At 46.3% G+C, this 60,948-nt stretch overlaps 2 protein-coding genes across 3 annotated transcripts; one reads left to right on the top strand and one right to left on the bottom strand.

Annotated features, from left to right (window-relative positions):
* Window positions 1–5,703: 5,703 nt before the first annotated feature.
* LOC147662025 (uncharacterized) lies at window positions 5,704–57,077 on the bottom strand. 2 transcript variants are annotated; one of them, XM_086951179.1, is made up of 7 exons: window positions 56,828–57,077; window positions 54,010–54,136; window positions 37,482–37,592; window positions 36,149–36,274; window positions 20,446–20,556; window positions 18,472–18,573; window positions 5,704–7,772 (listed from the first exon to the last, which is right to left on the bottom strand). In XM_086951179.1, the coding sequence occupies exons 1-7, from the start codon at window positions 56,849–56,851 to the stop codon at window positions 7,111–7,113; spliced, it is 1,263 nt and encodes a 420-aa protein (XP_086807305.1). In that variant the 5' UTR covers window positions 56,852–57,077; the 3' UTR covers window positions 5,704–7,110. The 2 variants fall into 2 exon arrangements, with proteins under 2 accessions (XP_086807305.1, XP_086807306.1); XM_086951180.1 differs by having other exon boundaries at window positions 18,472–18,570; window positions 56,828–57,021.
* LOC147662026 (uncharacterized) lies at window positions 46,716–51,370 on the top strand. Its single transcript, XM_086951172.1, has 2 exons — window positions 46,716–47,852; window positions 51,014–51,370. Exons 1-2 carry the CDS (start codon window positions 46,716–46,718, stop codon window positions 51,368–51,370), a joined length of 1,494 nt encoding a protein of 497 aa, XP_086807298.1.
* Window positions 57,078–60,948: the final 3,871 nt, after the last annotated feature.

Below are 60,948 nucleotides of genomic sequence, written 5' to 3'. Positions count from 1 at the left end.
AATTTGAACATTTTAATTCTGTAGACTCAATGTGAAGCCTATGTTTGATTGCTCTTTATCACTTTGCGCCGACCACGCTGTTCACCACGTTCACTTGCGTCGTCACCTCCACTTTGTCATCACCTTGTCACCAAGTGCCATTTGGGTTGCTCCATGAATGTCCTTCATGTACAGTGCTGCTTTTTAACTGTGCTTCCCATTTCCATGAAAATTGGTGATTAATAACCTTTTCACAAATGTACTGAGACTCCTTGTGTTCCTTTTCTGTAATACGTATTGTATGCAATTTTCAAACTGTCTCTGTTACTGATACCTAGTGGGACATTGTTTCCAATATATCCTCTATACCCAGTCCCATTCTGGTCTATGGGTTTCACTCCTGTTCCTTTTCACTTTCTAAGCTAGGACTGGCATTTATAGCATGCATAAATCTAGTTAAAAAAATTAAACCAGTTCCATATTTACCCTCAGACTACTGTTCAGAAAACAAAATAAGAGCAGTGTTTTTACCAGTCTGGCATCAATAGCTTGGCATGTGTGCCAAGGGCCCGAGTGCAAGCAAGGAACACGGGTGTGCTGACTGATGCATTGGTAGTAAAGTACAGCAGTGATCTGGGTTCAGTGGGCCTTGGTGCCACTGCACCCTTGATGGATACAACCCTGATAGTGCTTTAAACTGACTGGCACGTGGTGGCAGTGAGATGACCCAGCACGGCTGGCACTGCACCTTTGTAAACGAGAGAGCTGTTGTTGCAAGCTTCTCGCTGGGCTCTTTTCCCTCCACTGCATCCCCACCCCCGATACTGCTCAATGCCTCCTGCTGTGAACATATATCTCTGACAACTGAATGCATGCTGTAGCTACCGCCGCTCAGCCGTCACTCAATCCCCTGTTGTTAGTCACCCAGACTGTGAATGATTCTATACTGTTCTATTCACAACTTTCTTGTCAAGGTGGCATTGCCGCTCACAGTAATACGGTAAACAGCAGATCCACACATTACTGTCTCAGCAGCAAGCTGGAACATCAACGACGGCTGGCACAAGAGAGGCCATCGCAGGCACATGAACGACAGGCTGGCACATCAATGACAGGCTGGCACAAGAGAGGCCATCGCAGGCACATCAACAACAGGCTGGCACAAGAGAGGCCATCACAGGCACATGAACGACAGGCTGGCACATCAATGACAGGCTGGCACAAGAGAGGCCATCGCAGGCACATCAACGACAGGCTGGCACAAGAGAGGCCATCGCAGGCACATGAACGACAGGCTGGCACATCAATGACAGGCTGGCACAAGAGAAGCCATCACAGGCACATGAACGACAGGCTGGCACAAGAGAGGCCATCGCAGGCACATCAACGACAGGCTGGCACAAGAGAGGCCATCGCAGGCACATGAACGACAGGCTGGCACATCAACGACAGGCTGGCACAAGAGGCCATCGCAGGCACATCAACGACAGGCTGGCACAAGAGAGGCCATCGCAGGCACATGAACGACAGGCTGGCACAAGAGAGGCAATCGCAGGCACATGAACGACAGGCTGGCACAAGAGAGACCATCGCAGGCACATGAACGACAGGCTGGCACATCAACGACAGGCTGGCACAAGAGAGGCCATCGCAGGCACATTAAGGACAGGCTGGCCCATCAACAACAGGCTGGCACGAGAGGCCATCGCAGGCACATTAAGGACAGGCTGGCCCATCAACGACAGGCTGGCACAAGAGAGGCCATCGCAGGCACATGAACGACAGGCTGGCACAAGAGAGGCCATCGCAGGCACATCAACGACAGGCTGGCACAAGAGAGGCCATGGCAGGCATGCACACCGGCAATGCAATGTTACTAGGCAGTTGTTTTAGCTGCTGCTTGATGTCAGCGCACTGCTCTAGTGGTAGTAAAGTACAGCCGGGAGGCGGATCTGAAATTAATAACTGCTTATCATTGAATTATTCACAAAAAGTCAATGAAAAAACAGCAGGCAGACAGTTCACAGGTCTGTAGGTGCCAGCAGCGTGGCACAATATTGTCCAGCTGACAAACCAGAACCATCAGGCTGGGTGAAGCAGCATCACGTGCATGCGCTTTCATTCTGCCTAGGCATGTATATGTATGTCTACGCTCTCCCGATGCTAGCAGGTAAGAACCAGAGTCCAAGGGTGGTTAGGTGGGGCTATATGTCAAATTATTGAAGGCAAATATATCAACCACCAAAATATTGTGGAGATGAGTATGAATTTACTCTTCTTGACGCCACTTTTAGAAACCTCACATATGTACAGATTGTCGAGGTACGTCTATGTGGAATTTCGTACAGTAGATCAACAGAATATTCTGATAATCTATCATCTGGCCACAATATTGGGCAGCATGGCTAAATACTTATAACGTCCCAATGGTGAGACCAATTGCATTGCAAAGGCTTGTTTTGAAAACTGGTGCTGTGGACTTGGGCCACTTTCTTGCCAAAAATCATTACTCCTTTCCACATTGGGCAATCCATCACTCTCCCAGCGTTATTTGCACTCACCCCTCAAAACAAGAGGAGAGGTTCCATTGATTGGATTCCTAAAGAGCTTTAAGTTTTCACATTGATCATGCCAAGGCCCATCAGCTGTGGGTTTTCTGGGACGAAGAAAGGGAAGGTGGTGCAGAAATGACCTGTGTCGATGTGGCTGGTCCTCTGCATTAAGATGTGCTATGCACTGGGCAAGAAGCAGGTTCCAGAAGGTCTGAGGGCCCTTTCTACTAGGGCCAAGGCTGCCACCTCGGTGTTGGCACGCAGAGTATTTGTCCTGATATCAGTCAGGCCTTTGACATGGGCGGGTTGCACAGGTTCACAAAGCACTACTGACTTGACAACGAGGTGAAACGGCATTGCACATGTTCGGTCCTGCATGACCTTTTCGTCTGATTCCATTACACAGACCTTCCGCCTTTGGGAGGTGCTGTTTTGGTATCTATTCTAAAGGTGAGGAATCTGGAGCTAGAAGTATCCATCAGAAGAACAAGTTACTTATCTTTGGTAACGCTCTTTCCGGTGGATAGTCTATGTAGGAAGGTGCCGCTTTATGACATGGTCACAACCACTTTTTGACTGGTATATTATGCAATTTTGATAGAGTGCAAAAGGTTCCTGCTATCCGGGTCCCCAGTGCCAGAACTCTTTCCCTAAACGTTGCAATTATTTTTCCAACTGGCAAAACCTAAGTCCCTAGTAAATAGTACCCCTGGTACCTAGGACATGGGGTACTAAAGAGGGTCTCTAAGGGTGCAGCATTCATGGTGCCACACTAAGGGACCCCTCGCCGAACCCATGCAGACTGCCATTGCTTAAGAAAAGCTGCAAGGTCATGGATCACATTTAGCGAAGAAATTACAACACTAACGATAAACTGAAATATCTGGGAGTTCTCAAATCTTATCATAAGGCCTGGCATGTCGTGAAGTGTGTGCTGTTTACTCCAACAATAAAATATGCTGTGACAGGAGCACAGCTAAGGAGTTATTTCAGATAGTCAAATCCTTTTTGTGCACAGCGTGAATGGCTCCTTTTCTAACTAGATCCATGGGCACATTCGATGAACTAGATGACTTTTTTTGGACAAAGTATCAGACATTTATGCTATTTTATTTTATCCCCCTGGATGAAGGGACTCTTCCCACGGCCACGGAAAAAATAGGTATCGCTACCACCTTGAAGTGGTTCACTTTACTTGACTGTCAAAGCTATGAGCTTCTGCTGAACTTTATTACATCGGGATCTCCATCGGACGCCCTGCACCTCTGCGTACACTTACATTTGACATGAGGTTTTCTCTCTCTCTTGGTTGGATCTTCTCAATATGTCTCTAGCCCAAGCATTGGTCCCCACTTCATGGAAACACACTATGGTTGTTCCATTTTTTTTTAAACCTATCCTTGATACATCCAAATCAGAAAACATTAATCCCATATCACACCTTCTGGCTTTTACCAAACTGCTGGAAAGACATATCAATTCCCAACGCTCATCTCACTTAGAACTCAACAACCTTCTTCATGGCTTGCAATCTGGTTTTTGATCCGGCCACAGCACTGAGTCCGCTCTGATAGTGGTCACTGAACATCTTAGAGTGAGGTGTGGCGCAGCGGCCAGGGCGACTGACGCTGGGGATCACGGTTTGATCCCTGGCTCCGGTGGCATGGGTCTGTCCAGCACCATGTGACTCTGGGCAATAGCTCGCTTAATCTTCCCAACGGCCCCCAGCACCTTGACACCTTCGGGTAATTGTTCGCACTTTACAAATACTGGACATTTACAGTTACAGTCACTCTTGACACTGGAGACACAGCTTCGCGGATAATTTTGCATCTCAGCGCAGCATTTGATACAGTGTTCACTCCACCCTTCTTTAATAGCCGGCCAACAGCAATGTGAGGGGTGTTGTCCTTCACTGGTCCTGCTCTTTTTTATAAGATCGAACCTTCCAAGTGCCCTCTAGCCTTTCTCCTCAGCTCACAACATAACATTTGGTGTACCTCAGGGACCCTCCATGAGCTCTACGCCCTTCAGTGTTTATGTTCGAACTTTAGCTGACACAGTAGAGGTGTTGGGCATTACTTTATTCTCTTACACCGATGACACCCAAATTATTTATTCTCTGCCTGCTACAAAGGGTAACTGTGGCTCCAAACTGAGGTCTTACCCCAGGACAGCGGCCCATTGGATGAAAAATAATTGTTTAAAGCTGAATGGAAATAAAACTGAGGTTTTGGTGGTAGGTAACCAGCCTCAACTTTAGGGTCCGTTGGGCTGGCCTGAGATCCTAGGTCTGGTGCCTACTCCTAAGCAGGTGGTCAAAGACCTGGGTTTCAACTTATATAGTAGACAGATGATGGACCACCAGATTAACAAGGTATCCACTAAGTGCCTTGGGCTTCTTAAATGTCAGCGAAAAATATTAGGGTTTCTCCCTGCTTCAGCTCATCTCACATGCTCCAATAACATTGCGTCTGGACTATGGAAGTGTTTTCTGTCAGGGAGTTTTGAAGTCTCTACTGAACAGGCTGCAAATTGTGCACAATGCAGCTGCTGGACTTCTATGCCACCTCCCCTGGCATGTTTTAGTTTCCACCCATTTGTGTGAACTTCACCAACTGATCATTGAGAAGTGAGTCATGGTAAAAACATTGTTTTATGTATAAGGCAATGGCACACAAGGCCCCTAACCGCATAAACAGTTTGGTCACTAATGGCCCAAAGTGTGTCCTCACGCTGTCTGGGTTTCGTGATCATCCCTTGGGTAAAAGTGGTGCAGGAAGGGCACTCATTTACGTTTTTAGGTCCCGAAATATGGAATGCCCTTTCTCTCGGGTCAGTACCAGCACCTCCTTAGAGCTCTTCCGAAAGAAAGTGAAGACTTGGTTTTTTTAGTCATTGGTTGGTGCCCGCTCTAACATCCTCCAGTGCTCGGCCAACTTTTGGTATCGGACTTTGATCAGAGCGAAGCACCTTTTGAGGATGACTAATCTGTCCCTCAATATTTGATGGTGACATTTAAGTAGACCGACATGATGCCAGCAGGCTGAGCACTTCGTCTGACACAGGGCTAGCCTCCCAAACCATTCCTTGACCCCTCCGGGACTCTCACAGAGAACCTGCCCTATTTGCTATAATAATTGGCTGAGGTTTTAGATCTACAGTTACTTTCTGTCGAGGTAAAAAACAACTTCCTCCTGGAGGTGGTACTGCCCGAAAGATCCCCTCCAGTATCTGAAGAGTTCTGGATGCTACATCTGAAGCTTTACAACATTATTTAAATGTTCACTGAAGTCGATCGAAGTTACATTTAATAAAAACACACAATCACTTTCTTTAAACTATGACCTGTTTGTAAAAAAAAAAAAACAAGCAGGTGCCTCAAGAAGAGTGTGGCAGCTATATTAAAATGTGAATGCAATTCAAAGTTGGAAAAAATTTGTACAAAGTGAAAACGCATTAAATGTTGAGAACGAATGAATGGAACGATAGAGTTGTTTTAAATGTTTCCCATGCCCCTGGAGCTGGCAGCAGCACAGACACAGGTCACATGCAAAGGGTCTGATTTCTCTACTGCTCAGCAAATGGTTCAACTCATCAGTTAGCCACACCGTTCAACCAAGCATTAGGCACTGTCCTTGTTTGTGACATACAGAAGCTAGTCCTTCAGTAGACCAAAATAAGACCTTACAAGTACTCCAGGACACTGAAAGAGGCTCAGAGCACCAAAGGCACCATTTACTTCTGCTGGGGTATCCTGTTTCAATCTACCTTCTCAGAGGCACCCTACCACCTGGAGGCAGTTTATGGGCACATTTTGGCCTTTTCTGTGTTTCAAGGATGCTAGAACACATTTCGCCTGAGATAGCTTAGCCCAGCGGGAGTAGAAAAAAAATCAGGCTCTGGGCCAGAGGGATATAATAGCTGCAGTGATGACTGTCATCTGAAGACACGGGGATGCGTTCCGTTCAAGAACGTAGTGCCATTTATAACATATCCTCGAATTAAATAAAACAGATCAATACACAATGCTTTCATCAGCGTGCACCGTGCCATGCATGGAAGCACCAGTGAAAGAGCAAGCACATGTGAAGCTTCTGTAGGCGCCTCATCTATGGTCAATTATGTCCAAAACAACAGTTTTGTATCACTATGTGTTAACGTGATGCAGATCTCTGACATTACACTGCATTTGTGCGCAACAACCTGCGCCCTACAGCACAGAACTTACAAATCTGGTGATGCATGCCACCTTTGCATCAAGCTGTACTTTATAATATGCTTCCTACTGCACATGTCCAAGTAAGGCTCTTGATCTCTGTGCATGCATGACGTGCATGCCTGTTGCGGTAAGTGTGTACTTGTATCATAGGTCTGTCCGTATTAATGACATAGTTCTCCGTTGGTCTCTATGTAAGTACTGATCAATGTTGGGGTCTTGGTTTACATGTGTGCATGCACTATTCCAAATATAAAATAATGGCTATGTCAATTCTTGTTTATAATGCTTCCACAATAGTCTGTAGTTTTTCCATTGCGCCTGAAGCCCATTCAGTTTGCTCTTAAATTCTAACAATTCTTATTCCGGTGCTGTTGCTTTTGCAGGTTTGATACAGGCTTGTTTTCGTTGATGTTCGTTGAGATGACTTTTCTGAATGAAGCGTTTATCACAGTTAGTACATTTATACGGCCTCTCGCCAGTGTGTGTTCTTATGTGTTCACCAAGATAGTCTTTTCGATTGAATCCTTTGTGGCAAAAAGGACACACGAATGGTTTTTCGCCAGAATGTATTCTCTGGTGCATAATCAGGTAGCTCCTGTGGGAGAAGGTCTTCTCACATTCGGTACATGCGTACGGCCGCACTTTGGAGCTTTTTTCGCCTTCGCTGCACGCGTTTGGTTTCGGATTTTGCAGGGTGTTTGGATGATCTTCAGGAAACGGTGGATATGGCAAATTGCCCTCGAATTCATCATACCTATCGGATCCTTCTCTGCTGGGGCTTTCGTGTGGTGAGCTCAAAGGGGATGGATTGGTGAAACTACTTTTATATTGACCTGTTTTCTCTTCCCTGAGATCCTGAAAACATTGTGACCACAGATCAATTCTAGAATTTGCCTCCTTGTTGGAGAGCTGGAGATCCGTTGTGTTCATTTCTCTTGACAAAACTTTATGCTTCGAAGCTCTTTCTGAACATTTTTCAGAATCTTCAATATTTCTTTTCCTTTTCGTGCTTTCATCACCTGTTTAAAATTAAGAAAGTCTGTAGTTAATATTCAGGAGATGAACCAGCATCATTCAGTAAAATTATTGTTCTGCTTGAACATAAACACTAAAATGAGTTCCTTATAATAATACGTATCACTATGGCCCCACTAAATGGTACACATTTTACCAACCCCCCATGGATAAAAGTCAGAGTGAGCCTGTCCTCTGCTGGTTGTATAGTTTTCTGAATCAGATGTGGACCTGAAAAGATTGTATTGTTAGATTCAGGTCTGCGGCAAAATGCTGCTGACCAGTCCTTGAAGGTCTCCCATGATCAATTATGTGAGCAGTGGAAAGACATACATAACATAGAGCAGACTGTAACACACAACCTGCCACAGACACTGACCAGGAACAGCCTATTTTGTTTTTACTTCCCCTCTAAGACCCCTTTACCTCTCAGCATCACTCTCCTCCCTCCCTCCCAGAGCATCTGTCTCCTCCCTCCTAGAGCAACTCTCTCCTCTCTGCCAGAGCAACTCTCTCCTCTCTGCCAGAGCAACTCTCTCCTCCCTGCCAGAGCAACTCTCTCCTCCCTCCCAGAGCAACTCTCTCCTCCCCCCCAGAGCAACTCTCTCCTCCCTCACAGAGCAACTCTCTCCTCCCCCTAGAGCAACTCTCTCCACCCTGCTAGAGCAACTCTCTCCTCCCTCCTAGAGCAACTCTCTCCTCCCTCCTAGAGCAACTCTCTCCTCCCTCCCAGAGCAACTCTCTCCTCCCCCCTAGAGCAACTCTCTCCTCCCCCCTAGAGCAACTCTCTCCTCCCCCTTGAGCAACTCTCTCCACCCTCCCAGAGCAACTATCTCCTCTCTGCTAGAGCAACTCTCTCCTCCCTCCCAGAGCAACTCTCTCCACCCTCCCAGAGCAACTCTATCCCTGCTAGAGCAACTCTCTCCTCCCCCTAGAGCAACTCTCTCCACCCTACTAGAGCAACTCTCTCCTCCCTCCTAGAGCAACTCTCTCCTCCCTCACAGAGCAACTCTCTCCTCCCTCCCAGAGCAACTCTCTCCTCCCCCCTAGAGCAACTCTCTCCACCCTACCAGAGCAACTCTATCCCTGCTAGAGCAACTCTACCCTCCCCCCTAGAGCAACTCTCTCCACCCTGCTAGAGCAACTCTCTCCTCCCCCTAGAGCAACTCTCTCCTCCCTGCTAGAGCAACTCTTGCAAATTAGCCCAGCTGATGGTGCACAGAAACCGACTGAAAGTACTAGAGCCTGGCTCAACTTGTGCAGTGAATGACTGAATATCAGGCACAAGTAGGGAGCGATGGATTACAGAGATGGTGCTCATAGCGGAGGATTTTAGATGACGTTTAATGCCTTTATTAAGAAATCTATCATCCAAGCTCCATACTGCTGTAGAAGAAACATGGAGAAGCTTATGTTATGAGCAGATCCCCCAGTTAGAGAATAGATGGGCAGCTTAAAAACACCTTATAGATCTTCAGCTGATGTAATTTATTCTGTAACAAGAAACCTTGTTGACAGGGTATAGATGGTCATATAAACAGTATCAAAGATAGATAGATGGATAGACAGACAGATAGATAGATATTTGTTGCCTGCACACTGAAAGCTGTGCCTTTGAACTTGGCTTCCCTGGGGGCAGACATTTTCAGATTAAAATTGGAATCTTATCTGAAAAGGTACTTTGCTGATAGTCTTTTGGATTTCACCAAAATGTTCTCCACTGTGTTAGTTTAGTAGAATGCTCGATAAATGTGAGATTTGCACTGGATCCTTGTTTGGGAAGTGGGAGGGGAAGCTCAAAGTGACTCTGGAACAGTTATCACATATTAGCTAGCACCTGCTTCAACACATGGGCTCTCTAAAATGAGTAATGGTTGCGGTGATTCCTGTTCTGCATCCCAGCCGCAGACATCAATATAAGTAGGAGGTACACTGTCTAAGATGGTGTCTCTTCTATGGTGTAATCTATGTGCTGAGGGCTCTGGTGAAAGAATGACTTCTTCCTCTAGTAATGATTCAGAAAGGGGGGTGGTGATGAACAGAGTGTCTGAATTAAGCAGACCACTCTTACCCAGTCCAAAGATCAGGGCTTGATCCATCACCGTTTTTTAGCTCACTGCACCATCCCAGCTCAGAACCTGGCTACATGCAAATTAGTCTGTTCCTGTCCCAGTGCATGATGGGAACAGGGCAAACCAAACTACCAAGCCAGTTCTTATACTGGGGAGGAAACAAGCTACCGGGGACCGGTTTCTGGCATTTCAGCCGTCGTCGGCCCGGCTTGCTTGAATCCTGATGGTGCAATGAGCAAGGGACTCACATCTGAGTATACCCTTCCACGCTTATGGTGGACAAAATGATTCAGAAAAGGGGGTGGTGATGAACAGAGTGTCTGAATTAAGCAGACCACTCTTACCCAGTCCAAAGATCAGGGCTTGATCCATCACCGTTTTTTAGCTCACTGCACCATCCCAGCTCGGAACCTGGCTACATGCAAATTAGTCTGTTCCTGTCCCAGTGCATGATGGGAACAGGGCAAACCAAACTACCAAGCCAATTCTTATACTGGGAAGGAAACAAGCTACCGGGGACCGGTTTCTGGCATTTCAGCTGTCATCGGCCCGGCTTGCTTGAATCCTGATGGTGCAATGAGCAAGGGACTCACATCTGAGTATACCCTTCCACGCTTATGGTGGACAAAATGATTGAGAAAAGGGGGTGGTGATGAACAGAGTGTCTGAATTAAGCAGACCACTCTTACCCAGTCCAAAGATCAGGGCTTGATCCATCACCGTTTTTTAGCTCACTGCACCATCCCAACTCAGAACCTGGCTACATGCAAATTAGTTTGTTCCTGTCCCAGTGCATGATGGGAACAGGGCAAACCAAACTACCAAGCCAATTCTTATACTGGGAAGGAAACAAGCTACCGGTATCTGGCATTCCCCCCCCCTTTTCTGAATCGTTTTTGGCCACTATAGGTGTGGCAGGGTATACTCAGACATGAGTCCCTTTCTCACTGCACCATCAGGATTCAAGCAAGCCGGGCCGAAGACGGCTGAAATGCCAGAAACCGGTCCCCGGTAGCTTGTCTCCTTTCTGGTGAAGAATTGGCTTGGTAGTTTAGTCTGCCCTGTTCCCATGATGCACTGGGCCAGGGACAGACTGATTTGCATATAGCCAGGTTCTGAGCTGGGATGGGGCAGTGAGATAAATAACGGTGATGGATCAAGCCCTGATCTTTGGACTGGGTAAGAGTGGTCTGCTTAATTCAGACACTCTGTTCATCACCACCCCCTTTTCTGAATCGTTCTTCCTCTAGTAGACACGTTTTCTTTACTCGTTCCAAGATTTGATTCTTTCTAGGCTGGAGATCAGAGCAGGCACACTGGCCACATTTAACCAGTTGGAAGTCTGGGAAGCCGGTGTTAAAGTATGGAAGCAGAAACCATTCAGAAAACTAGCAACTGACTCCAGAGCATCTGTCTTTACAATACAAATTGTTGACCCATTAGCAGAATGTTTATCTTTCAGCAACTAGGTTGCTAGATGTGAGGCAGATAACTGCAAAACAAGCCCTCGATAAGTCACACATCTCATCCGAGACAGGCACATCTGTGATTTTGTCTCCATCACTCGAGTGAAAACAGTCCATGATCTGACCGTGTGCTTCTGCTCCTCTGTGCCTGCAGCTCTTAGAATCGGTCTGGGATCCCGGGCCAGCCCCTTTCTCTTGCATGCAGCCGGTGGGGAGGTTAGTTACAGTCATGTGCATGACTGCCTGCCCCAGAGTGAGTGCCTGAGATTCTAAATGGATCTCAGCTGCTGGTCAGTGCATCTGCAGAGCCCTCCGTATGCTGATCTTGGAATACTCTTAGCCACCTGGGTCAAGTCGTTAAGACTCGTACTTGCAGGTGCCACTTAAGCTTGTTACAGCCCATTGCCACTGACGTTTAAACTGCCTCGGGCCACTGACGTTTAAACTGCCTCGGGCCACTGACGTTTAAACTGCCTTGGGCCACTGTCGTTTAAACTGCCTCGGGCCACTGACGTTTAAACTGCCTCGGGCCACTGACGTTTAAACTGCCTCGGGCCACTGACGTTTAAACTGCCTCAGGCCACTGACGTTTAAACTGCCTCGGGCCACTGACGTTTACACTGCCTCGGGCCACCGACTTCTACGCTGCCTCATGCCACTGACGTTTAAACTGCCTCAGGCCACTGACATTTAAACTGCCTCAGGCCACTGAAGTTTAAACTGCCTCGGGCCACTGACGTTTAAACTGCCCCAGGCCACTGACCTCTATGCTGCCTCAGGCCACTGACGTTTAAACTGCCTCAGGCCACTGACAGTTATAGTGCCTCAGGCCACTGACAGTTATAGTGCCGCAGGCCAATGGCATTTACACTGCTATAGCCACTGACGTTTATCCTGCCTCAGGCTACTGACTTTTATGCTGCCTCAGGCCACTGACAGTTATACTGCCTCAGGCCACTGGCGGTTATGCTGCATCAGGGCACTAACGTTTAAACTGCCTCAGGCCACTGACGTTTAAACTGCCTCAGGCCACTGACGTTTAAACTGCCTCAGGCCACTGACGTTTAAACTGCCTCAGGCCACTGACGTTTAAACTGCCTCGGGCCACTGACGTCTAAACTGCCTCGGGCCACTGACGTTTAAACTGCCCCATGCCACGGACGTTTAAACTGCCTCAGGCCACGGACGTTTAAACTGCCTCAGGCCACAGACGTTTAAACTGCCTCTGGCTACTGACAGTTATAGTGGCTCAGGCCAATGGCGTTTTCACTGCTAATGCTACTGACATTTACGCTGCCTCAGGCTACTGACTTTTATGCTGCCTCAGGCCACTGACAGTTATAGTGCCTCAGGCGACTGGAGTTTATATTGCTTGCCACTGACGTGTATCCCGCCTCAGGCCACTGGTGGTTATGCTGCCTCAGGCGGCTATGCTGCCTCAGGCCACTGGCGGTTATGATACCTCAGGCCACTGACGTTTATAGTGCCTCAGGCCACTGATGTCTATGATGCCTCAGGCCAGTGATGTCTATACTGCCTCAGGCCACTGGCGGTTATGCTGCCTCAGGCCACTGACGTTTAAACTGCCTCAGGCCACAGACGTTTAAACTGCCTCAGGCCACTGACGTTTAAACTGCCTCGAGCCACTGACGTTTAAACTTCCTTTGGCCACTGACGTTTAAACTGCCTCAGGCCACGGACGTTTAAACTGCCTTGAGCCACTGACAGTTATAGTGCCTCAGGCCAATGGCGTTTACACTGCTAAGGCTACTGACATTTACGCTGCCTCAGGCTACTGACTTTTATGCTGCCTCAGGCCACTGACAGTTATAGTGCCTCAGGCGGCTGGAGTTTATATTGCTATTGCCACTGACGTTCATCCCGCCTCAGGCCACTGGTGGTTATGCTGCCTCGGGCCACTGGCGGTTATGCTACCTCAGGCCACTGGCGATTATGCTAACTCAGGCCACTGGCGTTTACAGTGCCTCAGGCCTCTGATGTCTATGATGCCTCAGGCCACTGACGTCTATGCCGCCTCAGGCCACTGACGTCTATGCTGCCTCAGGCCACTGACAGTTATGGTGCCTCAGGCCACTGGCTTTTTTACTGCTAAGGCCACTGACGTTTACACTGCCTAAGGCCACTGACGTTTATGCTGCCTCAGGCCACTGACGTTTATGCTGCCTCAGGCCACTGACGTGTATGCTGCCTCAGGCCACTGACGGTTATGCCGCCTCAGGCCACTGACGGTTATGCCGCCTCAGGCCACTGACGGTTATGCCGCCTCAGGCCACTGACGGTTATGTCGCCTCAGGCCACTGACGGTTATGCTGACTCAGGCCACTGGCGTTTAAACTGCCTCAGGCCACTGACAGTTATGGTGCCTCAGGCCATTGGCTTTTTTACTGCTAAGGCCACTGACGTTTACACTGCCTAAGGCCACTGACGTTTATGCTGCCTCAGGCCACTGACGTTTATGCTGCCTCAGGCCACTGACGTTTATGCTGCCTCAGGCCACTGACGGTTATGCTGCCTCAGGCCACTGACGGTTATGCTGCCTCAGGCCACTGACGTCTATGCTGCCACAGGCCACTGACGTCTATGCTGCCACAGGCCACTGACGGTTATGCTGCCTCAGGCCACTGGCGGTTACGCCGCCACAGACCACTGATGTTTATGCTGCTTCAGGCCACTGAAGTCTATCTTGCATCAGGCCACTGACGGGTATGCTTCCTCAGGCCATTGACTGTTACGCCACCTCAAACCACTGATGTTTATGCTGGTTCAGACCACTGGCGGATATGCTGCCTCAGGCCACTTACGGTTATGTACCTATGCTGCTCCAAACAGTCAGAGATACTGGCACTTGCACTGTCCTACTTTGTAATGCACCATTACAAATGTAGTAGAAAAGCTTTTGTGGAGTTTTACCTTCAACAACATACATATTTGACTTCTATTTCACTTTAACAATATGTACAGATGAGAACTCTAGGCGGGTGCATTCACTGAAAGCTTACGACTTGTACGTTCATGATGTATGTATGTATGTATTGCCTACTTGTATAGCGCGAACTGTCACCCAAAGGGTATCCTGGCGCTTTGACTTTTCCAGACCAACAAAACAGTCACGATATTACATTGCCCTGGGGAACAGATGGGACTTCAAGCCTTTCTTAAATGAGACAAATTCCCCCGTGCTCCTTAGGACCACTGGCAGAGAGTTCCAGAGATTGGCCGCAGTGTAACCAAAGGAACGTCCGTCCATTCGTATCCTCCGGATCTTAGAAACTGTAGCCAGACATGCAGATGAAGATCGCAAAGGTCTGGAAGTCGAGTACCAGGAAAAAAGCTCTTGCAGCAGGACAAGCCTCGGACCATGGAGGGCCTTGAACACTATACATGATGCTTTAAAACAGATGCGCTGGTGGACCGGCAGCCAGTGGAGGTCCTTAAGCGCCAGGGAAGAAGAAGCCGAGCGCAATCGAGAAAGGGCCAGCTTGGCTGCCATATTCTGAATGCGCTGCAGTCTTCTGATCAAGATGTCTGGGGCACCCAGAAGCAGTGCGTTGCAGTAGTCAAGCCTACAGATAATGATACTGCGCACTACCTCTGGTCTGGCTAGAGCCGGGAGCATAGGGAGAATCTTACGGAGAATGCGGAGCAGCATCATACATGTGACGACTGTTTTATTTACAAAAGCATTGAGCTTCAAGTTAGGTCCAAACATAACACCCAGATTACGAGCGGAATCTGCTGCCGTAACCTTACCCTGGAAAGAGATGGGCCAAAAATCCACCGGCAAAGGCCGAGGAATACGGTCCGTAGAGCAATGCAGCACCTCCGTTTTGGAACCGTTAAACTGGAGTGAGTAGAGTCGCAACCAGTTCGCGGTGGCTGTCATGCAGCAATGAAAGGTCTCCTGAGACACGGCCTCTCTGCCTTCTAAGGAGAAGATGAGCTCAGTATCATCAGCATAGTTCATGACTGAGATACCGAATGACTTAATCAGCTTAACTAAGGAGGTAGAGATTAAATAAAATAGGACTAATGGCCGACCCCTGAGGTACCCCTTTGCCCCACTTTTTTTATGCCATATTTGTAAGGCGGTAGGGCCACTACCTGATATCGGTCCTGAAGATAGGAAATCAGCCAGTCTCTAGCCAGACCAATCACCCTAGCATCCTCCAATCTGCTGATGAGAATGGCGTGGTTGACCGTGTCAAACGCGGCCGACATATCCAGCAGCACTAAAAAGGCTGCTCGACCTGAGTCGACACACGAACGAAGATCATCCAGGACAACCACTAGTGCAGATTCGGTCCCTTGAGCAGGCTTGAAGCCGAACTGGGCCACATCCAGCCAGGTGTTAGCTTCCAAAAAACTGGACAGATGTTTTGTGACCCACCTCTCCAAGATCTTAATAGGAAATGGAAGCAGCGAGATTGGCCGGTAGTTCCCCAAACAAGAGAGGTCCAATGTTGCCTTCTTCAGGAGAGGAGAAACCACAGCCAATTTCCAGCTGTCCGGAACCGTGGCGGTAGTGAGGGATTGACAGCAGGTGGCAAACAGAGGGAAAAAAGTTCCTCTTGAAACATCTTCCAGAATCTATGAGGCAGCGGGTCCATGGGAGAGCCTGAGGACACCCCATTTGCCAATTGGCAAAACTCCTCATATAGAGGGAGGGGAAAGCTGTCGAGCCGAGCCCGTTCCATCACAGCCTCAGAGGTCCCCGGAATAGATAGAAGAGCCGGGTCCATCGAGAGCTGAGGGCAGGGAGAAGCTGGATCAGAGAGCCCACTCAAAATGGTGGCGATCTTGTCTTCAAAGGCCGCTGCCAAGGAATCGCAGAGGGACTGAGAGGTCGGGATGCTATTGGTCACACAGGCCGGATGAGAAAGATCCTGAACAATTTTAAACAAGGTATGAGACTTGTTTACTGCCTGGGTCAGAGTCTCCTCGAGAAACTTGGCTTTGGGGCATTTAATTTGCGCTTTATAGCACCGGAGGGCCTGTTTATAACAGGCTTTGTCCGACTCTAGGTAGTGCTTCCTCCAAGCTCTCTCAGCCTTCTTACACCGCAGTTTCTGTTGGAGAAGATCTTTAGAATACCAAGGCATGGCGAGTTTGGGCCTAACCCTCGCTTTCCTTAAGGGTACCATTTTATCCAGGGATTCAGTAATTTGCTAAGTAAGACGCATGTAGCTCTCATCCACATTTCCTCCCAAGATAAAGCCTCCAGATAACAGGGCAGGGAGGCTCGACTGTTTCAGAAGTCTGGACCATTGCCTACTACTGGTTGCTCCCATCTTATCGCGTCTCAGCGAATTGGCAGGGAGAGATAAGGAAAAGTGAACCAAGGCATGATCAGTCCAGCTTTGGGAAACTATATCCCTGATTATGACCTGATTCTCCTCTGCAAAAACTAAATCAAGGGCATGACCCTTGAGGTGTGTCTGGGACAGGACCAGCTGTTGTAAATGTAAATTACCGCAAGCCTGGCACAGGTCTCTAAAAGCTGAGTCCGAAGGCCCATTGGGCCAGAGGTTAAAATCCCCCAATATTAGTAACCTAGCATGAGCGTTGGCCAGATCATAAATAAGATCTACCATTCAGGTAGAGCTGACAAGGCATTTCCAGGGGGCCTGTAACACAGCAACCCAGAATAAAAAGCACCCCCTTGACCTTTTAAGGAAAAACCCATAAGTTCAAAACCTAACACTGCCTTAGTCTCCAGCAGAGAAAGGTCCAATGTGTAACTAAAAATAAAGCCAACTTCCCCCCCTTGACTCCCTACTCGAGGGTTATGTCTAATTTTGTAGCCCGGTGGACAAGCCAAGCCTAATTCCACCTCACTATCAGCCCTAGTCCACGTCTCTGTCATAAAAAGCACATCTAACTCATGTGTTTCTATGAGGAGAGACATTTCCACATGGTGCTTGCTAAGAGACCTAACATTAAGCAAGCCACATGACAACATCCCCAGATGGTGGTATTTAGCTTACCAATCGAGGTGGAGTGCTGAGCTAATCGCATGAGCTCCTCCCTAGAGTATACTAAACGGGGAGAGTCAGAAAAGGCAGCATGGCCGGTGCTGGTCGCAACCTGTGCGCGAACGGGTGCCAACGGGCTTACCCCTGGCGCACCTCCGGCGCGCACACGGCGCGTCCGTGCGCGCCGGCGCTGCGCGCTTGAGAACTGTGCATCTTAAGTAGCCGTAAGCGTGTGAGTCCTACGAGGGGACCTCTAGCCCCACAACCAATATGATGCCTGAAAATCGGCAACCACCTGGTTTCCCCCACCTAAGATGGCGGCCTGAATCGCTGTGACACGGTGGGCCAAGAGTCCTGAATCGCCCTATATCCTGCAAAATACGGGGTGACAAAACAATTTTAAAGTGCAGGTAAGAAACTAACTAAAATTATTACCCCCAGAGTAACAAGGATGAGGAAGGCGCCTATATTCGTAGTAAGCAGCGCGAAGGTGCTAGAGAGTTAAAAGTTATAAAAATGCAGCAGTAGGGCAAGATATACGTGCACGCTGTAGTCTGAAGAGTGAGTCTGATGTCAAGACTAGTAATGTATTTTTATATCAAATGCGGTAAATAACAGAAGTGACATTTACCCATTTTAATACTACTTAATTTACCAACCTCGCAAGAATGGAAGACAGGGATGTCCTTAAAATGAGTCAACCCGGAGACCTACAAAAAGACACCTGATGTCTGCAATGAATATTCAGTTCCAGGGCTACCCTGCTCGCTCCCTGCAGTTATAGTCCATCTACAAATCTAACTTTGAACACAGCAAATCTATTTTGCTGAACAAGTGAAATTCCACATGTAGTACAGAGAAAATGTGATGAGATGCTCAGGATCACATAAAGCAAATGCAAGCAAGAGCACGACAGAAGGCCCTGAAACACCCCTTCATCACCCCATCTCGCCGCCTCCTCCACAGACCGGCTGAGGAGGTATTTCTATGGTCTATTACACTACTGTACATCACCAAACAAAGTCCACCGCTCAGAGGACACACTCATTCAGTTACAGAGGGTATTTTTCCGAGAATATAGAAAGCAATGAAAGTGAACAAGTTTGTGTGTTTGCATAGATCGTGGGTTTTAAAAAATAATAATGATAATTTGGTTGATTCCAACATACTCACCGGTGGGACTGTGGGGGCTTTCTGAAGTCTTTCTGTCCTCATGGTCTATGCAGCTGGTCTCCATCTCATCATTTATGCAGAATGAAACAACTTCATAGTCTGCTATGTAAGAGACATTTAGATAGTACATTACTTCACAAGCTATTCATCAGGAGCATTCTCTAGTAGTGGCCGAGGGAGGGAATCGCCTCGTCGAACACTTCACAATGCATTTACATGAGCTGACGTAGACTGCTGTTTGATTTGTATGTATGTATGTATGTATTTGTATGTATGTATTTATAATCTTTTATAGCGCGTATCTGTCACCCCACGGGTATCCTGGCGCTTTGACTGATGAAAATCCTGCCATACATCCTACTGGAATTTGGGATTAAGAAGATGCAGTCCTAGGAAAAAGATGTGTTTTTAGAAGTTTCTTGAAAGAGAAAAAGTCTTGCGTACTTCTCAATCCTAACGGAAGAGTATTCCATAATCTGGCTGCCGTAAAGCTGAAAGATCGTCCGCCCAACCGAGCTCTCAAAACTTTAGGCACCACAGCAAGATGAGCGGAAGCCGAGCGAAGGGATCTCGGCGGAGTGTACCAGTGAAACATGTTCTGAAGTGGTACTGGGCCAAGTCCGTGGAGGGCCTTGAATACAATACATACAGATTTAAAATCGATCCGTTGAAGGATCGGTAGCCAATGAAGGTCTCTTAATGCCTGGGATGAGGAGTCATAGCGGCGGCGAGCAAGCGCCAGTTTGGCTGCAAGATTTTGCACCCGTTGCAATTTTCCTATCAAGGTGGCTGGTGCTCCAAGAAATAGGGCATTGCAGTAATCCAGACGGCTTACGATAATGCTCCTCACCACTTCTGGCCTGCTGTCCTTAGGAAGCATTGGGAGGACCTTCCTCAACATGCGAAGCAGTCCCATGCAAGTACTCACTGTTTTGTTAACAGCTGCATCCAATTGGAGATTGGACCCAAACATCACTCCCAAATTGCGGACCGAGGTGGTAGGCCCAATCGTACTTTGGAAGGAGGGTGGCCAAAAATCCGGTGGAAGAGGTCTAGGGATGCGATCAGTGGTGCAGTGTAGGACCTCAGTTTTGGAGCTGTTAAACTGCAGCGAATTCTGATTTAGCCAGTCCGCGGTTGCGAGCATACAGCGGTGGAAGGTGTCAAGAGTCACTGCTTCCTTGCCCTCAAGTGGGAAGACAAGTTGGGTGTCGTCTGCGTAGTTCGTCACCGCTATGCCAAAAGATCTAATCAGCGCAACTAGGGGCCGCAGGTACAGGTTGAAGAGGATAGGGCTGATGGCCGACCCTTGTGGAACACCTTGCGCCACTTTTTTGATTTCTGCCTTGTTATGTTATGTGTATTTGTAAAGATCATTATCACCCACGAGGATATCATGGCGCTGTGTAACTTATCAATGAGTGATTGGTTGAACGATGTCATTACAGCACATCTAAAAAATAATCACCTCTTAGGCCTTCAGAGGCCTGGCTGGAAGTGGGAGACGTGGCCACTCTTTAGTGGTGCATTACAGGTCTCTCTGAACCCCTGACAGTCATGCACACACAGCTTATAAGAAGAGGCACCACCCATATCACAGACTGGCAACTTTGGAAAGAGGACATCACTAGTTTATGTTCTAAAGGACCTGTCTTGAGAATGACGGACCAGTAATTTATGTTCCTTCACTTAGTCATAAAACGCATTGGACTGGTCGTGAATTAAACAAAAAGAGTGAGCTTGAAGTGGACGAAAACCCTATATATATATATATATATATACACACACACGCACACATCAATTTAACTGGTCGAACGGTCTTATGCTCTATCAATTCCTAACAATTTGATACCTCAAGAACACATTTTAATTTAGCGAAATAGAGAAGAGATGTGAGCAGATCTGAGAAATTGAATACTGCAGGTGCAACTATACCTCACTGGAGAGAGTTAATGAACTGATAATTCAAATTACCTGGTTTGGTGTTTATTCTGTTTTCTTCTATTTCTGCACCAAGATGATCAATAAAAATTGAAACGGGCTCATCTTTATGCAAAGGAAAGTCAGTCTTGGTAAACGGAGATCCTACGGAACAAGATAACAATCTTAGTTTGCTGAAAAGGTAAGTATATTTGAGCTCACAATATTGTAAACAATGTATTCAAAACCATTTAAACATTGGATGAGATAAAGCCCATTTGTATTTTCCCTAAAGCTCTCCCGGGTATCTCTTTCGACAGTTATGTACTGTTTTCCTAATGTTGCTCCCACATTGCAGGCTCTTCCTTCTGCATCTACAGGGACTTCCCATACAAATGAATATTCTTTGGAACTTGTGCAAGTCCCTCAAGACCCTAAAGGAAAGGTGTACATGTGCTCATTTGTATTACGGAGCATGGCTACCACCAGACTCTGCCATGTAATGCAACCCCAGACTTAAATCATGATTTGAAAACAAATACATACACTTATATTTTGAATTTAGTACAGGCTTCTCCAACGAGTAGCCTGTGATCTACTGGTAATTCCTCAGCTACCTGAAAGTAGCTCTTCTGTGTGAAGTACATTAGAAGATTTTAGTATATCTCTATCAAAATTGAAAAGTATGTATTTGTAACTAGAAAATGTGAGTATTTTCCAAATTCATAGGTTGATATTTGGAGAAAAATGGTTGAGTCACCAAAGTATATTTAAAACGGATATCTGAGTGATAAAAACAAAGGTGTTGGGGAGAATATTAGAAATATGATTAACTTGGTGGTAGGGGCACTGCCGCTATAGCTGTATGTATTACCCATGTTGAGGCATGCCACACCGAGAAAGCATTATTTCCATTACTGCCGGCAACCATACCTGATGTACTAAGGCAATTGCCTCTGATAATCTTGCATATAGTAGTCAATAAATGTAATCTTGTCAGATGTGGTCACTGTTAAATCTTTAATAGGACTGGTAGCTCTGGAGTGTTTTCATTGAACATAAGTAGCTCTTATAGAAAAGGCTGGAGACCATTGTTTCTGGATATCCCACTGCTGCTAAACCAGAGGTTTTCTGGTTTGGCTGCTGTTTAAATAACTTACCTCCTCCCTATCTGACTCACACCCGACTCAAGCGTCTCCCTACTTAAGTCGCACAATCCTTAACCACTTCCAGTCTGGCTTTCATATCAAAGTTTATCACCTCCCTCACCATGATCACCTACTTTCTATTCTGTCCTTATCAGGTTTTCTCTGGCGTTGCTGCTGGTGAACATCCCACAATGTTAGCCCCCAGGGCATCTCTTGGCATCACTGGCACTGGACTCCCCACTAACTGGTGCTAGCAGGCACCCCTCGAGGATCTGCCCTGGGTGTCACTCTTCTTTTTACCACCTCTCTTTCTGATATCATTTCATCTGATTGTTCTTGTTTTCTATAGGCCAGGGACACGCATATCTGGGACCTGTGAGAAGTTGGCCCGATATGCAACGTTCGCTATTCTAGCGACCGCTATGTATCGTTCCAACGACCCTTATGGTGTTTGGTTGTAAGTCAACCTATAGACCAGCTATCCTAGTAGCGTGGATACGAGCAGTCTAAGGCTAAAGACTCGAGAGGGCGCGTTAAGCCAGCTGTTTACCACACGTGTACCCCTTGAACACCCAGTGAAAGGACACCACACAAGTGTTATGAAAATAAACAGTATATTTATTAAGAATCACAACAGCCCTGTACTCTTTATGAGGACAGGGTACTAAGCACAAACCAAATCTCTTAGGAAAATACTTCAAGTGCACAATTAGAACAAGTGTCCGAGGACACGGAAAGTTTAAGGTCTCGGGCGGACCCGATAAGGCAAGTCGGAAGCGAGGGACTCGGGACCCTAGAGTAAAGAGGCTATGCAGGCACCGAAATGCCGAGTTACCTAGCCACGAGGGCTGCGGCTGCACAAGTCTTACAGGCGTCGGGGTCTTCGCTGACGAGCCAGGAGCCGGAAGAAAAGGAGTTGCTGGCCGGCGACCAGTGCTGAATAGTTCGTAGAGATCCAAGCCTGGATCAGAGAGTGTTGATACCTGAAAGCAGAGGGGACCAAGTTCGTACTACTAGCCAGTAGTCAGAGGGTACCAGGAGGGCACCGGTTGGCCGTCACCTCGACCAGGTGAGTGGGCGACGCTAGGCTCTGCAGTCTCACGGACCAGGAGGCGTTGTCGGCGACCACGGTGGAGGTGCGAGCTGTCCCACGAAGGATGATGCTGTCGGCGTCGCTGGGCCCAGGATGGGGCAACAAGCCTTGGCAAATCTCAGGGCCACGTGGTGGGCCTAAGATGGCGTCTTGAGTGGACCAGGAGGGCCCGGGGTGCTTCTCGCAAAGATGGAAGCAAGGGCCAGTCTGGAGCAACCAGACCAGCAGAGTCGATTGTCGGATGTCGTCACAGAGGGGCACAAGCCAGCGGCTAGTGACCAGACAACGTGCTGAGCAGCGAGCAGAAGGGCCCCACGCAGATCGTGGAGATGCTGGGAGACTGTACTTCGGTGCTGGAGCGGCTCAGGGTCGGGGCTTCTCGGACCCCAGAGCACTCACCAGAGAGTTACCTCGATGGTCGTGCTGGTTTTAAGAGCGTGCAGGTTCTGATGATGGCCGGTCCCTCGAGGTCTCGTCGCACCCACAGATCACAGCTGAGCTGATGACGTGGGTAGAGGTCAGAGGTGCCAGGGAAGCCGGTTCTCGTCGAGCTGGGCCGTCGGATTCCTTGAGGAAGGACTTACAGCAAACCGCAGAGTTCTTAGATGGTGCCCGCTGATGCAGGGTGACTACTCCTTAGTCACAAGGGAGAAATCTTGAGAAGAGTCTCGAATGTCCTTTTGTAGAAAGTAGTTCTTGATTCAAAGATGATCTAATTTGGAAGGGTCCCCGCTCCGGTCTTTATCCTAAAGAAAGGGGTGGGTACATGACTAGGTCCTGCCCTAAGGGTGGGACCAGGAAGGGGGGTAGTTACACCCCTCTCCCCTGCCGGACTTTCCCCAGGCCAGGGCTGTCGCCCCTGGAACTGGTTCTAACCGGCAGATGCGTAGTGAGCACCGGGGTGCCACTCCGCAGTCACCTTCTCGCAAAAGCCCTACCTACCCAGAATACACAAACCCTGTCTGGGACGGTGCGAACACCGCCCTCGACAGGAAACCCTTTGTCCGAGCGCCCCTCGCTGGAAGGACTCCCAGCAGCAGGAGGTCAGACTCGTGTCTGTGGTGGCAGCATCCATTTTGTGGAGCTGAGGCTTCAGTTAACTTTAACCGGGGTTCACAGTTACGTACATGTCGTGTCCCCCTAGAAGGGTGGAATGCTAACCTCATCGCCAGAATTGGTGAGAGGGCAGCACCCCGATTCGTATGACACCTTACTCGACATGCCTTGATAACGCGACACCGGAGTTACCGATATGGTGTGCGCGTTATCATGGAACAGCCATTGGGTCTTGATTCCGCAAGCTGCAACCGGGCTCGGCTCGGGCCTGAACCTAGCTCACACGAGCATACGCACTCTGCCTTCAGGATTGTTAAGGCCTGCCATAGGAGTGACTGATAGGAACTCGGGTGTCCATTGTATGGTTAGATATAGAGCTACTATACCTAAAGCGAAAGGTGATTACACGTCTTCGCCCCAGCTGTCGTGCAGCCAGTTGTGTCAAATTTAGGAGGCCAGCCAAGGGTGGCATAATACATGCTTCAGCCCCTGGCGGCCCTGGGTACACCTATGCCCTGCGTTACGGGGTCTGATAAGGTGGCCCAGTACCAATTGGTAAATGCACCTAGGGTACATATCGTAATTTAGAAAGAGAACAGCCAGGCTGTGGGTCTGATTAGCAGGCCCACAGCCAGAGAAAGTCGTAAACCAGTGAAACAAAAGCAAAAAATCTGGGTGATCATAGGATTGCAGACCCTACTCTCCTACAGGACCCAAAGGTCAGAACGAGCTCTGGATCCTTATTTGTAGGCTACTCGGCCATTTCCCTTTTCAAAGGTCCTGAAAACCTTGTCGTTCATATGAATTCATCTGTTTCTTTTTCTGATTCGGTGGCACTGGGTAACTGCTTCTCATGGTAAAAGTGCTTAAGTGAATGAATGTGACTAGCCTTCTCTTGGTCATCTTTCTTCTTCCACATCCGGGCTTTTAGTTCACACTGCCATCTAGCACTAGCTGGCCAATCTCTTACAGGCCAGAAATAAACGACTACTTTGCTGCTCCTGCTCCACCTACCTTGCGATCTGCGGAAAAAGGAAGGATAAAAGCACCGCAAGCAACTTGGAGAAGGTACCGGTAAGTAACAAACCAGGGGTGATAAATTGATTTTAAAAAAAGTTAGGGAATGTGGTAAGTCTAAGGAAAGGATACGGTAAAAGGGTATGGACAGAAATACAACGGAGTGTAAACATGAGAAACAGGATGGTTAGTGGCATGATTAGGAACAGAGAAGGAAGGACAAGTATTAACATGTGAAAAAAGAGAAGGGTTAGTACTAACAAAATAATAAACATAGGACTACATCATTAATCGCATATGAATATGTATCCTGAAAAAATACATAGTACTGGCACCTCCCCTATAGAGAGCAGCCTTTGTGTAGTAGCATAAGCTGTGCGTATATCATCATCTTCAAGGCACACAACAGATGTACCCCCATCTCCTATTCTAGACCAGCACATCTCTCATCAACGCTTTAGCCCTGAGCAAATCTGAGCAAAGAAAAAACCTCCAGGTTGTTGCAATATTATACTCACCCTGGCCTATTATTATTATTATATCTGATTTTGTAGAGCGCTCAGCTACCCGTAGGTTTCCCGGCGCTAAGAAAATAGAAGTAAGAGAGGACAACGGAAGTTAAGGAATCGGTTATAAGGAAAACAGCCAGGTTTTCACACCTTTGCGGAATTTGATATAAGATGTTTCAGACCGCAGAGGGATGGGAAGAGAGTTCCAGAGCGCAGGTGCCAGGTGGGAGAACGAGCGTCCGCCGACTCTGGCACGCTTGAAACGGGGAACAGAGAATCTGCAGTGAGTGGAAGACCTAAGGGTGCGGGAGGGACAGTATTGCTGGACTAAGGTGGAGAGATAGTGGGGGGCTTTTCCAGCTTTGATGCGGTGCATAAAGCAAAGTGCTTTAAATTTGGTCCTAGATTCTATGCGCAGCCAGTGGAGGCTACGCAGGGAAGAGGAGACTGAGGTTGTTCTCGGAAGGTTACAGAGTAGACGAGCAGCCATGTTCTGAACTACTTGGAGCTTCCGGGTAACCTCCTTACAGGCACCCAGAAGGAGTACGTTGCCGTAGTCCAGCCGCGATGTCACTAGAGCCTGGACCACTGACTTCTGGGTATCTGGAGGCAACATCTATGTGATCTTCCTCAGCCACCTGATGATGGTGGTACAGGTGGCCGAGACCTTGACCACATGTTGTCTCATGGATAATTGATTATCAAAGAGGACCCCCAGATTGCGTGCTGAAGTTGCTGGGACCGGTAAAGGTCCCATTTGCTGAGGCCAATGTTGCGGGCCCCAGAGAGTGGAATCCGGCCCAAACAGGAGAAGCTCTGTTTTATCGCCGTTCAGCTTAAGCTTGTTGGTCAGCATCCAGTTGGCGATATCAGTGAGTCCAGAACAGAGAGAAGAGGAAGGGGAGTGTTGATTAGAGGACAGAGAAAAAATAATTTGGGTATCATCAGCATAAGAAAAGATAAAAAGTCCAGCCTGTTCCGCAAGAAAAGCAAGGGGTCTAACATAAAGGTTAAAAAATAAAGGACTAAGAATAGAACCCTGGGGAACACCATACGGAGAATTGTGAACAGTGGACACAGAAGAGGGGGAGAAGACCTGGAAAGTGCGATGAGAAAGAAAGTCAGAGATCCAGGCAAGGGCGGGGCCCCTGATACCAACAGACTTCAAGGCAGACAGAAGGATGCTGGCCTAAGGTGATCAGTTTTGCATTATGGCCTTCTGTCTAACCTCACAAGACACAATCTCACATCCTCTTTCTGTAATCAAGCTGGACTAGCCTCCCTTAAAAGTAGGGCTATATACAAGCTCCCGAACCGGGCCTGCAGGTGATCAAGGCGCATCTCCCCTCATTTTTACACCTGCCAAAAATATTGCACATCACAATCCCTCACAACCCCCTTCTGAGCCAACCCTCATCTCCTCACAGCATCCAAACCACCCGCTCAGTTTCCAATCGTTAATTGCTCCCTCCACTGGAACACACGCCCAACAGTATACAAAGTGATTTCTACTATCGGGGTTTGTTGCCTCCCTCATCCCTTACTAACGCCCATCACAAACTCTGGATGTATTCTTGCACACCGTTACTGTCCTTGTGAACCAACCTGTCAAGTATGGACACATTCTTTGTAGAAACTTCTCCTCTACTTGAATAAATAAACGATTCACGCGAGAGCTAGATTACCTTCCTAAATTTAAATTAGTGGATTTTGCAAGGCTAGGCAACCCCACTTGATGACCTGGGGTAATTCATTGATCTCCCCTTTTGCTGGAAGCTTTGCTAAAAAAAAAATCTCCACTTGAAACACAAACATTATGTGGTGTAATGTTGTGTTTTTGGATATCTTTAATCTGTTTGTCATCAGGGAGGGTTAGAGGTCCTGGGCCAGAATTCACTACCAAGACCCCTTCTGTCAACTGCATTGTATTATCCATTCTCTTCTCAACCTGTGTTTTTAAACGAGGCTCTTCACTGTTTGGACTGGTATTACGATAAAGTTTTAACAAGTCTTGTAACCACAGCCCAGTAGGGTAACCTTGGCCCTTAGGTAAGAACATGTTTGTGTCAACTTACCAGCATGAGCAGGATGAGCAGCCATGCATCACCCACAACTTACCTGGAGATAATGTTTATTAGGCAACTATCAGATACCGCCAGAGAATGTTTAGAACAAAGGTTTATTTTAGTGGGTTACTGGAGCACTTTTCCCCAAAGGATGCACACACACAAGAAATCTACACTATTATTTTGAAAGGATGTATTACGGTTTTAGGAAAGAATATTTATAGATACGAAAATTAAGAGCATAATAGATGGTAGTCTTTGATGGAATCCCTTCTTCCCTAGTCCAGGTTAAGGTTTACGTTTTCCAAACATCCGCCATTTTCCTGGATGGCACACGTGCATATCAGCTCACTGCTCGTATTTATTTAAGTGTCCCGCCTACCTGAAGGCAAAAGCCAATTTTCACCTCTATTATGCTCTCAAGAGAACCAGATGACAAGCGAGAACGCACAACCGGAACACAGAAGGTTTGTTGTAAATGTTCCTTCTAGAAAATTTGAAACCCATCTCGCCCTGAGAATCTCTTAACCAAGCTTCATTCCAGGCACACCAACAATTTTTCAGAAGTACAAAAATCTAGATTTATGAATTTTGGAATGAGTTGAACGTATAAAAAACTTTTTATAGGAGACCTACCTTTGGCTGGTTGGTCCGGTGAATTGTAGCCACATCACATGAAACAAACATGTTTTATACTTGTTACATTGATTCAGGGTGGCTGTATGTGGGGAAGGCAGACTTCTAGGCTGTTTTCCAGAGCAACATACAGAATGACATTAATCGAGTAACTTTCAATCACTTTTTTCAACATCAGAGAATAGAGGTTGGTGGTACCTGCATTGGGGTTTTCAGTGCTAGCGTTCTTCACACCTATAACTAAATAACACCGATGCACTACCATGAAATCAGTTTTTTCCCATTTATGCTACGTGTGGTTAAAATCCAAGAACTGCATTAATGTATCTTCTATTTTTGGGGACTGACAAGGAGAAGAGATGGGGTGAAATTGAGCGGACTAATGAGCAATAATCTTCATTGTTCTCCTCCACATCAGGGCACCTGAGACCCTCCCAACTATGAAATGTTCTTATTCACTGACCCAGGGGTGTCCCAGAAATTTGGACTGGGATGAGGAATACGACAGGGGTGCTTGTTATCTACCCATCTCTTCGCCCTAGCGGTTGAACTGATGGCAGAATGGGAGAGGGAAAATGCTCCGATGCAAGTCCTCCGCTGGGACCCCGGCTGGGAGGATAGACTCTCATTACATGCGGGTGACATGCTATTGTACTTGGCAGAAGCAGAGAATTCGATTCCACGGATCCTTTACATACTCAATACATTCACAAAGTATGCCGGAGTGCATATTAACTGGCACAAGGCTGTAGTGTACTCTGCCCACGGGGTGAAGACCCCCACGCGATTGGAGGTGCCTCCTGAAATGGTCTACGCAGGGGTTCAAACACTTCGATATATACATAATGACAGAGCACGGAGAATTCCAGTGCCACAACTTGGGGCGATTCTTTGATGAATACAAAGCGGATGAGGGGCAGAGGAGGACCCTCCTAACTGGGCATTTGCGGACCAGTCTGAGCTGTCCCTGCTGGCGACAGAAGAGCCATGCCAGAGAGAGGCTACATAAGAAAGCTCTATAGAGCAGGGTGGACTGGGGTGATGCATAGCCCTGCAAACGTGGTTATGAAAATATGGAAGAAAGCTACACATGAAACAGGGTGCATGGGAGACTGAAAATGGAAACTCCCCTATGGGATGCAGACTTTCTTCCAGAGCTTAGAAAAATTAGACTGGTTTCGTTTGGGAACATGGCAGCTGTGCACTGAGCGGCCGCAAGCCGAGGGGAGGAATGTATTCACTGGAGTGGGCACTGCCCTCACTGCACGTACCATGTTGAAAAGGCTAATGTAGCCCACCGATCTGGGTCCGGATTGTTTTACTCTGGATGCCCTCTTTGGCGGTTGCAGCTGCGTTCTTCCCTGAAGCGGCCATCACAAAGGTTTCACACTGGGAGGAACCCACAAAGGAGTTGCAGCGTTACTGGGCAGACCGTGCACAGACTCATGGCTGTTGCAGCAGCACAAGTCAGCAGGGAAACCAGGAAATCCTCCAGCCCCCTAGAGCAGTGCTCTCAGAGGCATACAGCAGCTCCCAGTCTCAGGGGAGTGGAAGGTGGAGAGACTGGGAGGCTGCAGAAGAAGGCCAGTGGGCTCAGTGCCCATTGTATATGCATAGGAGCGGTCAATCTATTGGCAAGGCTGGCCGTATGACCTCAAAGTACACATTGCGTACCAGGACTACAGAGGCAGCAAGGTTAAGTTCTGGTTTTGAATTTCCCCCCTTCATATGTTTATGCCACTGCAAAGGATACAGTGAAGGGGCAGCAACGCCTGCCTGGAAGGGCACGAGATGTTGAGACCATTGCTCCTAAATTTAGGAAGCCCACAGGGCTGCCTGGTAAGAGCCCTAGTGGTAGGGGAGAAAGACTCCGGTCCCCCAGATTAAGGCAACCCCTTCTTTTAGATCCTTTTATAAAGTTCTGACTCTGCCAACCTCACCAAGGGCGTAGGGAGGTTCGGAAAGTTGGTGAGCCAGCTGGTTCGGAGCATGGAGAATGTTACTACTGCCTCTCTTGCTGGCATAAATGCCTCAGCCACGAAAAATCACCACCCCTGAAGCATGAAGTGGGTTGGGTGAAGGCCGATGCAATGTGGCCCAGTGCCCCACAGGCAACAAGTTTGAGGCTCTTGTAGTAGAAGAGGCAGGGTTGATAGAAGAGCACTGTCAGCAGGTGATGGAAGAAGGCGGAGTAGCTAGGAAGCAACCTGAGCATTCGTTGGCTGTCATTCTTCTGGGCCCTAAAGAAGAGATGAAAAGTAGATTCAAAGTATCGGAGGCCAATCAAGCGGACATTCAAGCCTCCTGATCTGCCCTAGCACAGAAGCTTTATGAGGTGGCTGCACATACTGGAGCATTACAAGAGGAGGTAGTTTTTATTAGACATGATGACGCAAACAAACACCTCTGGGAGAGGCATGTTGACTAAGCAGAATCAAGGATTAAGGGAGGATATCGAGAGGATTGAAAATCTTTCCCGGAAGAATAATCTTAGGCTCTTGAACTTTCTGTAGGCCAATGACGATGTGGATATCAAGTCTTTTGTAATTTCTTTGTTGTGGGACACAGTCCTGAAAGACATGCCAGATATTAATCCTGCCCAGGAGATACAGCGTGTACATAGAGAGCCTTTTAAAAGGAACCTTCAAAGGCAGAAACCAATGAATATCCTGGTGAATTTTCTCTCTTATATAATGAAGGCGGCAATACTGAGTATAGCTTGATGGAGTGGTCCTTTTTCGGTTGGAGGGTTCTCTTTTGCGATTAGATCAGATGTATGCGAGGCAACAGATTAGAGGCAGTGGGCTCTGGGCAGGAGAATGGAGGAGTGCTTAAACTAGGGGCAAAGGTACAACTAAAGTTCCCGGCAATGCTCCATATCATGTAGAACAACCAGGTACATAAGTACCGAGCAGTGGACGATATAGATGCATTGATTGATACCATTAAAAAGGGGGCTGTATCTTGAGTCTTGGGGAGATCGCGAACGCCGGGTCGGGGTGGGGGACGCACTGTGGTTAAGCATATCCTGAGTGTAACTAAGACTTTCCTGGCATTCTCTAGGCATTCTTATGCCTGCTAGTCTTGGGAGGGTTCCCCAGGGAGGGACAAAGGGGTAGGTCTGGGCATGGGTTAGGGATTGGGCACATGAAGAAACATGTCCTCAATACCATCATGTGGTTGCTTCAGCTTCGGCAAGCCTCGGATAACACATTTGAAGAAGGGCTTTGATAAAGTTGAAGATGATTGGTGGTAGTAAGGAGTTAACTTTTTAAAAATGGAATGTTAATGGTCTCAGAACCCGGGGCAGACAGAAATTGGTGAGCCGTTATCTAGAAGAAAGCCTTGCCCACATTATTATTTTTCAAGAGTCTCATTTGACTGCTAGCGAGTATAGAGCTCTCTTCTCTAAATTTTGATGAATGGAGAGCTGCGTTACTTCGGACGAGACTGAGTATTGTAAGGGGGTGACGATCATGGTAAGGAGGGGCGCTGGGCTCAAGGTAATATCCTCAAAAACTGTTAGCTCAGGGAGGTGAGATTTGGCAACTATGTAGTGTGCTGGCTCTAGGATTGTGTGGGTTGGATTTTATGGTCTGAATTCGTATGATCCTTATTAGATTGTGAACTTGGAGTTGGATCTAGTTGAAGTAATGGCCCTGTTGGTTATTGGGTGTGATTTAATTTACTCTTGTGGACCCCAATTTAGACAAATCCACCTGGAGGAATTGTACTCAAGCCCCCAGGACGAGACAGGCTGGTTGATGCATGCTGCTATTTAAAGGGCCCGATGAGAAGCTACACTTTTCATAGTAAAGAATATGGGTATTATTCTAGGTTGGATTATTTCTTTGTAGAGTTTTGGCGGGCAAAATAAAAGAGGTCAACCAATTTCCGGGGCATATTCCAGATCGCGCAGCAGTCTTTATGTCCCTTAGGCCTTTTGGAGACAAACATAATTCAAGTTGGACGTTAAAAAGAGCTATCCTCATTGGTGGTTTCCACTGTGAAAAAAACTAGTTCTGTTTTTTCTTGTTAAGGCTGGATCGGCTTTTCTTGAGGTAATATGGGACACTTTTAATTCCTACATCCGAGGGGTTTTGCGAAGCCAGGCACATTTTAAAAACAAGGAGCAAAACCTGGGGGCCTTGGTGGCTGCTACACAGCAGCAAAGTAGGGGCCCCAATAGTGATAGGGAAAGGCTCTTAAAACAATTGGAGGCGGCACGGTTATACTATAAAATCAAGTAGGAGATGAAGTGTAGAGAATGGTGGCATTCTGGGTGTATGAAACAGTTTGGGTATAGGGAGAGCGTGTGGGTTGTTGGCATGGAAGGCAAGGGTTTAAAAAGACCAGCAAGGACATCAGGGAACTGGTTGTCAATCCACAGGGAGATGTCTCGAATAAGGTCGAGGATATGCAGGTAATTTTGGTCTCCTATTTTCTGAACTGTATTCAGAAGAGGTCTTTCCGGATAGGCTTGGAGATTGGTTGACTGGTATTGAGCTCCCAATCTTACAGTGGAGGGTAAAGAAAGCCTGGAAGCAGCATTTACTTAGGGGGAAATCAGGGGGCATCTGTCACCTATTAAGAACGGGAAGGCTGCCGGTCCAGATGTCATCCCATCAGAAGTCTATAAGCTCTTATTAGAGGAGACTATACCAGAATGGGAGACCCTATTTATTTCAATATATTAGGGGGTTGGGCAGATCCCAAATTCGCGGAAAGAAGCAACAATTGTTTTGGTCTTAAAACCTGCTAAGGACCTCAGGAGGGCAGACTCCTACCACCCAATCTCACTGTTGAATGCAGATTATAAGGTTTTCACAAGCATTTTGGCAGGGAGATTGGCTAAGTTAGCCCCTCTAGTTAATTCACCTAGATCAGAAGGGCTTTGTGCCGAAGAGGCAAATCCAAAAACGTACTCAGCACTTGATCAGATCTATTAACCTAGCCACTTCTTGGTCGATTCCCCTGGCCGTGGTCACAATAGATGCAGCAAGGCATTCGACCGAGTATGTTGGGTATATCTGCGCGGGGTATTAAAGTATTGGGTTTTAGTCCTTGTTTTATCTCTACTCTCCGGAGGCTTTATGAGAATTTATCGTCTAGAATCCTCCTTAATGGGACATTAACCAGAAGTTTCAGTACTTATAGAGGTACATGGCAAGGCCCTTGTCTCCTCTATTTTTTGACATCCAGAGTTAATCATTTGCCCAGCTACTTAAAAGGGATAGTAAGGTATTTCTGCTTCACAACTCCCATTTTTGCAATAAGATTGTGTTATACGTAGATGACCTGGTCATCTATACATCAGACTCTGCTCAAACTATTCTTAGGGAGGAGAGTCTGGAGGTGAAGTTTGGAGCCCCATCTGGATAATAGTGAATTGTGCTAAATCAGAAGTATTGGATGAGGGAGACATGGGCGGAGATTGAATATTTAGGCATTGTTATTGTTAACCCTCTGGATGCAATACTGCTGCACAATTTGAAAAGTGTGGCAAAGGAGGTGGATGTGTTACTGGCTAGATGGAAGAATCTTCCGCCGACAATTTATGGGTGTGTGAATTTGATCAGTATGTTGATCCTCTAAATTGACGTGCCTTTTTAATAGTATTATAGCTTTTTTGGGCTTCTCTTGGGACAAGCTGGTGTGGAAAAAGTTGAAACTTAGGCTTGAGAAGAGTGGCCTCGCTCTCCATGACCTGAATCTGTATTGCAAGGGTATTCTTTATTATCCAATTTTGCACCCATCTGGGACTCCCCAGGTACCTGCCTGAGAGATGGGCAGAGTCTTCCATTAAGGCAGGCTGGGATTGGTACATGGGGGGAGAGGGGCGGGTCTGATGACAGTAATGTAATGTAAGGATGTCTTGTAAAGCACCTGAATCACCCCACATGGGGTATCTCCGCGCTGTAGACCGCTGGGGAACCCGTCCTGGCTTCCCTGTGAGATGGTCCCTTCTGGGTATCTCCAAGGTGAAACCAGGCCTCCCCGGCGTATGTGGGGGCCGTTGTGGAGATGAGGCAAGCTAATGCCCAGAGTTGCCGAGTGTGATCCCTGGTTAGAGTAGGCACCGAGGCGAGAATTATCGAGTCCGCTGACCCTGGTCCACGACCCTGCCGCGTCGGGCAGTGAACCCTGGTCCCGGACCGTCCTCTGCTTCCGTGTCTGCCGCCTCTAACCAGTGAGCCACACCACTCCACAGTGCAGGAGGTACTACCCTAGGAAGTTTTAAGAGCCAAGACTGGGGATTCCCTATCAATTTTCAAATATGTGCCGCTGTCTTCCTGACTTGTAAGCGCTGCTCAGGAGATAGGGGGGAGACAGGGAATTTTTGTCCACACTCCAGGATGTGAGATTCAAAAGTAAGGAGGTTGCTACTAGGTATTTGAAGTTTCTGGAGGCCGAGGACATGAAGAAAAGGTCACCTTATTCAGTGTGGGAAGGTACCTTTCAGGGGGTGGAGCTACAAACAATATGACAAAATTCCCTGAAATTATTGTATTGAGTGGTTAAGCTAGCAAATCTAAAACTGAATCCTTTTTTTCTATCAATAGTCTATACTGGACCTCCCAAAAGATCACAAAGTTGGTACTGCAGCCAACCTCCAGACGTAGAAGAAGTGTTTTTTAAAAGCTAATGATGAACACATATTTTTCACTTGTTCAGGGATCACGGTGCTTTGGGAGCACATTGAGAACCTTCTAAAGGATATCATGGGGGTTACTATAATGCTAAACCCAGTATTAGTTCTAACGGGGGGTGGATATGGTAGCGCGTAGCCTTCTGAGCAGGGAGCAGAGAGGCCTTTTGTTCTATCTGGTGCTTCTAGCCAGGAAGGTTTGTAAATGCTGGACTGATTCATCTGTTTCACGTGCACAGACTGGCTCATCGCGGTAAATCAGGTTTGTCATCTGGATACACAGGGCAAGACTGGAAGAGCGAACAAGGTATGGACCGTTTTCACTAGGTGGAGTGGTATCTTGTGAGTAGAATCGATAGAACAAGAAGTCCTACGATTATACCGAGGCACCACTCTAGGTAACGGGTCTGTCGGCTGGGCCCAACGTGAATGCAGCGAACTGCGTGGTGGATAGCAACTGTAAAAACGGCCCAAGACTTGCAGACGCTATGGTGATATGAGGAAAATGTAATAAAATAGACAGATTAAGCAGTGGGATCCAATCAGGATCAGCCGCTTACATGCCACCTGGAAGACTCGGGGATAGTCTCATTCCAGGACCTACAGAAACGGTACAAACACACACACTCGCAAAGATATAAATATATTCAGCTGAGTCACGCACTGCATTAATACTTGCCTGAGGAGTCCCCACTAGAATACAGTGTACCCTTAGAGAGAGATGGGAGCAAGATCTGGGCTGTATGGAATATTCCCACTGGGCCAATGCATGTTAATATCCGACGGAGGCGGGCTTCAGAACGGTACATAAAAACCTATTACACCCAAACCAGACTATGCCATATGGGAAAGCTGGATAATAACAAGTGCTTGAGGTGGTGCCACCAGAATGGTACGATCTTACATACACTGTGGTCATGCCCACACCCGCAGGGCATTGGGAGGTCTCTCGTGAATGCCCTTGACATTGACATTGATTTGGTCTAAAATGCCGGCTAATTTGTTTGAGAATTTGGGGAGAGCAGATGCTGCCAAAATACAACCCGGCTGTTTTGTAATGTTGCACTGAAGGTGGCCCGCAGAGACGTAATCCGACTGTGTGGTAACAAGACGCTACAACTGGTACATTAATGGATGCGTAATATGAACTGGTGCATGCAGGCTGAAAAAAAAAAAGATCTACAAGGCACGGTACTGCCCTCAGAAATATGACATGGTCTGGGATCATGCAGAGACTTTAGAGATGACTGACCTGCAAGTGAAGGTCGGCGAAGGCCTAGGTGAGCCAGGTGAACGAATTCTGGCACCCCTACGAGCTCGATCATTTGCTTGAAAACAATGTGCACTGTGGTTCAAGGCAGGTCCATAGATGGTCTGTTGTGCCAGCTCGATATCAACGCCTATAAGTGTACGCCTATGAATGTTAAGTGGAAATGTAAGCCCTCTTGGGTCGCCTTTGGAAGGAGGTGGCTAAGGTGGGTGAAGAGGGGTGGGGGTTAGTTGAATGTTGTTACCATGAACATACGTTGCAGACGGGATTCTCTGTGAAAACCTTTGAATAAAAAACATAACACCTCACATACCTTCTTCCTTCTTAGTGCTCCTACGATCAGTCCTTCCTCTTTTCCCAGAGCCTTGAGGATTCTTCAAGCTTATGGATTTTTCACTATTTTCCCTGAAAGCCGCAACAGGATCAGTCACTGTTTTATCTGCATTTTGAAGAAAGGATTCCACAATTTACCCTGTCATCCTGTGTGTGTCCCATTAACAAGCCAAATAATTCTCAAATAACTGCATGCTTGTGGAACAACAGAATGTCTAGTAATATCCCTCTTATTTCAAATTACTATCACTTCTTCTCTTCACTTTCTTGTAACCCATGTGCACCTAACATGCTTCTCACCTCCATTTTGCTCTCACTTTGCTGACCGTAAACATAAACCCAATTTTCATCTCTGTGGTCTAACCAAAAACAAAAAAAACTCTAGAGTCTTCTATACCAGAGAAGAAGTGCCAACATTTCAAGAGAAGGAAACCGGAATAGAGGTAGGGCGGGGTGAGGGCCTAAGAGCAGGAATAAGGTTATGAAGAAGGATTCACACATAAAAAATTGAAAAAGTGATAAAAGGAGGTGGGGAAACAAGCTATTTTAAGACAGTAATACGATGGGCATGCTTTTGGCATGCCCATCGATTGCCATTGGCTTTTTACTGTGGCATTCTGATAAGCTTACTTTTTATTGGTCTATTACTGCAATTGTCCCTCCTTTGTGTGGCTCATTCCCTCCCATTGCAACGTTACTAATGGTTCCTTTTGGTTGTCCCGCAGGAGGAGGAAGTGTCTGGCAGGCGGGGTGTGTGCAGGAGCCGAGATCACTCTTTGGCACTCGTATTTCTTTTGCTTTTGGTGCTTCACCTGTTGTCACTCCCCACCATTCCCCCTCCGCATTCACGGTTCCACTGGTCATACCAATGCAGCAGCTCCAAGCTGCTCCTGCTCTTGTCTTCAGCGCTGCTCCCAGCCGGCAACCGTTCCTCATGAGGGCGATCAGTGATTTACCATACAAGTCATGTTTTTCTTTAATTTGCCCGTTTAACCTTTCGCTTTATTTGGATAACTCCACTGGGGATGCAGTTACAGGTGATAATTACTGAGTAGGCATTCTGCAATGTGTTGTGGTTTACATTTTTTTAAGCAGTAAGAGTGTATTGAAGGCCAGAGATGGTGGCTGTGTGTGAAACTGAAATATTGTTTACATGATAGCCTTAGGTTCGTGTGTATTCAGCCGAGGCAGGTAGGATATAAATTGTTAGCGATACACAGGGTCCCTCTGTGACTTCAACGTAAGTGTGGTGAACGTGAAAAGGAGGGGTTTAAACTAACCACCCAGTTGTAGCGAATAAACTTCTTACTCACTTGGGGAAGCTTTACACCTGGGTCTTCTCTCAGAGCATGGGTCATCACTAGGGTACAACTCTTCCTTTACTTTAGTTCTCAGAGAGCAGACAGTGGTGGCAATAAGAGGCCCTGTTTGAACAAGAAAAGCAAAGACCAGTTCATGCACATTCCTCAGTAACTACTACGATCAACAGGAAAAATTAGTTAAGGAACTAAACTCTACAGACTAACAGCATATTGTGCAAAGGACCACAGATACGAGGAATGTGAACATAGGACAAAACAAAATGAAATCTATAAAAAAGTTTATAGAGATGATGGTACTAAAACTGACCACACTGAAATTATAGTAATATTACTCTAAAAGCATTTCTACAGTGACAAATACAAATATATATATTATTCAAATGAGTTTATACCTTTGTATTACACATTGTGGTAGTGATAAAAGATATATTTTCCCCTGCTGTTGTATCAAAGGGGATGAATGAAAACAGAACCAGAGTCATAATATTAAATAAATTGCATTAAGTCAGGAGTCAACAAAGAACGTGTAAGCCAGCAGGCCTCGTCTCCGGAGACCCAGAGGACGGGGTTCATCGATCTAATTTACACAACATATGACAATCACAGAATGTAACTGATTTTTTAAGTTACTTAAGTTTAATATTTTCAAACCGGAAATAAAAGGTACCGATCCTACCTGAAGAATGGTGACAGGTTTTGAAAAACTCTTTTAAAGCTGCAGAATGAGTAGTAACTATGGGAAATGAATTTACATTTGGTTGAAGGGATGAATGTTGGAGTGTGAAATAGCACCAAAAAGAAAGCACTACTTTCATATTCAAGAGTTGGAACTCATTGCTGATCCAGTGCCAGGGTGCTTGCCAGACAGGAATTCTTGACTCAGTAGCGACTGGTGAAAATTCTGCTCTAGCCACAATGTTAGGCCACCAACATCACCCTTTACCAGAGATTCTCTCTTTTGTGGGAGAGGTTTCCAAGAATATGATATAAGTTTGTGATGCTCTCCTTAAAGGAACATTGTGAATACATGGAGATTGCGTTCAGAAGGACTAGCATGGGCTACGTGTACATGAAATGATATTTTTGGAGATGGCATTTCGCTATTTAGATTACTAGGGAAGGAGATGTGGCATAACTGCCCAAACAGCGACTTTGGAACTTGGGAACCAGGTTTGAGTCTTGGAGTGACCTCAAAATCCTTTGATTCCGGGCAAATCACGTAATCTCCCAATGCAAAAAAAAAAAAAGAACACTGCCCATGTGAGTTGCTAGGTGCTACCTACATGGGCAATGAGCTGTAACAGATTTCAAGCCAAGGTTAAGGGTACAAGACTCCCACTAGTTCTGAAAAAGAAATCCTTGGCAGACCATCACATAATATCATGGCCACTGGTAGTATACGGCAAGAAAAGGCAAATTATGCAGCATAATACTGTACATTTCATGAAAGTATTATTTCTTCATTTTTAAGTCGCGCCTAAGCAGCGGGCAAGCGCTGCTTTGAAGTGACCTCTTGGAATCACTACGGCCTTTATTGGAAACTCAAGCATGTTTTGCAATGTTTCCAAAGAGCCCTCGTGCATGTATGGTGTTTACCTTGCGGGAGCGAGCAACTGCGCCATCCTTTTGCAAATATCGCGCTCGTGCTTTGTAAACACATGACGCCGCTGCTTACTCCCACAAGGTAAACGCTGTGCGAGTCTCGCCCCCGGTTGAAACCTTGTCCACAACTCTGCCTTCGGTGCACAGCGTGCCATCTATTATCTTGTTTCTTCCGTTAGTCTTTAGCTCCCGCTCCTCTCTTTTACTCTATGCATGTTTATCCTTCGTTCTTTTTATATATGTCTCTTTCGGCCAATCCAATGTTTTATTGGCACAACTTATACATTCATTGTGCTTGCCAGCACACCCCTCCCCTGTTTCCGCAGTCTCCCTGCCTGCTCTCTACACAGACTCACACCTCAAATCCCTGCTTTTTCCTGGACTTTGTAAGAGGAGAGGGGAGGTGTAGCGCTTTAAAAATGCAGTACAAATCTATCCTAGCTGTGACCAGAGAGCACTCCTCCTCCACCCACAAAACTGCAGACCCCGCCCCGGGCGCCGAGTAATGAACCAAGACAGCCGGGCTGAAAATGCCAGACAGAACCTCGCTACCAGTGCTATTGTTGACATTTCCTTTCTATTGTGTATTTTGATCTCTGCGCATGCTCCCAGTGCTCTCCCACTGGCATGTGCGGACTGCAAACCACGTCGAGCAACGACTAGCTTTAATGAGCATCGGCTTCCAAGCACTACCCAGAAGGGACCACCCAGTCTCAGTCCACACAGTATAAAAGGTGGGGCATGACCCCTCGGTGATTATTGGCTACAAGTATTTAAACAATGTCATAAAAACATGTCCAGTACACAACTGTCTCCTTGTATATAGCATTCCTGCTGTTTATTGTATTCAGCCAGTCTTCTGGGTTTGTCAGCAGCCCCGAATCCGCCCCCTCTTCCCACCTCTCCAGATGGAGAGAGGGCTAGGGTTTATTTGCTTTCTCGGGCATCATGCATCACCCAGCTTGGTGACACGTTAGCGGGGGACGGGGTTCTCCTGGAGGGGTCGGCCTCCTCACAGCTGTTCAAACCCGCCAGACAGAGCTCAGTGTTGGGAGTGGAGGAAAGGAGGGGGGTTTTAAACCCAAACACGTGTTCTTGTGAGTGGGTTCCATGACATATGACGTCAGTTTATTTTCTTTTTTTGGTAAGTTATTTTGGTAAGTTATTTTATCATGCATGTTGCAGTTCTTTTTCCTTGGCAATTCCTTAACTTTAGGAATTGTATGCAGGCAGTCTCCTCCTGGGTGGTGGAAAATGTTATGAAATTGAACGGAGAGAAGACTGAGGTCCTGATTTTTGGCAGTAAACTGAAGATATGGTCCAGTGACTGGTGGCTGGACACGCTTGGCGTCTGTCCCTGCCCGGTATCCCATGGGAAAAACCTAGGGGTCATAGTGGACAACTCACTCTCCCTTTGTTTGCAGGTCAGCAGGACATTGTCCACATGTTTCGGGGTCATCAGGATCCTTATAGAAATCTCCCATTTCCTCTCCTTAAAAGCACGCAAGCAGGCTGTTATTGCCTTGGTAACGTCCAGATTGGACTATTGTAATGCCCTTTATTTGGGCATTAATAAAGGCCTAGTGCGTTGTCTGCAGCTGGTGCAGAACGCTGTGGCCAGGCTGGTGATGAACCTACCGAAATATCATTCAGTCACAGCCTCTATTAGGTCACTGCACTGGCTCCCTCTGGACTGTAGGATCCTTTTCAAAACACTGTGCCTGACTCATGATGCCCATTATGGCTCAGGCCCAGATGGGATTACGGCAATTTTCCATTGCTCTGTTCCCAGCAGACAGCTCCGGTCCTCAGATAAAAATCTGTCAACAATACCGAGGTTTAAAAAAGGCAAAATGGGGAGGTAGAGTCTTTTCCACTGCTGCTGCTAAGCTGTGGAACGCCCTTCCGGAAGACCTCTCTAGTCAGGTGTCCCATTCTCTCTTCCGTAAAGCCTGAAAGACCTGGTTTTTCTCACAGATTTCAGTTTGAGCATGTCATCTTGTCTGCACTTTCAGTCCTGCAACTTGCGCCTTGACCCTCTTGGGCTAAGTTTGTGCTCTGTAAGTTCCATATTCATTCATGTATTCAATTCAGACATTTCCGCTTGTTTTCCCCTCTCCCTTCTGCAGTTCCTGCAGCAGATGTGGCGCTGCCTTTTCAGCCCCTCTTCCTTCTTCTATACTCTCCATCTTCTTCCCTCCCATGTCTGTCTCTCTAGTTTCGTACTGGACCCATACGGTCTCTTCCATCCCTATCTATATCTGTTGTCTATCCAGTGTCCTCTTCTCATCCACTCCATCCTGTCTATCTCCTGGTCATCCCATGCATCCCATGTTTACATCTCTTGCTTTACCCCCGTTTTCAACATCACCCAGTGTTCACTCCACCCACCTGTTTATCTCCCTCGTCCTTTTTCTCTGTTCATGCCCACCCTTCTCTCGCTCCCTTTCGCTTGTCTGCTTTCCTATCCCATTCAATATCTCTTTCTTCTCGCCTCTGTGCCCTCCACAGCTCATTACCCTCTTGATGCTCCCATCTTTCATTCACAAACCGACTTGGCAGACGCCTACCCGCTCGTTTATGTGCACAAAAATGGCACGCACCCAGTAGCATCGCCCATGTGCCTGGAATCCAGTGCAGGGACGGACACTGGCCCCTAGCTGCTGTTTTAGCTGTGAAATACAGCAATAACCAGGGTTCAGTGAGGCTCTCTGGGCCCCGGTGCCACTGCACCCGCTACACCAATGGAAACTGCCCCCCCTCCCCCCCGCATACACCAGAGAACCTGCAGGTCAGAAACATCCCTACCTATTCTTGCGCAAGCAGCTCATCTCCCACATATGCATTATCATGGCACTGCAGAGCCCAGCACTCTACTGAGTACAGAGGCTTGGCATAGAAAGAGGAAACAAGCATTGGCATAGCCAATAGGTCTCGCTTTGGGACCTTGTAAGTAAAAAAAACTGAAGTATAAAACTTCACGTTTACATTTACTTCGTATTTAGGATGCAGTAAATGTAAACGTGAAGTCTTACACTTCAGTTTTTTTTTTTTACTTACAAGGCCCCAAAGGCGAGACCTATGCTGGTTACTCTTGATAACACTCTCAAGGCACTGGTTGCACCACATATGTTTAACACCTAAATTTAATAATAAGCAACAGGAAAGTGACAAAGGGCCTTCCACTGCACTGCAACACTTGTCGCTACGTTTTTCATAACTTTTGAACTAGAATTTTTGGGGTAAAATATGCAGATTATGGATTACGTCACAGATGTGGGAAATCTATAATTATGCACCAATAAGCCAATACGGAACAATCGCATAATTCCAGTGGCCCGGCATAGCATGCATGATCACAGGCTGTGATAATGAAAATGTTTGTGTATGCTTTCAGGATAAAGTGTCCAAACCCCTCACTGACGGCTGTAAAATGTGCGCTGAAAGTGTCTTGCATAAGAATGCTGGGCAACAATGCACAAGACCTTTAAAAAGATTTAACGTAGAAATACAAAATGAGATGCCTGTCCTGTCCCACGCCAGATTGCGGCGAGGTGCATAATGCTGACTGATTTCAAACAGCAGCGTCTATTTTTATATCATTATTAACATCTGTTTATATGTACGACAGTACACCAAGAGCAAGGTAATTACCCAACTGCTGGCAACAGAGCTTGGAAAACTGCAAGAAACACCTTTATGTAAAACTTGCACCGACAATAATAATGCAAAAAGCTGCTAAGTACTGATTTGACTTTCCTTTTTTTGAAATACTATAAAAGGAGATCCCATGGTGCACTCTGGTTCACACCCCCTGCAACACACGCCTCCCTTGGATGGGTGTACACTGCAGAGCGCTGCACAAAGCAGTGTGCAATCCCCGGGCCCTCAAAAAGATTTAAAAAATAAAATAAATGGAGCAGTGGTGAGGAGATGAAAAGTGCAAGTGGCCCACAGCTGTATGCACCTGCTGGACCCTCCCACAAAAAATCTATTTTAAATAAAGTAATAAACGAGCCTGGGGTGCGGGACCAAGGGAGCAATCTGAAGTGGCAATAAGGAGAGCGGGTAGTCGAGAGGGGAAGCAGCACACAACAGAGAGAGCAAGAAAAAGCATGCACACCTATGGAGTGCAGATTGCTCTTAATATTGAAGTGTGAGAAAAAAACATTATGTTAAATGGTAGAAAATTAAAATGAAAAGTTATCCTAATGATTAAGTTAATTCTTCATTTGAATTTTCTTCCATTTCAAAGTGTCACATTCAAACAGCAGTACTCCTTTTTTAAAATAGACAAATATTTCTATGAAACATTAAGTCAATGTTTTTTTTCAACTAAGCCAATTATGTCTTAATGTTTAATAAAGCAGATTTCTTTACTTAAAATGTTTCTCATTTAAAATAATTGCTGTGTTTTTCTGTTATGAATATGGCACTTTGTCTTCAGGCAACTAGGAGCAGGATGCATGTTGTTTGTAAATGTGACACTGGGAAATTGGATTAAATTGAAATGATGACTTTTAAGGAATCCATGTAAACATAAAGTTAACTCTTCAGTTTAATTTTCTCTCATTTCAAAGTGTTCCCTTTTCACACAGCGGGCATCTTACTCCCAGTGGCTGTTAGACACTGTCCTACTTTATATCTGAAAAATACAGCCATTATTTAAGTGGGAAACATTTGAAGTGCAGAAAAATGTCCCATATCATGAACATTTTTGCAGAACGTTTTCTGTACTTTAAAATGGGTATATGTTTGTATTATACATGTAACAGTGGTGAGAGGATGAGGGAGAGTATGAAGCCTTATGGCTAGAGCGGTCGACCTCGAAGCTGGGGAACCGGGTTCAAGTCTCTGCAACGACGCTCAACATCCTGAGATTCTGGGCAGATCACTGTATCTCCGCGTGCCTAACAAAATGAGTGTGTCAATCTGTAACAAAACTGGTGCTCATGTAAAACGCTCTGATACCCGATGTCTCAGGTCTAGTTCGAGCAATATAAAACTCTACAAAAAAATAACAACAGTGCAACATATGAGGAAAGGTATTCGAGTGCCAAAATTACATACGACATAGGCTGCTGGTCACCCATACACATTTATCCCACTCATACGCACACACGTTCATGGATCACTGACAAAATATCGACCTACAAAATATCGACCTACAGGAATATCGATGCAAAAATATCGAAGACAAGAATATCGTCATCCTATCTACAACATGGTAAGTACAAAAATATCGAAAATAAAATATAGATGTTAAAAATATCGGGTTTTTTCTGTAAAAATATAAATGTAAAATAAAGCAAATAACACTAATAAATAAAATCAACATAGTTAAAAATATCTAATGTTTAAAATTATTAAATAATACATATATAATAATAATACATTAATTAAACATATACAGAAAATATATAATATATGTACTTAATAAGTTGTAATAATTATTTTGATAATTTATAAATTAATAAAAAATATTATAAATTACAAATACATTTACAAACATAAAACAAAAACATAAATAAAAAGTAAAGAATTATGTTTAATAAATTAAAAAAATTAAATATACTTTTAATATTTTAACAATTAATTATATAAAATGTTGGATAGCGTAGGGGTAAAAATTACTATTCCAACTCCAAAAAGTGCAACAGTAGGGAAAGCGTTGGATAGCGTAGGGGTAAAAATTACTATTCCAACTCCAGAGAGTGCAACAGTAGGGAAAGCGTTGGATAGCGTAGAGGTAAACATTACTATCCCCACTCCAGAGAATCGAACAGTAGGGAAAGCATTGGATAGCGTAGGGGTAAAAATTACTATTCCCACTCCAGAGAGTGCAACAGTAGGGAAAGTGTTGGATAGCATAGGGGTAAAAATTACTATTCCCACTCCAGAGCGTGCAACAGTAAGGAAAGCGTTGGATAGCGAAGGGGGAAAAATTACTATTCTCACTCTAGAGAGTGCAACAGTAAGGAAAGCGTTGGATAGCGTAGGGGTAAAAATTACTATTCCCACTCCAGAGAGTCCAACAGTAGGGAAAGCGTTGGATAGCGTAGGGGTAAAAATTACTACTCCCACTCCAGAGAGTGCAACAGTAGGGAAAACATTGGATAGCGTAGGAGTAAAAATTACTATTCCCACTCCAGAGAGTGCAACAGTAGGAAAAGTGTTGGATAGCGTAGGGGTAAAAATTACTATTCCCACTCCAGAGAATGCAACAGTAGGGAAAGCATTGAATAACATAGGGGTATAAAATTACTATTCCCACTCCAGAGAGTGCAACAGTAGGGAAAGCGTTGGATAGTGTAGGGGTAAAAATGACTATTCCCACTCCAGAGAGTGCAACAGTAAGGAAAACTTTGGATAGCGTAGGGGTAAAAATTACTATTCCCACTCCAGAGAGTGCAACAGTAAGGAAAACGTTGGATAGCGTAGGGGTAAAAAATACTATTCCCACTCCAGTGAGTGCAACAGTAGGGAAAGCGTTGGATAGCGTAGGGGTAAAAATTACTATTCCCACTCCAGAGAGTGCAACAGTAGGGAAAACATTGGATAGCGTAGGAGTAAAAATTACTATTCCCACTCCAGAGAGTGCAACAGTAGGGAAAGCGTTGGATAGCGTAGGTGTAAAAATTACTATTCCCACTCCAGAGAATGCAACAGTAGGGAAAGCGTTGGATAGCGTAGGGGTAAAAATTACTATTAATTACCAATTAATAATTATTTAGAAATAAAATAATTATTAAGACCAATCAAAAATAAATAGTTACTTAATTACAATTAAATTACTTCCCACCCAATTCCCCTATAAACTAACAACCCGCTACAGAACTTAAACCCAAAAATTAATTTAAATTAATTTACAATTACTAAAAATGTATAATTAATTTAATATAATTGTCACGGGTCTGACTGTCAAGAGACACCTGAATATAAAGACTGGTGGTGCGCCACCCCCCTTTCACCTTGCGTCTTGTCTCAACAGCCGCAGACTTCTACGTGGCATGAGGAAGACGGAGACCCCGACACGGAATGGCCATCAGGGGTGAATGTATACGGCTCCTTTAAGGCCGACGGCTGGGATTGTGGAGTCACGCCCCTAGTGACGACAAAAGCAGGAAGCCCGGCATCGAGGACGGACGGCGTTTCCCCCGCGGAGGAGATCGATGTGGAGAGCAGCGCGGAACCAGGTCAAGGAAGAGAAGCAGACGGAAACGACAAGCCAGGAGGCCAACGGTCGGACGAGTCGCCCTGCCACGCGCCCACGGGAGGAGCGTGGCTTAAAGAGGTACGGGGCCGGGTCGCGGGTTGGGTTGGGAGGCGGAGACAGCCCCCGGAGTAACACTTCCTGCAACCAAACCCTTCCCTGAGCACGAGCACCTTCCGTCACTCCCGTAGTTAACTGGAGCACTTCACGGGGTTTGCGTGTCCTTCACTCCCGGTCCTTGTGTATTTTCACCCAGAGTGCAGGCAGTAATCCGCCTTCTCTTGATTTCCTTTTCTTTCCGGTACCACGTGGGATCCTGTTATTGAGACGTATCAAGACAAAGACTTCCACGACCAGAAGGCACCGCGGCATTCAGCGATACCCAGAGACGAAAGACTCTTTACCTTTTCATGAAGAAAACGTATATAACAATAAAGCCTTCCTTAAAACCTTTAATCAAAGCCCCAGTGTTTCTCTTTGAGCCGGCCCCTCCCGCTCCAGTGGTCGAACCTCCAATCCTCCCTGAGCCCCCGGGACAATTGGTGTCAGAAGTGGGATCAACTTCACCATCCATCAGTGAGATCAAGATGGAGACCCTGATCGACCACCTCATAAAGGGGCAGGAGAAGTTAGAATGGGCCGTGGAGAACCAGCTGTCCATTGCTCAAGCGGACCGAGAACTTTTTACTAAAACCATGACCGCACACGTAGAGGGTCTTAAGTCCATACCCTCTGTCCAACAGGCGGCCACGGGCGAAGGACGTGTACACACTCCACATCCGTCAGGAATGGCCCTGCAAAAATATGTACCCGGTGAGGATCCTGACGCCTTTTTGGTAAACTTTGAAAGGGCGGCTCGGGCAATGAGCTGGCCCGAAGAAAAATGGCCGTTCTTTCTCGCCCCTCTCCTTTCCGCCGAAGCCCAATCTGCATATCAAGCAGCGAATCCCCTGGGGACAACCCCATATGCGACTATTAAAATGGTCATATTGGACCATCTAGGTTTGGACCAGGAGGCCTATAGAGTCCGCTTCCGAAAAGAGAAAGGGGTTCCTGGGGAAAACCCAAAAACACTGTTCTTCAGGTTAAAAATGGCGGCGGACAAATGGCTTCGCCCCGATGTGTGTACAAAGGAAGAAATACTGAATAAAATCTATGTAGAGCAGTTTATGGAGGCGTTACCATATGCGACCCAGCGTTGGCTCAAACAGCATGTAGGCCTGACCGTCGAACAAGCCATTGAGATGGCATCACAATATGCCAGGGCCCAACCCAAGTCTATACCGTGGGAGCCAGAAAAGACCTCCAAAGGTACTCCTACCAACAAAACGGACAAAAGGCCAAAACCAGTACTCGAGGCTCCCCGACCCTTCAGACCTCCCGGTATGATGGTTCCTCCAACAAAAGGACCACAGTGTTTCGAATGTGGCGAGTGGGGCCACATCGCCAGGATGTGTCCAAAAAGGAAGAGCCATGAGGAACCCATGGAAGTGGGGTATCTGCCCCGGACTGTGATGTATTCCGCCGAAATGGGCAGCACGTTTTACGTGAGTATAAGGATGAATGGGTTCCAATTGGAAGCATTGTGAGACTCAGGGTGTAGGCAATCTGTGGTACAGTCCAGGTTCGTAACCCAGGGTCAGATGAATCATAAGAATCCCGTGTATATCAGGTGCGTCCATGGGGACGTGAAGCCTTACCCCGTGGCCTCCATCACTCTCACACCGCAGGATAGGGACCCCTGTACTGTTAGCGTAGGGGTAGTTGATTCCCTGCCTGAAGATATGATCCTGGGGACCGACAATCCAGAATTCCTGTCCCTATTTAAGGAACACCTTTCCACAACCAGGAATGGGGTGCATATCCCATCCTACCTATCCCCCGAACCCTGGGTTATTGATCGCAGTTTCAGATTTGCTCAGGCTGAAGATAGATCCCTTTTCAACGCCTGGGAAATCGCCCATAACTCAGATGAGCAGACCTCTCCAGTATTTCCCCGCTTTTTGATCAAAAACGAGTTGTTATATAGACAAGCCAACCAAGAAGCAGAAATGCAGCTATTGGTTCCCCAGTCTTTTAGAGAACAAGTGCTATTCTTTGCACATGCCCACTTGATGGCAGGACATGCCGGCAAGGAAAAAACCACTGACTGTATCCTGCGCAACTTCTATTGGCCGGGTATCTACAAAGATGTTCAAGAATTCTGTGCCCGGTGCGAGGTCTGTCAACGTAGAAACACACAGCGCCCTCCGGCTGCCCCCCTACAAAGGATGCCCATAATTGGTATCCCCTTCGAGCGAGTGGGTATGGATCTGATAGGGCCCCTACCAAAGACTGGGAGAGGCTTTCTGTATGCATTGGTAATCGTGGACTATGCCACTCGGTTTGTTGAGGCTTTTCTCTTAAAGAACACTACCACAGCGGCCATCGCTGAAAAATTTGTGGAACTTTTCAGCAGGGTAGGTTTTCCTAAATAAGTATTGACCGACCAGGGGACTCCCTTCACCTCAAAATTAATGAAGGAGGTGTGTGCCTCACTGGACATAAAACACTTGAAAACCTCGGTGTATCATCCCCAAACCGATGGTTTGGTGGAAAGATACAACCAGACTCTGAAGCAAACACTAAAGAAAATGCTGACGGCTGAAGGGCCCGCCTGGGATCGGCTCCTACCTATCGCCCTTTATGTGATAAGAGCCCAAAAGCAAAGCAGCCTAGGATGCTCATCGTTTGAGTTACTGTATGGTAGGATGCCCCGGAGTCTCCTAGACATCACTAAAGAGATGTGGGAAAACGAAACGTCCCAGGAGCAAAAGTCCATGTTGGAATATACCTCTCAGCTCCGAACCAGACTTGGTAAATTAAGAGAACTCGCCTATACCTCCATGGAGCATCAACATGAGAGATACAAGAAATCTTATGACAAAGGTAAAAGATTAAGATCCCTGGAGGTAGGAAAATGGGCTCTAGTGCTACTGCCTTCCATCAGTACTAAGAACAAGCATGAGTGGCAAGGCCCATATCAGATCACTGAAAAAATCGGAAACACTACCTATAGACTCCGGTTAACCCCTCACAAATCACAAATCTACCATATCAATCTATTGAAAGAGTGGTTGGGACCCCTACCCCGGATGGGACACTTCGTAGGGCAGATGGATGCCCGACATATCGCTACTCTAGAACAGTTGGTGGTGAACCCAGAGCTGACTCCCCAGGAAAAGCAGGAGTTAACAGAGACTCTAACCCCGTATGCAGCAGTATTTTCCGACTTACCAGGAAGGACTGAGTTAGCAGAGCACTGCATCGAAACTCTTCCTGGGGAAGTGGTAAAACAAAGACCCTATCGAATTCCCGCAGCAAGGAAAGAGATTGTACGGAAAGAAGTGCAGGACATGCTCGACTTGGGCGTCATACGCCCTTCACAGAGTCCTTGGTCATCCCCGATTGTTCTAATTCCTAAACCTGATGGCACTAAAAGGTTTTGTATGGACTTTCGTGCATTAAATGCTGTCTCGCATTTTGATACGTATCCAATCCCTCGAGTCGATGACTTGATTGAAAAAATTGGAGACGCCAAATATATCACCACCATTGACCTCACGAAGGGGTATTGGCAGGTCCCCCTTCGGGAGGAGGATAGAAAGAAAACAGCTTTTGTAACGGATGAAGGTGCTTTTGAGTTCACCGTTCTGCCTTTCGGATTACACGGCGCCCCGGCAACGTTTCAGCGCCTGATGAACAAAGTCTTACATCCCTTTTCACACTTTAGTTCAGCCTACTTGGATGACATAGTCATTTACAGTCAGAACTGGAAGGAACATCTGAGACACTTACAAACCATACTGGAAGCCCTACAAACAGCAGGACTCCACATCAATGCAAAGAAATCGCGAGCAGCTTTTCAAAGTGTGAAATACCTGGGCTATGTGTTGGGTGAAGGAACCATCGCTCCCCAAAGCGAAAAAGTAAGAGCAATAGCAACAGTTCCGTTCCCCAATAACAAAAGGGACCTTAGAGCCTTTCTTGGCCGGTGGGTTATTACAGGCGCTTTATTCCAGGCTTTGCAGAATTAGCAGCCCCCTTAACCAATCTGCTCCGCAAAGACGTCAAGGCCAAGGAATTTAGTAACCCATCGAGAGAGGCCTCACAGGCTTTTCACCTTCTTAAGTCCACGATGACAACGGCTCCTGTTTTAATATCGCCGGATCACAGCAAACCATTTGTGTTGTCCACGGACGCTTCTAATCAGGGGATAGGTGCGGTACTATCACAAGTCAAAGAGGGCGTTGAACATCCGATCCTATACGTCAGTAGGAAATTGTTCCCCAGGGAGTGCCGATACTCTACCATCGAAAAGGAGGCCTTGGCAATCAAATGGGCAATTGACAAATTAAAGTACTACCTGGAGGGCAAGCCCTTCGTTCTACATACAGACCACGCTCCCCTGAAGTGGATGCACCAAAATAGTAGCCACAACCCCCGGGTGTTGCGATGGTTTCTGTCCTTACAACCCTATGCATTTACTGTGCAACATCGCAAAGGAAAAGACAATGCAAATGCAGACTTTTTGTCCCGGGTGTTTCCTCTCCCCGATCGGGAGATGCCAGGGGGGGAGGTGTGTCACGGGTCTGACTGTCAAGAGACACCTGAATATAAAGACTGGTGGTGCGCCACCCCCCTTTCACCTTGCGTCTTGTCTCAACAGCCGCAGACTTCTACGTGGCATGAGGAAGACGGAGACCCCGACACGGAATGGCCATCAGGGGTGAATGTATACGGCTCCTTTAAGGCCGACGGCTGGGATTGTGGAGTCACGCCCCTAGTGACGACAAAAGCAGGAAGCCCGGCATCGAGGACGGACGGCGTTTCCCCCGCGGAGGAGATCGATGTGGAGAGCAGCGCGGAACCAGGTCAAGGAAGAGAAGCAGACGGAAACGACAAGCCAGGAGGCCAACGGTCGGACGAGTCGCCCTGCCACGCGCCCACGGGAGGAGCGTGGCTTAAAGAGGTACGGGGCCGGGTCGCGGGTTGGGTTGGGAGGCGGAGACAGCCCCCGGAGTAACACTTCCTGCAACCAAACCCTTCCCTGAGCACGAGCACCTTCCGTCACTCCCGTAGTTAACTGGAGCACTTCACGGGGTTTGCGTGTCCTTCACTCCCGGTCCTTGTGTATTTTCACCCAGAGTGCAGGCAGTAATCCGCCTTCTCTTGATTTCCTTTTCTTTCCGGTACCACGTGGGATCCTGTTATTGAGACGTATCAAGACAAAGACTTCCACGACCAGAAGGCACCGCGGCATTCAGCGATACCCAGAGACGAAAGACTCTTTACCTTTTCATGAAGAAAACGTATATAACAATAAAGCCCTCCTTAAAACCTTTAATCAAAGCCCCAGTGTTTCTCTTTGAGCCGGCCCCTCCCGCTCCAGTGGTCGAACCTCCAATCCTCCCTGAGCCCCCGGGACAATAATTAAATTACTTCCCACCCTATTCCCCTATAAACCCACAACCCTCTTCAGTACTAAAACATAAAATTAAATTACAAATAACATTTTTAATATATAATAAATAGTACACATAAAAAAACATATAACAAATACATATAAAATACATAAACAAATATTGATATTATTAACATCGAAATTAGTGACATCGATATAATTGATATCGATATTACTTACATCGATATAAAAAAAAAATCGATATTACTTACCTTAGGGTCGATATTCTGTCCAACGATATTCTTGACCTCGATATTCTTCACCTTCGATATTACTGTAGGTCGATATTAGGGAATTGATATTTTGACTGTGCACCCACGTTCATTCATCCCTACAGACCATGCACTCACTGACACACGTGATAGTCCTGTCATAGTGCCCCTAGTCAAAGTATTTAGTTCAAACCATAAGATCTAGCTCCAAAGACATTAGTCTTAAAGTCTATGGAGCTGGGCGGGAGGGTGTCTGGTAACAATGTACGAGTTGCCTGGCCTTCAGTAGCTCACAATGATTTCAACTGATCAGAAGTAGCTTGCACGGCAGAAAATATTGGAGTCCCTTTGTCTAGACACACCTGCAGAGCCACAGGATACCCTCCCAGGTGATAGTGCACTCGACAAATCTGCACAACAGACCCAATGGGAACAGAAGGATCCCACAGAGACCCTATAATGGGTTGTCACTACGTTTAATACATAAACAAATACAAAAAAAAAACAATCAAACAGAACATTCTTGCAATCAAGAAACGTTACATGTTTAAAACTAAACTCAGACAAAACGGAAGTCCTCATCTTAGGATCATCCCCCTCATCCTGGGACGATCCATGGTGGCCACCGGCCCTGGGTACACCACCCATACCGACAGATCACGCACGTAACCTGGGATTCATCCTAGACTCCTCCCTCTCGATGTCCAAACAAGCCAACGCCGTCTCATCTTCTTGCTTCAACATCCTACGCATGCTCAAAAAAATCTTCCGCTGGATCCCTACCGAAACAAGAAAGACAGTCACCCATGCACTGGTCACTAGCCGTCTGGATTATGGAAACACCCTTTACGCCGGGACCACGGCCAAACTACAGAAAAAACTCCAACGAATCCAAAACGCCTCAGCCAGACTCATACTGGACATTCCCCGTCAAGCTCACATTTCCGGTCACCTGAAGGAACTCCACTGGCTCCCCGTCAACAAGAGAATAACGCTCCGCCTCCTCATCCACGCACACATGGCCCTCTACGTCTTAGGACCCGAATGCCTCAACACACGATTGTCCTTCTACACACCCACCCGCCAACTACGATCATCCACTCAAGCCCTCGCCGCAATTCCGCGCATCCACAGATCCACCATGGGAGGAAGATTTTTCTCCTACTTAGCGGCCAAAACCTGGAACTCTCTCCCCACTCACCTCCGACTTACACAGAACCACCTCTCCTTCAGGAAGCAACTGAAAACCTGGCTATTCGATAAGTAATGCACCCCCCTCCCTCAAGCGCCTTGAGACCCTCTGGGTGAGTAGTGCGCTATACAAATGCCTGAACTTGAACTTAATGATAAAGAGACATAAATGTTAGTGTGCAAAATTACAATTACTGTCACACTACAGAAAACTAAAGCATATCAACTAAAACATTTAACTTTAAACTATACCTAATCGTGCACAATTCACTGCATTACAGAAGGGAGGGCATTAATATAAATATATCTAACAAGTCATTATCTAACCACGAGTCCTACAGCATCATGTGAAAAATCTCTATTCCGTAAATAAAAAACCCTGTCTCGAAAACCTACAATAAAAAACATTACCACAACTTTTGGAGTAGGGAAGATCAACCAGACATCACCTATACAGGTATGAGGGAATTGGGTTTTTGTAGGAGACTCCCACCAAAATAAAAAGAGCAATAGTTCCAACTATATTTAAATATATTATGATAATGGTTTATTGGTGGTAACGTTTTTTGTGCTTATTTTCACAGAGGCCTGTGCCAAGCTGCCACCAAAATGTAGTAGTTCAAAGCACTTTCAATTCACAGGCACTTAAACATATCAGAATGAAGGCGGTGGGATAGTATAGATTATAAGGACATGCAAAATTAATGAAAACAAACCCCATTCGGAGACCGAAGAATTATGAAACTAGGCTTTGCACGCTGTAAACAACTGAAAACAAACATTAAAGTGTAACTTTACCTAGTGAGATCAAAGCTTGATGAATTTCCTTCATCACATTCCTGTAAAGTTCCTTCTGCCAATCTTGCAAAAGCGTCCACTCCTCTTCAGAGAAATAAGTTGTAGCATCCTGGAATGTTATGTCGGTCTGGAACAGAAAATGTAAAATTGTGTATTCAGCGAAATTAAAGACAAATTAAAATGTAATCACTAAAACTAAGAGACTCAAGACCTGGCTCTTTGACATAGACTCAGGGCCCAGATAACCCCAGGGGTGACAGGGTTGCATTTAACAAATGCTATTTAATTGAATGATAAAACTGGTGAATCAGAGAGAAATCTTGATAAGAGAAAACATTCTCCTCCCCAATCTTACTATCTCATGGTGGTTTTCCCTCATAGCTGTGTCACACTCTACTACTCAAATGAATTCCGAAGTCAGAACAAGCAATGATATAATTCCCTTCATGTCTGATCCTACACCAGCTTCTGTGAATGTGGTTAGAAATATAACCCCTCATCCAAAACTGCTTGAGCTCAGGCATTTACCTCACCTCGCCCCTATGCTTTTTTTTGCCTCAGTTGCAGACAAAAGAGGTGACTCCTTCCATCTTGAGATTCCATTTTCTAAGGTGTTCAAAACAATGGTACAACCTTTATCTGCAAATAGTCCCAACAATGTGGCATAATTCCTTCTTATCTCCGTTTTGCACCGTAACTCTTATTAAACCACCTGCAAAATATCCTAATCTTGTTGCCCTTAGTTAGCCTCACAGAGTAGACCCCTTTCTAGTGCTGATGAATAGTTTGCCCTTCATAAATGTTATGTGCTTTGGGGGTCTGACCCACTGCCATGATGCTGATGCAGCAGTGCTTGGCACATTTGCAGGTCTCTGAATTTCCCTTGTGCATTGTGTGCACTGCCAAGTAAACTGCATCTATGCCATTAATAATTCAGCATGTTGATCTTCCACCTCTCTTAACTCTCCTCTTACCACTTCTTTAGAAGTGCAATGCCTTTTTAAAGCTTTAGTAGTTGTATTAATGACCCGATTACTTACCAGTCATCTTCATTACTCCAAGTCCAGGTCTTCCCTTTCCATTCCTCACACGTGCAGTTAATGCCCGGTTACTCACCGGTAATCTTCATTTGTCCTAGTCCAGGTCTTCCCGTCCCATTCCTTACATGTGCATTAATGCCCGGTTACTCACCGGTAATCTTCATTAGTCCGAGTCCTGATCTTCCGTCCCATTCCTTACACATGCAGTTAACGCCCGGATACTTACCGGACATCTTCATTACTCCAAGTCTAGGTCTTCCCCGCCATGTTCAAGGGCGGCCCAAATGACAACACTATTGAATCAGTTCTTGTAAAAATGCACCACCACTGCCGTCTGTAGAGTGTATTATGACAAGAATGGATTTTGAACACCAGCATTCCATCAAACACCTGGAAGCACCCTTGAAACTCCAAGTATCAACTGAACAGTGACACTCAGACTTCCATGTCTACATCCTGGTCCAATATTCAGCATGTCCAGACCTTTACCCATTTACCCCAAAGGTTGCACAAGCGGCTAGGCAGTGGCTCATCAGCAGCCTTGCAGTGCCCACACACAGCACACAGGCAAAGCTTACACAGCGCACATGCAATCCCATTGGTGATACGCTGAAGGTGCTTCCACACGTGAGTGATGGCCTTGCCATTGGTCCAGAGGAAGACCTCAGAAGCTTGTTGACAATTTCACAGCAAGACCATCTTTGGAGTCAGGCAACCCAGCACATGCAAGCTGTGCAATCCCTTCCAGCAGCGCTCCAGATGCATTACCTGAACTATGGACACCAAGCATGAATCATCCAGGGTATCTGCAGAGCGGATCAACGTTGTACTTTCGGACACAAACTCATAAAATGTATGCCAACAGAAGATCCTGGGCTTGTCCATACCCGTGTTTGCACTCTCGCTCCTCCTCCATCCTTTTTATTTATCCAAAAGCTCATCTGACTGCTATGATTGCCCAAATAACACTTTCTCGACCAGGGGGTCTTCAACATTTTCTGTAATAATAGTCACTTTTGTTCAATGAAACACATCAAGAGCTACTAATACTACTGGTGTAGTAATAGTGACTGCAAACGTCAACTAACCTGGACTTCTATAGGAGTTGTCTCCTCTCTCTTTGGACATTCAAGGATAGTGGGTGACCGGACTATGACATTTTCACCTTTTTCTTTTTATTGTTCTCTCCCCCTCCGCTGGACTGCACATTTATTTCCCATGCTGTATTTTTGTCTTTGGTTTGCTTCCTTACTGCCGGCCTACAATGTAATGTAATGTAATGTCCTTCTGTTTTTTACTGTGTGTATGTAAAGAGCTCTGATACCTACGGGTCAAGCCAGCGCTATATAACACTTTAAATACATAAATAAATCAAATAAAGATTGTTATCGGCCACCATATGCCAGATTACGATTCACAATCCCCTCAGTGCATCAGGCATGGTTGCTAGCACTAATGTAAGAGATCGTTGTCAGTATGGAATGCCTGTACATGCATAATGTAGCCACAGCGGCATGGTAATACCATTTGCAAAAAGTCTCACCAATGCCACATGTTTTATCGCTCAAATATCAACTTTGAATATATTTTTGAATTGAAGCCATTTTTTCTCCAAATATCAGCTCATGAGTTCTAAAAAAAATCAACACATTTATCCCTCAAATGTTCAGTTTCTATTTTGAAACATAAATGTAAATTCAATCAAGGAAATACTTGTAATTCTGGAGGCTGCTCTGCGCCCAGGAGAGGCGCTCCCTGAGGCCTGGGGCTCCACTCACCGGCTGGGGGGCGCTCCCGGGCATGGCTCCTCGGGAGGACCGGGGGCAGGGCAGGGGTCACACGAGGGCAGGGGTCACACGGGGGTGCTCGCACAGCTCCGGGGCGCGTGCACAGGGTTCCGTGGGCGCGCGCACAGCTCCTCTAGGCCTGCGTTATGTCAGAAGCTGCAGGGAGCTCAACATCACTCTGCAGAGCTCGCTGTACACTGCAGGGCGCCGAGTCTGTACTGCGCATGCGCGCGCGGGAAGTGTCTGTCGTCCGGTTCATGCGCGTCTGAAACGGACCCCTTTGCGTTTGCGCTCAAAAGAAGTGTCCAATTTCCAAACAACGCATGTCGACCATACTTCCGCTCCCGAGGCTTGGTGTGCTTTGAGCATGCGCGGAAGTGACCCAACTGTGCGCGTGCGCCGCTTTCGACGTTTGCTTTGAAATTGTGTTCCGTTTCTGAGCATGCGCACAAGGCCTACTTTGTAAACCATCTGTCATGTCCGATTACGTTTTGATAGGAAAGTGTTTTCGCTTCTGAGCATGCGCACAAGGGCCTCTTTGAATAGTCATGTCTGCGTACATATTCTATTTATTTATTTCATGCAATTTTATTTCAAAGGATTAGTATTTATACCCAGAGATAAATAAGGTTTGTTTGGTTAAGATGATTTGAGTCAAGTTTAAAGCGAAATGTATTATTAATGGGTATTTTAAATGTGAAGTGTTGTCTGAAAGAGGAAGGAAAAACGGGTGTAAGTCTTAAATACTTAGAATAATCCCGTGGTTTAATTGAAAGTTTAAACGTGTATTTTTAGCCGAAGGGGAGTGAATTTACCGTTTATTCGGTTCAGCTGTTGATGGTTGGTGAGCGCGTAGCTCCTAGCATATGTGAGGCGCGTCGCGTGACGGGAGACGCGCTCGAGCGCATCAGAAGGAATGATGATAAAGAACCAGTTGTGATACATAAGGATTTAGGATTACATAAGAGATACAAACAGGAAAAAAAATTGCAAATGTACAAGTTGTAAAGTCACACAAGGAAGAGATACAAATGGATAAACTCTAAGAATCACATTCTATTACAGGACGGGAGGCTTCAGATTATGCTTTCTCTTTCTTCACTGTTTATTTTTACAGCAGTGTTGTATCTGTACCTTTAATTTGCTTACTGTATGACATGTATTGTGTTCTTGTTATGACATACATTGTATTCCATGTTCTATGTTTGAGCTCTGCTGTCGTGTCATTCTGTTCCGTTACTTGGACACAACAGCATCGCTCTTTCATGGCCATTTCTTGTGGGTTTTTATCTTTACAGATTTATTCTTAATAAATCTATCATACAGAACTCCTGCCTTTATATGTTGTTATTGTACTACATACAACATAAATATGGCGACAATGGATTGGGATCGATAAGATATTTTGATAGAATTTTAATTTTTAGCAGTTGAGTTTAATTTAACCCACCGAGAAAATATTCAGGCTTGAAAACGAAGACAACGAAGACTTTGTTTACAGCGACTACATACTTCTGGTAAGATCGATTTACCAATTTTGTATGCATCGCTTGAAGTAAAGAGACTGAGTGCGTTTAAAATTACCTCGTGTTCCACTGAAACGTCGTTGGGAGCCGTGCGCGAGCAGAGGAGAGCGAGAAAGAACTGAGTGCGCGATCTAAGCACAGCGTGCTCTTGTTTTTAATTACGCGCATATCTTTAAGCCTAACAAGACGTCTTCTGTCATCACGCAAGGTCAACCAACGTGACCCCACGCAGCGGCCATTTTCTTTTCATGTAAACAAGGAAATAGATTCCCGATTGAAGACACCGGCAACACCGAGCAGATTCTTTTAAAAAATATAAAGAATAAGAAGATCGATACCGGTAAAATTTCAGTATTTAAAAATCGGAACTGTTTATAATTAAATTCATTTCGAAACTGAACGTTATTTTTAATAAAATAAAAAGAGAGTCATTTTTTTTTTAATGAGCAATAAAATAACAGCAATAAGATAAATAAAGGAAATAAGGTAAACTTTGACAATGGCTTACCAAATTCAACCTTATCAAATAAATCCTTTCCTACAGAATGCAAGTAAACCGGCTGTTAGGTGGGAACAGTGGCATAAATCTTTTGAAAGCTATCTTGTTGCAATTGATGGTAAAGATTATTCCAAGGAAAAGAAAAAGGCTGTTTTATATGGACTCTTAGGTGATGCTGGAAGGGAAATCTTTGACAACATGCCTGAAAGTGAACCACCACCTGGACAGTTCATTCCATGGGATGAATACACTGAGGCAGTTAAAAGATTAGAAAAAAGATTTCATGAACAGCCAAATATAATGGTGGAAAGGCATGGTTTTAATAAGAGAAAACAGTTGCAAGATGAAAGTATTGAAGACTATCTTTCTAATTTGCGCATCTTAGCTTCAAAGTGTGACTTTGGTGATATGCTTGATACTTACTTAAGGGATCAATTGGTCTTTCACTGTTTTTCAAACAAAGTTCAAGAACGCCTTCTAGCATGCAGAAACCCTACTTTAAATGAGGTCATCGACATCGCAATTGGGATTGAAAGGTCTTCAGTCTCAAGGGGGCGCTAGAGGGCGCACTGCGGGATGGCTGGCTAGTTAGGCAGCTCCGCCGGACGGTTCCGTTTAACTGCAACAATAACGTACCAAGGACACAGAACCTGCTGCCAAGAGGTACCATCGGACAGCGGAAGATGAGCAGCACATATTGATATCCTTTTCGTCGCTCTGCGAGCGAGTGGGCCGAAGTAATCCGCTTCACAAGCTTTGCTGTGGCCCGCAACCTGTGCGGGCGAGATGGCGGCTGACTGTAGGCGAATGGGGCAGTGAACATCGGAGAAGCGTGGCACACACATCACAAACCCCGCAGCAACCCAATCACGGACCCGTGAGTACCTTTTGCAGTACAGCGCAATACCGGCGACTACTGACGGAATAACTAGCGCGATCATAGCTCAGGACGGCGACTTGTCACCAGACCTCTCCCGCTATATGGAGAAATATCACGTTCTGGACTGTCCGCACACTCGCTGTGCCACCGACACTACACCGCTGCGAGGGTACTCACGGCCATAACGACCGCTCTTCAGCGACTCCGCGATAAAGCGATCATCGCACGGCAGCGCTGCAATATAAGACTAAAGGCGCGAAACATGTTCCCTGAAATGGCGGCGCTCGCTCAGGGGTAATACACCTCTAGCGCCCGTTCGCTTGCTGAAACGTCGGCTTGTGGCTGCAGTGGACGTGGAAACCCATGGCCCCCATTGATGACCTCTTGGAAGTGTTATGCACAACGTTTTGAAATATTGCTCATGATGGTTACGCAAGTATAGCGCCTGTGATAAACACATCGATGTGCCCAAGTTAGACTGTCACCCCACGCACTATAGCTCTCGGTAGCTAGCCTGAAAACGGAACTGCTCCTGTCTCTGTCCCCGCTGTGAATAGGCGGTGGCCATCTGCTTTGTACACCAAATATATGTAACACGAAGACAGCTCATTCTAAGGGTCTGCTCCGTTTGCATTTACTGTCATTAACCACGAACTAGTAAGGTGTCAGGCCCTCCAAACCACTGCAGAGGGTTAACAAGAGTCCATTCAATACTGCAAGAGGACACTGTTGTGCCGCTCAGCGCTGTATTGTGCCGCTCTTTCCATGTCTGCGACTGTTCTTTCACGTGATACACACCACAGTTCACCTGAGTGATAACATCCATCTTCCATGTCAGTGCCTGCCATTTTCATGTGGCACTAACGGCTGTGTATGTAATCTCCGTGTCTGCTGCATCCGCACTGTTTGCCAGCTCCACTTGCGCCAAAACCTGACACTGCCGCTCTCACCTCTACATGCTGACAGGACACCGGTGCAAAGCGTACCTGCTCTACGAGCCTGTAGTAGCTGCATACACCATCATCACCACATACAAAGGAGCAGATACCCCGCAGGATGGGGAAACCGGACAAACAACAACCAAAGCTCAACTTTGAACAACGTCGGACTGTGAGAGGGTCCCATCCCCACTCAGACACAGAGACTGACTCAGAGCGCACACCGCCTAAAAGTATGGAGGTCATGCTGAAAGCAATACAAGACAGCC

The sequence above is a fragment of the Lissotriton vulgaris genome, unplaced genomic scaffold, assembly GCF_964263255.1.
Source record: "Lissotriton vulgaris unplaced genomic scaffold, aLisVul1.2 SCAFFOLD_781, whole genome shotgun sequence".
Taxonomy (NCBI): Eukaryota; Metazoa; Chordata; class Amphibia; order Caudata; family Salamandridae; genus Lissotriton; species Lissotriton vulgaris.
Note: the sequence above shows the minus strand (reverse complement) of the source record. Positions and strands in the feature narration are given on the sequence as shown.

Coding starts and splice junctions, on each gene's coding strand:
- LOC147662026 (XM_086951172.1), top strand. CDS start 46,716: ATGAAGAAAACGTATATAACAATAAAGCCTTCCTTAAAACCTTTAATC. Junction 47,853..51,013: donor AAATGGGCAGCACGTTTTAC/GTGAGTATAAGG, acceptor TTGTCTCAACAG/CCGCAGACTTCTACGTGGCA.
- LOC147662025 (XM_086951179.1), bottom strand. CDS start 56,851: ATGCCCGGGAGCGCCCCCCAGCCG. Junction 37,593..54,009: donor TCAAGCTTTGATCTCACTAG/GTAAAGTTACAC, acceptor TTGTTCAAACAG/GGCCTCTTATTGCCACCACT. Junction 18,574..20,445: donor CAGAATAAACACCAAACCAG/GTAATTTGAATT, acceptor TCTCTTACATAG/CAGACTATGAAGTTGTTTCA.